The sequence below is a fragment of the Vicia villosa genome, linkage group LG1, assembly GCF_029867415.1.
Source record: "Vicia villosa cultivar HV-30 ecotype Madison, WI linkage group LG1, Vvil1.0, whole genome shotgun sequence".
NCBI classification, from domain to species: Eukaryota; Viridiplantae; Streptophyta; class Magnoliopsida; order Fabales; family Fabaceae; genus Vicia; species Vicia villosa.
In genome coordinates this window covers 54,700,315-54,772,403 of record NC_081180.1, presented here as the reverse complement: position 1 = coordinate 54,772,403, position 72,089 = coordinate 54,700,315, and the positions used below count along the sequence as shown (strand labels likewise).

General features: G+C 33.5%; 4 protein-coding genes and 1 pseudogene across 5 annotated transcripts in view; 1 reads left to right on the top strand and 4 right to left on the bottom strand.

Annotated features, from left to right (window-relative positions):
- Positions 1 to 3,171, bottom strand: part of LOC131638329 (novel plant SNARE 11-like) — a 4,434-nt gene extending 1,263 nt beyond the window's left edge. The window contains exons 1-6 of the mRNA XM_058908893.1: positions 2,720 to 3,171; positions 2,546 to 2,638; positions 1,850 to 1,943; positions 1,729 to 1,766; positions 1,526 to 1,614; positions 684 to 763 (exon numbers count right to left, since the gene is read on the bottom strand). Of these exons, the coding sequence (XP_058764876.1) occupies positions 684 to 763; positions 1,526 to 1,614; positions 1,729 to 1,766; positions 1,850 to 1,943; positions 2,546 to 2,638; positions 2,720 to 2,796 (471 nt within the window). The 5' untranslated portion in view covers positions 2,797 to 3,171. The remainder of the gene's footprint in view (positions 1 to 683; positions 764 to 1,525; positions 1,615 to 1,728; positions 1,767 to 1,849; positions 1,944 to 2,545; positions 2,639 to 2,719) is intronic.
- Positions 3,172 to 32,214: 29,043 nt separating this feature from the next.
- On the bottom strand, positions 32,215 to 32,967 carry LOC131640550 (FAS1 domain-containing protein SELMODRAFT_448915-like). Its single transcript, XM_058910967.1, has one exon. It carries the CDS (start codon positions 32,965 to 32,967, stop codon positions 32,215 to 32,217), a length of 753 nt encoding a protein of 250 aa, XP_058766950.1.
- Positions 32,968 to 43,395: 10,428 nt separating this feature from the next.
- Positions 43,396 to 44,789, top strand: LOC131606620 (large ribosomal subunit protein eL43-like). Its single transcript, XM_058878815.1, has 5 exons — positions 43,396 to 43,513; positions 43,739 to 43,778; positions 44,163 to 44,251; positions 44,383 to 44,465; positions 44,552 to 44,789. The coding sequence occupies exons 1-5, from the start codon at positions 43,511 to 43,513 to the stop codon at positions 44,613 to 44,615; spliced, it is 279 nt and encodes a 92-aa protein (XP_058734798.1). The 5' UTR covers positions 43,396 to 43,510; the 3' UTR covers positions 44,616 to 44,789.
- Positions 44,790 to 56,212: 11,423 nt separating this feature from the next.
- Positions 56,213 to 59,280, bottom strand: LOC131638321 (casein kinase II subunit beta-1-like). 2 transcript variants are annotated; one of them, XM_058908882.1, is made up of 5 exons: positions 58,883 to 59,280; positions 58,350 to 58,568; positions 58,021 to 58,115; positions 57,762 to 57,927; positions 56,213 to 56,690 (listed from the first exon to the last, which is right to left on the bottom strand). In XM_058908882.1, exons 1-5 carry the CDS (start codon positions 59,085 to 59,087, stop codon positions 56,560 to 56,562), a joined length of 816 nt encoding a protein of 271 aa, XP_058764865.1. In that variant the 5' UTR covers positions 59,088 to 59,280; the 3' UTR covers positions 56,213 to 56,559. The 2 variants fall into 2 exon arrangements, with proteins under 2 accessions (XP_058764865.1, XP_058764858.1); XM_058908875.1 differs by having other exon boundaries at positions 58,021 to 58,130; positions 58,883 to 59,279.
- Positions 59,281 to 70,091: 10,811 nt separating this feature from the next.
- LOC131638310 (phosphatidylinositol 4-phosphate 5-kinase 8-like) overlaps positions 70,092 to 72,089 on the bottom strand; it is a 2,802-nt pseudogene continuing 804 nt past the window's right edge.

Sequence of the window (72,089 nt, the reverse complement as noted above, 5' to 3'; positions counted from 1 at the left end):
AACTGTGGTTAAAGGTGAATTAAATATAAACACACATTTTCCACATAAACCAAAGGAGGTGCATGGATAACAATATATAGAATTATTCTGCCTCCGTCCCCCTCACAATTTTTCATCCTTATTTCACTGATTTCATGGTTTAGCAATACCCCGGAGAGCAGACAGAGGGTGTTGTAAAAATGTATAATAAGCTTGTAAATGAATAAACTTGAGGTTGGGAAGGGGGTGTTTCAAGAGCATAATCTTAGATTTATATAAACACAACAAGCTTTAATCTATTCATTAATTTAAATGAGGAACATGTTGTGAAAGAGATAGGTAAATTGTCATAAGATATTTATGGAAGTAAAATGACGAGAAGGTGCTAAAGAAACAATAAACACAAACAATAGGGCACAACCAACACAACAATTTGACAAAAAAGAAAGACCAGTATAGAGATATTCAAGGTATAAACCATATATATTTTTAAGGTCGGACTCATCACCAACAATCAAATTGTGTTCTAAAAACCATATATTTACTTAACCAATTGCTATTATCACGATAATGAAAGTAAGAAAGCATAATATGTGAGCCATTTCACTCTAGGACAAATAAAATACTACCGCACATTATAAAATCAGTAGCAGTCTATGTATTTGGAATAAAAGTATAGTGATATTTAAAAGGTATAAACCAACCCTTTTTCCCCTCTCGATGGCTTGATCTGTGTCATCCATCATCCGATTCCCTTGATCCATTAGCTGTTCATTTGACATAGCTGTAATTCATCATAAATGCTCCAAATTAACCAAAGTGGTAAACAGATTCAATCTTGTTTGGTCATGCAGTGAAAACCACAACAGCTTGTATTTATTCCATTTAAAACTACTTCCAACTTTTAAAGGTCAACAACCAAAAATTTATAAGTGCTTTTATTAGACAGAAGAAGCAGAAACAAAACAGACCCTTTTAAACAACAGCGGAAAAAGACAATTGTTTTAGACAATTTTTTTCTTTGAATGCTTCATATTGAAGCCTTTTTCCAAAAATAAAATGATGTCAAAAAAGGATAAAGATCATAGAAGTGTGAGAAAGGAACTTAGACTATGAAGCATCCACATTGAATTTCAAGCAATGTAACATGTCAAAGCACATCTAAGACCATCTCCCAATATGAAATAATACAGAGGTATGATAATTTTTTTAATCTCTCACTTCCACTGAAACAATTAAGGACTCCTCCACTCATACATACAGTCACATTTTTCTATCTATGCTTCCTCCAATATTTGCATGAATATATGCTTCCTCATACAACCATTTGTCATAAATCAAGCATAAGAAAGAAAGAAGGTAGCAAAGGTACAGGCCTTGTCTAAAACCAAATGTATTTGTTGACTAAAGTAAAGTATGTTCAATCGATAATGTCACACCTAGTGAAATAAAATGATCATGGACTTCATTTGACCGCTAAAAACAAGTTGTGAATCGTGATGTATGAATATTATCATAACCGATATGTAGAAGCCCGGATACTTACCGGAAGCCAACAAGACATTTTCTTCTGTGTAACCTTCATTGGGTCCCTCAAAGAGTTCAATTCGCTTATTCTCAATATTTGAAGCATATCTGCATTGCAATAAAACACAAGCACATTTTTATTGATGCTATCAAAATATGCATTACAATAGAGCAAGAACAGAATGATACATTCTCAGGTAGCAAAATGATTATCTCACTTACTGTTTCTTCAAAGCAACATATGAGTTTAACTCTTTGATCTGCAACGAAATTGCAAACTCTTGTTAGTAATGGGATGAATGCCATTAGAAGTTACAGACGGCAATAAGCCTAAAGATCTTACCATTGACTGCTTTTTCTCATTCAAATATTTGGTAGTTTCTCTGTCAAATCTAGACTCCAAAACTTTGACTTCTTTATCGAACTCTTTAATAAGCCTGAAAAACAGATCCAACAATATATACACTAGACGGTAAGCATAGAGCCAACCCTCAGTTCTTAAATCAAGGTAATTCATGATCAAGACTTCATGTGCTTCCAATGCCAAAATGGAATCAATCAACAAACCTTTAGACAGTCTTGAATGTTATTCATGTTTGGTTCCATTTCTAGAAGAGGCAAAATTGATTCTTGAGTAGAATTGATTTTGACTCCATAATTGATTCTAACTTTAAGCTAGAATTTTTAGATTTTGCCTCTAAAATTGACTTTTAATTTTGTTCAAATCAATCACTTTAAGACTAATGTATCAAAACATGAATTATTTTTCATTCATCTCACTTTCAGTCAAAATCAATTTCATCTTATCAATTAATTCAAAATCAATTTATGTCATCTCATAACCAAACACACAACAATCAAAATGCATACAGATTTCTGGTTCATACTTTTTAACACATTTTCAGCACAGATCTGGAAATCGCAAACAACAATTAACTCTATCCAATAAAATGAACAACATCAAGCTCATATTATCACATTTTCAATCACGCAACATAAAAACCTAACACACCAATCACAAAAGAAAGACGAAAAGTACCCTTTACACTCTCGCATTTTCTCGGTGAGCTCTTCCAATTGCCTGCTCTTCCTACTCGAATCCTTAATCTTCTCCAGTTTCTGAAATCCATTTCTGCACAAAAACAACAATAACGATTCAACAATAACGTCAATTCCATGCAAAAAAAAATGACGGAGGATTTCAGATCGTTACGATAGAGCGCGGAAATTGTCGGCGACGCGTCCGTCGATCTCCGCCAGATCCTCGCTGATCGCCGACAACTGATCCATTTTCAACGGCGGTGCAATCTACCTCAACCTTCAGATTCCGCACGAACGGCGAGATCTGAATGAGGATAATTAGGATTTGTTTGGATGAAGATTTTATAACGCGGAAAAGAATTTGAAATGTGGGTTGGATTTTACGTTGCGCCAAACAGCGTTCTGTGTTTAATTTTAAGGGATCAAAACGACGTTTTGAGATTACTGTGACGCTCGTTTACTTCCGAAGAATAAACATAACATTGGGGATCTTGTTGTGTTTCTTCTCCCTCGTGAATCGTGGTTGTTTTTCAGAATTTTTTTATTAGTAGTATTTTGGGTTTTAAACGGATTTGGCCGTTTAATTTAAACCACACTATAGGAAATGGTTAATGGTTTTGATTTTTGTTTTTTTGTTAATATACGTCATTACGTTTGGGTCGCTTGATTAGATTCCTGTTATAAAGGTGATTTTGTTACTGTCCGTCCGGGACAAAATGCCACAAATTATGTTTCAATTATGGGTCCATTTGACAAAATGCGACATTATGGGTCCATTTGTTTCAATTTTTTTTACAAATAATTTTATAGTATTTCTTTCTCATGGTGACCCTACCGATTGGTAGATAACTGGCGATGATCGAGCATAACGTGGGAGGATGGAGTTTGCTATTGTTACAAGTCATAAGCTACTACAATGAGTTGCTTAAAGTCATTTTTTTAGAAGTTCTTTTGACTTACAAGGGATGAAATTCGATACTTTGCCGTCTCATGGTACAATATATTAATAACTAACGAATTTAATTTTCATTAGCGCAACACAGCCAATATATATGATTTTAGAAAAAGTTAAATATTTTTTTCTAATGATCTAATATTTATAATTAATTGAAATTTTGATCATACTTCCAAATCATTCAATACTGGTCTCTCTCTTAGTTTTGAACTAAAAATAGTAATACGATTATTTTAAATTGCGTGAGATGATACGAGGAAGTAGAATTATTGAGATGAATTACATTTTATTAATAAAATTATAAACCTAAACAATTTTTAAAGTTAAAATAGAAGTTTTCAGAAAATTTGCTTGTAATTTCATTATTGATCATTCTACATTACTTAAAAAAAATATGTCACATTATTTAATACATCACTATTATGAATTCAAAAAATTAAAGAGAAGAAACAAACGTCAATAATTTTAAAATGAAATTATTATTTTCGTCAACAGATTAAAATGGAAAAAACAAAATTGTAATTAAATATAATTTTTATATAATATATATTTCTTTTATATGTTAGCTTTACATTCACCTGATGCAAGTCAAATCATAATACAGTATAAATGTTTTAAATTTTAATAACAAAAAAAAAAACGCATATGGTGTTTTAAAGTGTATCGTCTAAAAAATGCATGTGTTCTCACTATAATGACAAAGAGATTCAGATACCTTAGTAGGTATATTATACGTTTTGATGGTGATGCCTAGTTCACATCGACAAGTAGCCATGGACGGTGATTTTTGAGATTGTTTGAAAGACCTGCTCACGTGAGGTGAGAGACTATGTAGGTGATCGTGCTGGTGGATTGTAAGCAGACAGTTAAACAGGTTAAATATGTTAGGGTGGTTAAGAGTGTGATGCCCTTTGAGTAGTGGAGATTATGTATGACTTGGAGTTTTTCCTTATCCCCTTGAGGGATTATGTATTTATAGGAGTTTCTAGTCCCTATGATTTTTCTGGGAAAGGTCACTGCCTACCAAGTCAAATGATAGATGGTTGAATCCCTATTTTAAAGAGAGACGTGAGTCAGTAGCGACTCTAACTTTCTCTTTATCCAAGACATGTCTTACCCCACGTTTTTTCCATGGGCGAGAAAAGCTTAAGGGTGAGGCGATATCTCCATTCGGGCGACCTTGCATCGTCCCTTCCTCTAGGACGGTCCCGGGGTGTTGCCCTAGACAAGGTGTTTTGTAGATATAACACTACATATAGTATTGATAAATATTTTTTATTGCACTTTTAACTATTTATTATACTTTATTTTTCAATTTTTTTAATACTGTATTCTTGTATCATTTACAATTTTTATAAGTAGTGTTTTAAACCTTCAACAAGGCTCAAAAGTATGAAAGCCAAACAGTAGTAAGAGGTGGTGTTTGGTGTAGAATAGGTAGGTTCCTTTTCTCCACCAAGCAGAAGAAATCTCCTGTAATTCTATCATAGTCGTCCAGACCGATCTAGCGATTAATCGCATCTCACACCCCCTCACACGCGTCTGGTTGCTAAATAATTCTCCTATTTAAAAAGAAAGTTGTGTCATTTCTCAAGTATTCAAATCTTTTTTCATTCAAATTTAATTTCTTATTTTCTTACTGACTTGAGCATTAAAGTGTTAACATTGTAGGTCAACCTTCCCTCCACTACATTAAAAGCTTTGAACCACTACAAAGAACCACGAACTTATCCTCTTCGATCATCATCTAGTTCTTGAATAGAACAAGTAGTTAATAAAAAATAATTTACTTTTTAACATGACGTAATTACGATCTTTGACCATTAGTACGTGTTTCAAGATATTTTCACGAATATGAGCCTTCTAAACTAATACCCAAGTTAAAAATATAACATATTCTTTTTTATTAGGGTAAAACTACCTATTATTTGGACAAATTCAAAAATCAAACATAAATTCCTTTTTTTGTGAATTAATGCTCGAGTCGACAATAACTTCTTGTTTTTTATTAACTACCTCTCAAATAGACAAATTCAAAAATCAAATCAAAATTCCTTTATTTTTTTTAAGATTTGTGTTACCAACTCTCCTAAACTCATATTAGATTTCTTCAAGAGAAATGCTAAGCTTACATAAAAAGTTACAACTACACCATATATACATACGGTTAGACTTGTCTTTCTTATTTTTTTAATACTTATTTTTCTGTATTGGTTTCTGTGTCAGAATAAAAGGTTTTGGAAAATGCTACGGTGTATATACTATGTAACTAAATTTGGTGTATACATAGCACACCTGTTTCTTCAAAGATAAACCAACACTTCAATAAAATCATTAAAATTACTAATATTTATTAATTATAATTTGTGTCATTTATTAGAGGGACTTGTATTATGTGATTAATGGAGTATATTTTTTTGTTACAATGCTAAAGGAAAGAAAAAACTAGAATCTCAAAGAAAAAAATTCTTTTAGCATTAGTGACAAGGATATTTCTTAACTTGGGAGAGGGAGGCCCGCACTGTAAGATCAAAGTTACAAGTAGCTCCAATTCAGCCATGAAATCAACACCTTGATTTCCTTCTCAGAGAGTATAGATAACTCTGAATAGTCTGTTAGCAAGAAGCATGTCCTTGTTATCTTGAATTAACACATCAAATTTATGGTACTTGTCCGTGAGAACTTGGATGAGAGCGGGACTGAGAGATGAGTATGTATGCCAAATTGAGTTATAAATACTCATATCTTGGGAGAGGGAGGGGTCCTAGAGGATAACTTAAAGTTCTTCCCGAAGGATGTCATTATAGTTAGGAATGAATCTAGAAACACACTACTAAGCCTCTGAAGCATTTTGAATGGTTCCACCAAAGCCAGTGTGGGTTAGAGTTCCATTGCAACTGACATCAATATTATTAATAGTGCAAGAGAAGTTGGGGAGCTCCATTTTATGAGACGGTATTTAGTCTACTCGTGAATGGGTTTGCTAAAGCAAGTGTATAATGAGTGTGCCATAGAGTAATCAATTAGGGAAAGACAATACAATGGGGTGGTCTCATGGGAGATGCAAATGGAGTTTTTGTTTCTCCAAGCCCACCAGATCTCAACATCAAAGAGAGAATGACTTGTTAAACTAGTAACAAACTCGTGCGTTCGCACAGGTTCTGGTACATGACACGCATTTGTTTCAAATATATATTTTTTAATAGAAAAAAAGTATATTAAAAGTAATTGATTTTTTGTGGAAAAAAAATAATAATTAACATTAAATTGTGTCTAAAAAAATCAGAAACAAAATTGAAAGCACCAAAATTAAATTGTGTCTAAATAGCCTTTTGTAACTCCAGGTTTCCGTTAATATTCAATATTGATCAGTAACTTCATGTTTTCATTAATATTCAATATTTTAATTAGTAACTTCAGGTTCCCGTTAATATTCAACATTGTGATTAGTAACTTCATGTTCCCGTTAATATTCACTATTTTGATCAGTAACTTCATGTTCCTGTTAATATTCAATATTTTAATCAGTAACTTCAGGTTTCCGTTAATATTCAATATTGTGATCAGTAAATTCATGTTCCCGTTAATATTCAATATTTTAATCAGTAACTTCATATTCGCGTTAATATTCAATATTATGATCAGTAACTTCATATTCTCGTTAATATTCACAGTTAACATTTGTACAATCACTATACTTATTATCATTTTCTTATATGATAGATTTTCTTATATGATAGATTTTCTTATATAATAGAATGGCATTATTAAATTTTTTAAAAAAAGTTTACTGAAAATGGTGGAAAACTGATACTTGTTTGAAAAATTTGAAATGTTTTGTTGTATATCATTTGGTGGGAAAATTTTGAATTTGAGAGAGTGTTGTCTTTAGAAAACAACAACCTATAGCTGTAAGATGCATTTTCAGCATAAAGCAAAGGTCACTTCAAGCAAATATGGTGGCGTGTAACAGTGTAAGACCGGATATTTTTTAATTTAAAACAATAGTATTTTTAAATAGTCGTCACTGATACCATTACTAAAGTTGTGATAGACTTTATATTTAAACTTCAAAGTTAACATCGGTATTCCCTAAAGTAGTTGTTGGTTGGGCATATGATTTTAGGGCTATTCTGCAAAATGGTTTTAATAGAAACTGACATTAAATATATTATTTTATAGTAAAACAAAATTTTATCATCTTACTTCGTTACATTTCAAACATCAAATTTCGTATAGGTATGTTAAGATTAAATATAGGTAATATTATAACATAAAGTTAGCAGGTGAAAATTTGACGATAAATCCCACCATTGGAAGATCTCATCCCATCCCATTGTAATTAGTGGATCTGTATAACTTCCATTCCACTCAACAATCCATTCATGTAAACCGTCATAGATCTCCTACTGAATATTGAGTTCATTTCATGTTGATATACTAAATAGGGATAAAACTCTATATTAGGCTATTGAAATTACCCACTAAGTGGTGAAATAACTCAATTCAATGATGTTAAACTAAGTTAAATTAAATAAAAATAAACTTAAAGTTTCTTCGGAAATAACTTACTACATTCTTAACGGGAACAATGTTAAAAGCACAAATCTTCTTTCCCCTGCAAATATTTGACTTAGTTCGATATCCATAACTCTCACTGTATGAAGGTGAATGACGTAACTCAAATGTTATGAATTATGTGGGTGAATAGATAAGATGTTGCGGTTGTGTCTTATGATAAGATGGCATGTGAAGTCATATAAATAGTAGTTCTTTAGATAGTTTGAACTTATAGTTGGATATAATAAATGAAGAATAAGCATTGATGTCACGTAATAGAGGGGCCACTTGTTGAAATATAAGACACGTGTAGTTTCAACATTATGTTGTGTACATCCAAAAATAAATATAGTACAAGTTGGTAGAATATGTAGATTAAATGAAACATAACAATAATTTGAGGTATATTAAAGCTTAAACTGAAAGAAAACATTGTAAGTAGCTCTGATGCACTATAAAGCAAATACTTAGTACTGACACACTACATTACTACACAAAGAAGCACTTATGATTTATTACAAAGTTAACAACAAATTAAAATAGACTCCATTATGAGTGGTTAGAAATTGTATCTATTTTTTTTCTATTTTGACTTGTTTGTTCATTTTGGTGGATGAAAGTTCTCTGTTGCATATGTCTTGGAGTGTCGTTGACTCGAACCATATGGAGCAATCCTTTTTGCAGAGGCTGTTAGTGTCACGATAATAGAGTGTTGGCTTCATCTACACTTTCTTTAATATAAGAATAAAATATTATATATATGATTATATCAGATAATAAAATGGGTGACAATCAATTATAATCTATAATAATAAAGAAGAATGTGAAAGGTCAATGTATAATAAGGAAGTGCAAGTATGTTAAACATACTTGAAATAATTGAGATGTGACATTAAGGAATGGGGTTAGAGTCTTCTTTATATCCAATTTAGGTTGAAATTATTTTAGTACTATCCATCACGGAACATTGCCACCACAGAAGCATTTTGCCAATATGGTTTTCATTTAACTCTGAATACCATTGTCTTTTTCAACAAATTATCTAGCTTCAATAGAGATTCAAGGGGGGTCATTAACTCAAACCTATTTACAAAAAACACGTTAAATTAGTTAATTATCTCTCTGGTAAAGTTAAGTATAAATCACATTAACAGAGAGTCGCCTCAATCATTGTCATGCGAAGTTGAGCTGCAGACAATCCCAACAGTTGGGTACTTTTGCGATCCAAAAAACAAATATTGCATGCGAATCAAAGTGGATAACATCAATTGCAATTTTATACCTACGATAAAAATGTAGTCATCGAGTTTCGACAAACAAACCAAAAATTGGAAGGATTAATAAATTAGGTACATGAATACGAGTATGACCTATAAATTTCAACTTCATTATTATACCCTTCAGAGCTTATAAAAGGAGCAAAATGTTCCTTAGCAACCTTTGGGCATTGATGGCAGACCTGATAATACTAACCATATTGGGATTCTTTTAGATGATCAGTTGTTATTGTAACACATAAAGTTTTTTGGAAGTTAACACTTATTCAAGTAAAATATTAAAAATTAATATAGAGATTCATGAAAAAAATAATAAATAAGTTACAGAATTATTACATTAGTAAGTTTTATGATTTGAGACAGGGGAAGTGCAATAGTCTTGGAAGCAAACTTGTCGTACTCATTTAGTTGTGAACTTCCAGAGTTTTTTAGCATATGCTTGAATGTTGACTATAAACTTGACTTGAGTTTTCAACCATTACTTCACGTGGTATCCTAAAGAATTAAAGAAAATTGGAATTAAAATGAAGTTAAAAGAATGGGTTAAAATTAACGATAATAGTAAGTATTAGTACCTGAATCAAAATTCTTCTATCACATTCAACTCTTAATTGATGTGCAAGACAATTACATGAAGACAACTAAATAAATGCAAGGAACAAATCTGGCATAAGTGGAGAACTACCATCTGGTTTCACTTTTGCATAACGCATCAAGATAACTGTTGGTGAAGAATCCTTTCTTTGTTGGTTGAAATTAATAAATTTCACAGCAAATCCCTTCCACAGTATACAATTCAAAGTATTGTCCCTAGGTATAAATATTTGAGGGCATACAAAATAGTATGGAATGGAAAAAGTTATTTATTAAACATGTACCCGAAATCCCTCAAAACCAAGTTGACATGTTTCTTCTTACTTCTAGAAATGCTTTTTGTGTATCCGATCTCATCAGCCAAACCAATGACATCTAATGATCAAGTGTAACGTATTAAAAAAAACAAGTAAAAATCATGAACATGTAAGAAAATGTCAAAAATAAAATCGAAACAAAAACCATACCTTGCTTTAGATGAAGAAAACATAATACATTGGATCGATTCAAAAACATGGATATATTTCAAAACTTCCATCATCACAAAAACATTAAAACAATATATAATAGGTTGGATCAACATAAAAGGTTACCTCTTTATAAATGAAAATCATCTCAAAATGTTCATTTGAGTTAACACGATAGTCCATTTATGGTGAACTTCACAAGAACCCTTCACGGTTCTTTACGATCGTTAATGTCTTTAATGGCCTTAAAAAGTGTTGCCATGTTGCAGAAACTACAATGAAACAACCAAAAAAAATGAAGAAGTACATTGATGAAAACAAAAAAGAAAAGCTCTGGTGAATGAGGTGTGAGCCGAAAAGAAAAAAAAAAATGTATTTTACTTGCCATGAGGAAGAAATGTTTGGAAGAAATGTATGAAGGAGCTTTGGAATATGAAGTGAGAGAGACCAAAAATTTGGAAAGTGAAAGAAGACAATATGAGAAAGGATGATAAAAATGTCAACTACATTGAAGCATGGGGAATCGAAAAATATGGAAAGATTTCAAAGGTAGCAGAAGAGATTAAAAAAAGAAGAGGAAAAGATGGAAGAGAGAAGAAAGAAGAAAGAAGAAAGAAGAAGAAGAAGAGAAAGAGGAAGAGAGAGATGATGTTGGGAAGAGAGAAATGTCACAAACTTCCATATTTTGGGGTATGGAAAAATTTGAAATTCAAAAAGTTATTGATTGGATTTGGAATAAACCAGAAAAAGACATTATTTGCCCCAAAAATATTAATTTAGACTAAAATAATTAAATGGAATTATGGTGAATTCAAGAACAACAAATTTTCTTATATTATAGATTAAGATATAATATTATTTATTGAGATTATTATTTATTTAAATAATATATAATTATATGTTTAAAGGAAAATAGAAGGCTTAATACTTAATTTGGTCCTCTACCTTTACACTAGGGTCCAATTTGGTCCTTTACCTTTTAAATTAAAAGTTTCAAAGTGGTCCCAGACGTTACCAAAAAGTATGCACGTTGGTCTTTATCGTTAAAATGCTTCAAACGGTGTTAACATTTGATGACATGGCACATGAGATGGAACAATCACTGTTCATCATCTCTATTATAATTTGGGTTCTTACTGCAATTTTCAAAAAATCCCAAATCCTCTAACCTAAAATCCTGTAACCCAATCTTGTTACAAATTGACTACAAAATTGCACAAGAAAGCATGAGTTCTGGGCGCATTTCATCCTCAACATCCAGAAATGTGATTGATTCGCAAGTTTACACAGGGTTTGCGAAGCTTCTATGCGCGTGTGGAGACGAAGCAATACTGCGTAGGGCGAAAACCGTTAACAACTATGGAAAGCTATTCTGGGGATGCAAGCATTTTAAGGTACTACGAGTTCTATTATTGTTCTGAAGTGTCTTTTTTTCTGTAACCATAACCATCGTTCCCAATATCTTCATAGGGGCATTCCAGTTCTGGGTGTGGTTTTTTCGAATGGTTCCATGACGAATGTAGAGATGAGAAGGAAGACACATTGATGAAGCATGAATGGAAGATTCAGGTGCTGAGCCAAGAGATGGATGCTGTCAGGAAAGAGACAGAAGATTTGAAGTTGAAAACATTGGAATTGGGGGAGCTAATTAAGAAGACAAAGAAATGGAAGAGCATTTGGAATTGTTTTGTCTGTTTCATGTTTTTAGTTCTTGTAATTAAGATGGTCTAGTTATGTGTTCTAATGTATTTTGGAACTGTTTTGTCTTGAATTGTTTTGAGACATGTAGTTTGCAAGATGTGTTGCTTGTAAACATAGTATCTTGCTAGAAATAATTGTAATGTTATTAGTGTTTTGAAATGTATTTTGAGACAGTATTTTGAGACATGTATTTTGCAATATGTTATTAGACTCAAGTCATTTGCAAGATGTTTATGAGGTACTCAAAACAGAAGTACCAGGAAATATGTTCATTAGAACATGACATTAAAACTATCCAAAATATGTGCATCTAAAAGATGTTCAAAACAGAACAACCCAAAATATATTAGAACACAATATGTTAGAACATGACATTTAAACAACCCAAAATAGGTGCATCTCAAATATTTTCAAAATAGAACAACCCAAAATATGTTCAAAGTATACTAGACAGAACCAAAATATACTAGTCAAACATTACATTAATTCAACCCAAAATATAGTTAACAGACCCTAACAAACTAAATGCCCTTCTTAGTATTGTTTCTTTTTGTAGGAGTGGTCCTCCTAGTGGTAGGACCAACTGCATTTTGAGATGCACTAAGCCTTGTTGTTGGACCCACATGTGCTGGTTTCCTAAATGGTATCTTGTGTGGCCTAGCTGTTGGCATCTTTTTATGAGTCCCTAGTGTAGGTGGTGCCCTTGAAGCTTGGATTGGTTGAGATCCTTGTGTCATTGAAGTTTGTCTTGATTGAGATCCTTGTGTTGGCTGAGATCCTTGTGTCCTTGAAGCTTGTCTTGGTTGAGACCCTTGTGTTGGTTGTGATCCTTGTGTCCTTGAAGCTTGTCTTGGTTGAGACCCTTGTGTTGGTTGTGATGTTTGTGGTGGTTGAGTCATCTTGCAGGTGGATTTGTTATGCCCAATTTGCCTACACCTTGTGCACCTCATTGCCATACCTGTCTTCCTCATTTTTCTATCTGTCCCATCAATTTCACCAGCCTCACGATTCCTCCTCTTCTTAGGCCTTCCAGGCATTTTCTTGTACTTTGGTGGCTGGACATCTGGGAACTCTGTTCTGACCCATAAATTTGTTCCATTTACTGGATAAATTATAGGATCATAAACAGACATATACCTAGCCTTTTTATAAATGTCAGAAATGAAGTCTTCAATATGTAAACCTCTGCTCTTCAATGCAGCAATAGCATGCACACAAGGAAGCCCTGTTAGTTGCCACTTTCTACACATGCAGTTGTATTCCTTTAGGTTGACAGAAAAAATGTCACCTGGGTTCTCAATGTGCCTAACCTCATAAATGTATTCAGCTGACTGTTGCACCCCAAAATTTGCCCACATATTTATTTCTAACTGGCTTAAACTTCGCATTCATATGCATCTCTTCATTAGGGCATTAACATAACTCATGCATCATTAACATCTAAAAACATGGGATCATGGATCATGGAATAAATTGAGGTCTTGCGTAAATGTTGGTACAAGGTTATTTATTTCTTCGAAGAGCGTGTCTTGCACTTGACCAGATGATGTTAATGGCTCATTCATTTGAAGATTACTTAATCAGATGGAATTCTTGGCCTGGGGTTTATTTCTCTAGGCACCTGGTGATCTCTAGGGTTTCCACGCTTGGAATACCTGGTTACCCAGTTTGTTTGAGTTTGAGGCCTAGATTCATTTAAGCGGGTTCTTCTACTACAAGCATCGCTTCATGGTATCTACTATTAATAGTTTGGTTTGATTCATTCGGAAGATTGAATGCAAATTGGAGAAAGTGAAAGTTTACACCTACATTTAAAAGAGAAAGAAACTTCGTGGGAACTTCAAGATTAATTTGAAAGAGAAGATTGCTTTAAATGGTTGGAGACTTGTCATTTGACTTCAAAGGATTACAGGGTGATCATGTACCATGCCCAATTACAACTTTATCTGATTCACTACAGGATGTTCATTACGCAAAACCATCAAAAACAAACCAAAACCATTGCACTATTCAATTGCTTCACATTCCAACAAATCCATTACATGCATACTAGTGAATTCAAAAGAGAAAAGGATTTTGAAAGATGTATCATTTGAATCTAAAATGCCCATACAAAGCCTTTTACATTACAAATATTCAAAAGTCTTTACAAATTTACATATCCAAAGTTCATTTCCCTATCCATACTTCCATTCAAATATTCATTACAAATGCATCACAAAAAACAGAGTCCATTACATCATTTCAACTACATTTCAAATATCTCTACAAAACTACACAAAAAGAAGGTCCTAAAAGGCTTCAGCATGTATCTTCAAAGCTTCTTCAACATTTCTTCATGCCAACTAGCCATATAGCCCTGCATTCAACAAAACCAGTTTCAAATCAATTCCCTGCACACATAAACAATCCTGCACACAAAAGAAACCTGCCATGATTCACCATCAGTCCACACAACAGAAACCTACAGCATTCATATAAGTCCATAACAATTTTCAAGTCAGCAGCTCAATATTAACCACATTAGACCTGTATCAGAAGATAATAAAGAATTACCATTTGAAGCTAACAAAATGTCTGCAGCAAGCCGAATTGTCCCGCACAAAAATCCACGTCGAACAGTCCCTGCATTCAATCTAACAATTCAGTCCAAACATGACCCTTTTCAACCACTTTTCCTAACCCTTAACTTCTAACTACCTAAATACCAACCTTCAACTACCAAACTAACTTTAACAGAATTCAATTCACTTCTAACTAACTTTAACAGCCTTCAACCAATCCATAACAGCAACTTCTAACTATAACTAACTTCCCTAACCACCTTTCCATAACTGTCCTAACAAACTTCTAACTTGTAACAAAAAACCTAACTAACTTCAACAACCAGCCTAACTGAATTGTAACTAACATTTAACAGAAAAAAAAAAACAGATTGAGAACTAACCTGCAATTATCCCTCTCCCTTCAGTCTTCATCACCTCTATATAACAGCTTCCTCATCATTCTTCTGGATTCTCCCTTCACATTCTTCACTCATCATCATTCAGCTCCTTCACCATCACACCATTCATCCACCATTTTCACTCTTCAAACTTCATCTTCCACCTCCTTCAATCTCTCTGAATTCTCTCTGCTTCATCATCACACAAACCTTAAGCCATTCTTCTTCACCTATGAACAATCAAACACCACTCCTCACCTTTATCATCTCCATTCAATCGCCAGAAAAGGAAAACCAGAAAAACTTTATTCTTTCTCCATGGAATTCATGATTCAATTCTCCTTCAGTTCCGTCCTCTTCCAATCCTGAACCATCACCTCTTCATAGCCCTCCATCGATTGTTCATCTCGAATCCTGCAAGAAATTCACAAACTCTGCATCATAAAGAACAAAATACAATAGCAAGAAGAGAAGAAAGAAGAGATCGAGTTTAAAGGCTAAGGAGACGTTCATACCTGGAATTTTCTCTGGTATTCAATTGCGTTTATTTCGCCAATGTCTCAAGTGGAATCTCCTTTCTCTGGTATTCTGTGACTCCATCTTCGGTCTTCGTTCCGAGTAATCTTCCTTATCCTTTCTCGCATTTGTTGTTCGACTGTTGTAAGCGATTCGCGGTTATTTTGTTGGATCGGAGAGATAAGAGACGAGAAGAGAGATAATGTGCGAATAACTGAAATAGAGAGAGGGTTTGAAACTCGAGAGGTGAGAGCGTTTTAGCTCGCGGCAGTGGAATCGGACGGAGTATTTCGCCGGAGGAGGTTATCTACGCCGTCGCGCTTCTGAGTCTGAAGGAGGGAGATGAAGTTTGCGTTTGGAAGCCAATGCGTCGTAACCAGGTGAACCCTAAGGCTATGTTTGGGAGTTTGGAGGGGAGGGGAGGGGAAGGCTTCCAAAAATGAAATTTTTAAAAAATATAGAAAAATATTTGACATTTTTTGAGAAAATGATTTTGTTTAGAATGATAAAAGAGTCATTATCATTACTAAATTTTTAATTTTTAGAATACTATAACAACCTAAAATATATTTGGAAAATTTATATAAGCCCTTCAAAACCCTTCAAAACCCTCCTTCAATACAATTTTTGAGTTCCCCATTTTATGGGGTCTTTGGTGTTATGAATAAACTCAAACCCTCCAAAACCCTCCTACCCAAAATCTTTTTATCCTTTTCACTCAATTCTTCCTATTTTTCAAAGCCCTCCCCTCCCTTCCCCTCCAAACTCCCAAACATAGCCTAAATCTTTCTTTTCTATTCCTTTTTAACTTATTTTTATTTTAAACTTTAGGTTAATTGAATATAGGAAATTAATTAGGTTCAGTTTATAAAGTTGAATGTGATTAATTAGGTTTCAATTTGATATTAATTAGAATTAATGGTATAAAGTTTGACTAAAACTGATTCCACAAAATTCACTAGAGTAAAACAATAATCATTGGATCAGATCATGGGCCATACGAATTTACTTCGTGCACCTCCCCTAAGGCCCATTACCACTCTTTTTGGCTGAAAGCCTTTCTAACAAAAATGCCACTCTGGACTTCTCTCCCTGGGCCTAGCGCCTTACTGACCTCACCATCATTTTCAACTTACACCCCCTGACTCCAAGAAATTTTGTTGATTTTAGTTTTTTTCCATTTAGTTTTTTTTCTAAATTTTTTAGGTGATAAAACATGATAAAAAAGAGTAAATAATTACCATTTTGTTAGATTTTTAGAATTTTGTTAACAATAAAACTCATAAAAATGTTAGTTTTAGGATTAATAGATGTTAGTATAATTAGGCTTGAACTGAATTCCATTAACACTTAAAAACCCATAAAATAGTAGTATTTTTTAGTTTAATTTTGCACTAATGACTGAATTGCTTTTGTACTATTTCCATGTTATTCTTGTGTAATGGTCATGTGATTTTTTTACTTGTTTTTGGCCACATTTTTGGCCTACTTTGTTAATATCATTTTAATGCTCCTTTTAGAATATATCCCATTAGTATGTTAACATAACAATTAGATTAGAGAATAGGTTAGTTCCCCTTTATTCATTCTTTTCTTTTTCAACTTTAAAACATTAATAAATAAAGAGGCGAATCACATTAATAAAGTGATAGAGAAATGAGTGGGATTAATTCCCTAATCTGTTTCTCAATCACTTAGTGGCATAGAAATGAGTGGGATTCATTCCCTAATCTGTTTCTCGATCACTACTTAATGGGAGAGAAATGAGTGGGATTCATTCCCTAATCTGTTTCTCAAACATTAATTAATGGGAGAGAAATGAGTGGGATATTCATTCCCTAATCTGTTTCTTGAACATTATATAATGGGATAGAAGTGAGTGGGATTCATTCCCTAATCTGCTTCTCGATCATTATACATTTTTATGTGATTCTAATCGCAAAGTAAATTCCCTTAAAAAACACTCAACCAAAAACATTTAAAACACCTAATAAAGGCTCAAATTAAAACAAAGTGACGAAATGGTGCGAAACCTTGTATTGGGTTTTGTTCATCATGTAGTTACATAAAAAACACAAACCCAAGTTCACTCTTTTGCCTTGTTAGGCGCCTAAGAACAAGTTAAGTCCTTTCCAAAACTAGGCGTATAAGTCTCCAAAGGTCGAGCATCGTGGATTGTGACCTTAACCTCTGTTCAACTAAAAAATACAAAACAAATGGAAACTATGGAGCCGAACTACGGTCGCTCTGATTCCTGTTAAGGGATACGTAGGCATTGGGTCGCGGGGCCTAAGCGAGCACACTTGTAAATAATTCCTTCTTTTCCCTGTATTTCTTTTGCATGCATTCGCATTTAGTTTTAGACATATATACACCCTATAGATAGAAACAAACATAGGTGGATACCATCGAGTACGATGGGCGTGAGGGGTGCTAGCACCTTCCCCTTGCGTAACTGACTCCCGTGCCTAGATTCTCTGGTCGAAAGACCTTGTTCTTATTCGAGTTAGGTTTCTGATATTCCTTTCCCTTATGGGATAAATATATTAGTGGCGACTCTGATCCATTTTTCGCGGTAGCGACACTGACATCCTATGTACACAAAATACAACAGAAAATGAATAACAGAACAATACAACAGAATATACATAATTAGAATTAGATTTCAATGAATTTTGTAACCTTGTGCTAAGCCATTCAGTAGACATCAGTGGTACATTGAATTCTCTAGAACAAGTGTGTGTATCAACAAGTTTTCTAATTTGCCAAGTCTCCTCATTAGGCAACTTCCCACAATAAGCCTCCCATTTGCAGCCTTCTTTACATTCAACCTTCACTCTCAGCTTGTCATTTTTTACAAACTTAAGAGCTCTACCAGTTTGAACAGAATAGGTTCTAATAGCTTCTTTAAAATCATTTTTTGAGTTAAAAAAAATTCCCAATTCCCATTTATATTGAGACATGTCTTTTAATAACTTGAAAGTATGATACTTTTTCTTTCTTATGTTACCACTATCCTCACAATCAGACTCCTTAGAAACACTATCACACCCACTATCTAATTCCTCACTATCATTGTTCAACTCTTTGTCATCACCACCATTAACTCCTTCCATAGGCTTCTTATTTTTGCTTGTTGATCCTTCCATAAGATTGGCAAGATCCTCATCAGAATAATCCATACTAGCATCAGAGTCACTAAAATCAACCTCCATAGCACTATCACAATTATATGTCTCATCCTCACTATCATCAGAGTCATCCTCACTAGCATTCACACTTGCATTATCTGCTTCAGTCTCCTCATTATTCAACAATTCCTCACTTGCAATCATAACCTCATCAATCAGATTGTTCAGGACTTCTTCATTTGCATTTAGGACCTCAACACCCTCATTGTCCATGTTTCCTTGACCTGCACTCACCCCTCCATCAGCCTCACCCTCACCCTCATTGTCCATGTTTCCTTGACCTGCACTCACCCCTCCCCCACCCTCACCATCACCCTCATTGTCCATGTTTCCTTGACCTGCATTCACCCCTCCCCCACCCTCACCCTCATTAAGTACTTCATTAACAATATCCTGAATTGTATCATAGTTTTCTGTATCAACCCCATTCAAAGGTTCTTCAACAGTGGCTTCTTCAACAACATTAGGACTATCAACAAATTCTGGTTGGGATAAGGGGTGTTCTATGTAAATATCCACTTTAAGATGTACCCTAAAGAGGCCAGCTATATCCAAGGCACCCTTATCATCTATGAGAAGCCTCATCCCAAATGTTGGGTCATTGTGGTATATGCTACAAACTCCACTATAACCAAACTCTTTCAAAAGACCCAACAATTCAAAGTAAGACCACCTATCAGCATCTACTACTAGTTTATCACACATGCCCCCCTCATAAACCGTTTTTTCTGAGTCCAGAAAGCTACCACTATGGTGCACATTAAAGGTCAAAATTTCATCCATTTCAACCTAATAGATGAAAATACGTAGTTTTAGCTTGATTTCTAACAAAACTTAAACCAGAAAATCCAGTAAAACAGGAAAAATGAAAAAGGGGAAAAAAACCCTAATTTTCATACGATACATAAACCCTAACCTATAAACAAGAAGAAGAGATTGAAGAAATAAGAAATCTGACCTTCGTATATTACTTCCCAATGTGATGATAAGTCGTCTTCTTCGTCTTCGCACACTCCTCTTCGTCTTCGCACAAGTCTTCGTCTTCGACACTTCTCTTCAGAAAACTTCTAACCTTGCTGAACGAAAAATGGAACATGGATATTGAGGGTACCCTATTTGCTAGTGAAAATGACAGGTCATCAATATTATTACCCTACCCATGACACCTAGCAGCCACGTTGGAATATATTTAACATTCCAAACGATAAAGACCAACGTGCATACTTTTTGGTAACGTCTGGGACCACTTTGAAACTTTTAAAAGGTAAAGGACCAAATTGGACCCTAGTGTAAAGGTAGAGGACCAAATTGAGTATTAAGCCAAAATAGAATTATCGAGGGTGCTGGGAGTAAGAGATGGTGTTAACGAGATTAAGGTAAAATAAATAGAAAAAAGTGAAGAGTTAAAGGGGTTTGTGTTCGCTACAATAAAGTGGCAAGCAAAAGTAAGTATTTTTGTTTGATCATCTCCACAGGGATTAGTGTGAGGGAAAGAATGACGTTCAATAGTCTCCATGTTTTTGAGCTTGGTTTTGAATGGTTTAAAAGCATAAAGTGCGTAAAGTAAAACATATGAACGAGTAAATAATGCATTCTTTAGAGATGATACCGTTTGTCGGGATTGGATTTCATCCACCCATTAAATACTTAAATCTATCAATCAATTGTACACAACTTAAAACACTTGTCAATATCATCATGTATCACACACAATAGTGGTCATGTCTAACACAAAGTTGAGAGAACAACCATATTGTCTAATTGATGATGTCTCATGAGACTAAACAATGCAGAAGTATTAAGAAATGATACACACAATGAATATTAGATCTAAGTCTATTTATAGAGCTTAGAACCTATTAGATGTTCATCTTAAATTCCGATCTGAAGAGTATGAGTCTATAGCAACTAAAATCCAAACATAAAGCAAACTAACAAGGATAATGTTGTACCCCAACTTTTGACCTTGAGATCCCACATCATTTTGAGAAGAGTGTGATCATCATCATCATTATCAATATTATCATTATTCATGCATCATTTTCTAACCAAAGATATACAAAAAGATTTGTGTTTGCTTGTTGCTTGTTTCTCAAGGTAGGTGGTTGATTAGGAGACTCAGGTAAATTAGGCTTTTATGGATCACCAAGAGGCTCAAACATTCTCATGTGCTCAAGTGATTCCCCTCATCAAAATCCAAGTCCAAGTGTGGCTCAATTCAAAGTCAACAACTTTTAATTTCATCTGGTCCATAATTAGGGTTTTGACCTAATTCATCTAGGAAAGTTTACTTGTAATCAAGACATGACTCCATAGCTCAAATCATGATTCAAGGATATCCTATACCTCATTATAATCAACTCACATCACTCATTTGGTTAGGAGATCCATATTCAGTTGATAATTAAAAGAATACAATTCATTTGGAAAAAATCAACTATTCAATATCACCTTTGACTTTAAAGGAATTTGGTCAACCATGGACTTTTGAAGATCAAAATCATGAATATATGTTTATTGGAGTCATTTGATCAATAAAAATCAAGAAAATCAATCAATAATAAAAAAGTCACCAATTAGGGTATTGACTTTTTCATGAAGAAATGCATGATTTTTACTCAACTTTGAAGGGCCATAATTTTCTCATTCCTTGGCCAAATTTTTTGTTTCAAAGCTCATATTGAAGTAAAAGTCAAGATCTACAACTTTGTAAGAGTGTACAAATTCTCAAAAGATGAATGGCTTTTAAGTTATGGAGCTTGGAAGTTAGTTACTTTTTCAAAAACACTTAGAAAAATTCTCAAAGTGTTTTTTTAACCAAGTTCTCTTCTAACTTTATGGGCATTTTACACCAAGATGCAAGTTGACTTTGAGGAAACACCAAACATGAAATTTATAGAGAATGTTTGGGGCTTTCCAAAAATTACTAGAACACCTCCATATCATTTGTGATCTAGGAGTTTCGAAGGCTTGAAGTTGGGCTCCCATTCTTGAATTTCAAGCCATTTCCTTGAAGAACCGAGTCACAAACCTTGAACCAAGTCTGCATAATCCTTGTTTGCAGACCCTCTTGCTTGTAAAGCATAAAGCCACAACTTCCATTCTTGAAAATCTACTTTAATCACCAACAACTCTTGCATTGAGCCTCTAACTTGTTTGGTCTATATCAAAAGCAATCCAAAGCCAACAAGCAACCATCTAAGCTGCAGAAGAAACACCCTAAGGTATGCTTAAAGTTTGTACTTCACCATGGAAACCATAACTTTCTCATTTCTTCACCATGAAGCAAAGTCACATAACTTTTGTTTGAATCAACCAAATGGTCTGATTTTTCCCTCCACAAACCATATTTTGTGCCTATAAATAGAGACCCTTGCCTCTGAAATCAAATACACCTGAATTTTCAAAGTCACTCCCTCATCCAAAATCTTCAAAATTCTCACTTGTACAAACTTGTGAAATTTGAGTTCCAAACTTTTTAAGTTCAAACAAGTGCCCAAACACTCTCCCTACACCTCATACAAACTGTTCATGCCCTTACATTGAGCCTGTAACCACAAAATCACCATCCTCTATTTTCACTTTGAAGCTTTTCACATTGATTCAAGTTGAGCTACACATGCCAACTTGATCCCATTCAAGCATTAAACCATCTTCTATACACTTCATAGAAGCTATCTAAACATTTCTTTCACAACTGTAACACCTCTATCATCATCCACCATTTGCACTTGAGACATTTGCAGTTGGACTCTGGTAGAAGGATCCAGACAATTCCAAAAGCCTGTGAGCATTCAGTTAGCTTCCTTGAGGATTAAGGAAGCTATCCAGATCATCCAAAGACTTCTGGAAGTCCCCAATTACAAGTATTGATTTCCAGCTTCAAGAGGTAAGTTTCAAACTTTGACTTTTTGATTCTTGTACCTATTTTGATATATCTCGATACCAGTTTGTTCAGCCTCATGTGAGGAATAAAAGACCTCAATCCATTCCCATTTATTCATTGTATATACCATTTAATTTCATTTTGAAAATTAGGGTTCATGTAGTTTTCTGAGAATTTCGTGAGCTACAGTTTAAATAAATTTATGAATGATACATGGTTGAGTTCGTGTTGAAATTTTGAGCATGTTTGGTCTTTACATCATAGAGAATGGTTGCCTAAATCACAAACATAATTTATCGAAATTCTTTGAACCAGGGTTGAAGATGAAGTTCAACCTGGTTTTAGAACACGTTTATATATATATATATATATATATATATATATATATATATATATATATATATATATATATATATATATATATATATATATATATATATATATAAATGAGCGTATTTTGATATCACTTGTAGCGCGTTGGCTCAGTGGTCTTGTTTTGAGTCTTTCACCATAATGACCTGGATTCAATTCCTCCTAGGGCCAAAACCTTATTTTTATCACTTGTTTCATTTAATTTCTTTACAACTTTGATAATTTATTTAACATAGTAAAATTAATCATTTTCACTTGAATTTTTGCACACTCTTTGTTTATGTGACATATTTTGTGAATATAATTTAAAAATCCAAAAATATTTGTTATTTAATAATTTTTAAATTAAATAAAAAACAAGTCTTTTTAGAATTTTTTAAGTGATTTTAAATCAACTTCTTTAATATCTTCACTAAGCAACTTGTATATACTTTTGTGTGAACCAATCAGGGTTAGGGTAAGTTCCCCTTGAGAATATTAACATGTTCCCTTAGTTAATCCACTTAGGTTTTTTTTTAAAAATCAATTTTTAAAAGTCAATTAGGGGTAGGTGTACATAAAACCCTAAAACCCTAATCCATGATCCCTTGATCCTTGATCCTTGATCCCAAAGCAATGCATGTTGATATAACTTGTTTCTATGATCTCTCCTTACTTATGTACTTGTATACATACTTGTTGGTTTATATCCTTGTACATTTATATTTTGGTTATGCTATCATCTTTATATATATACATTGTTGAGCTAACCCCACATGCATGACACATTTATCCATCATCATATCTTATTCATTTATACATGAAACGATATAGAGGTATGCCATCCTTTTATTCATTCAAATTTTATCTTTGAGTTTATACCTTGCTATACTGTTGAAATTCACCCTTGATTGTATCCATAATACACATGCTACATCACTCACATCACTTGAGACATTCACCATGATTGATTCATTAAGATGTTGTCTAAAACTCCAAAAGAATGGGAATAATATTGACTAAAATTGTCAATGTACTCACTCTCTTTTCCAACTCTTTTACTTTCTGCTTAGTATTGTTAAAGTTTTGCACCCCCTTGTTTTGAAAATGGTTTTGTATTGTTAAAGCTCAACCTTTTTTTAAATCAACCCTTAGTTTTGTATTGTTAAAGCTCAACCAACCTCTTTAAATCACCATTGCCTTGTATTGTTAAAGCTTGGCACCTTTTAAAACTTATTAAGTATTGTTAAAGCTTAACATTTTAAAAATTCGTTGAGTATTGTTAAAGCTCAACACCCAAAAAGATTTTGCCTTTTGGCTCTTTTATTTTCCTTTTAAGAGGAACTACAAAAGTTTTGACTTGCCTATTGCACTTAAGGAGTATGTAGGCCTAAAATGCGATGTCTTACCGAGCTCACTTTTAAAATCTTCTTTTCTCATCCTCCCACTCTATTTAAACAAAAACAGAAAACACAAAAATATTTTTTATAAGAATAACAACAATGATAATATACATTTTAAAAAGGTTCCTACATAGTACCGTAGATGTGAGGGGTGCTAATACCTTCCCCTTGCATAACAAACCCCCCGTACCTAAATCTCTAATAAGTTTATTAGTTTTGATTTTAAAACTTCTGTGGGTTTTATTTTGCTCTTTTTTCCATTTCCTTTGGAAACAATAAAGCCTGGTGGCGACTCTATTAAAATATATGAGCTAAGTCAATCAATGGCTTTAATTTCATAAATTTCACCGCTACAGATAACATCGATAAATATTTGTAAAATAGATGTTATACAACACCATGATCAATAAATATACATATAATCAAAGTAAACTTACATACAAACCCTAACAATAGAGAATACAAAGAGAATAAGAGAGATCAACCGACAACTCTTGCGGTGTCAAGACGATTGTTACAAATCCAACTCCAGATCATCAAGATGTAGCCTCTAATGTTGTTTTCCAAGCCTCCCTACTCCAAAAATGGGTCTAATTGAGTTAGAAGTAAAAAGCCGCAAAACCATCCCTAAAATATATGAGCGGATCTATTTAAACAAGCTGGAAATTTCAGGGTGCGCTAAGCACGGTGCCACTTATTGTGCCAAACCGACCTAAAAGCGTTGAGTGTGGTTATGTAGCGGTGAAAAATTGTGACCGAGGCTATTGGATTGACCCAGCTTGTTTTTTGTGAAAGTCGCCACCACGCTTTATTATTTTCAAAGGAAATGGGAAAAATAGTGAAATAAAACCCAAAGAAATTTTTAAATCAAAACTAATAAAATAAACAAAGATCGTAGGTTCGGGGGTTGGTTATGCAAAGGAAAGGTATTAGTACCCCTCACATATGTAGTACTTTATAGGAACCTCTTTGAAAATATATATATATATATATATATATATATATATATATATATATATATATATATATATATATATATATATATATATATATATATTGTTTTTTTGTTTTGGTTTTTTTGTTTTGTGAAAAGAGCGGAATGGTGAGAAAAGAGTTTTATTATGATCGACAAGATATCGCATCTTATGCCTACATACTCCTTTTATGCAATAAGGAAGTCAGAACATTTGTAGTTCCCCTTAAAAGGAAAAAAATTAAGAGCTAAAGTGACAAAAATCTTTTTGGGTATTGAGCTTTAACAATATACAACATGTTTTTAAAATGCCGGATTTTGACAATACACATCAAGTTTTTAAAATGCTTAGCTTTAACAATACGCAACAAATTTTTAAAAGGAGTCAAGCTTTAACAATACAAGGCAATGGTTGATTTAAAAATGGTTGAGCTTTAACAATACAAAACCAGGTTTTAAAATAGGAGGAGGTGCTAAACTTTAACAATACAGAGCACAAAGTAAAAGAGAAGAAAAAGACGGTGAGTACCTTTACAATTTTAGTCAATATTATCCCATTCCTTTGGATTTTTCAATAACAACTAGGAATCACACATCTCAAGCAATCATTAAGGGTAAACATCTAAAGTAACCATACATGTGCTATGATCAAAGTTAAACATGTTAGGTGTGAACAAAGATGTCATTGTATATAATTATATTCAAGTATAAAAGGTAATGAATGAAGGAGAACATACCTCAATGTGAATCATATCATGTATGTATGATTATGATGCATATGATCAAATGGATGAGTATAAACAAATATCTCATGTATGTGTGGTTAATCAACAATAATATCAAGGTAAAAGTATATAACAAGAGTATATGGTACAAGTATATGGATCATTCAAATATATATACACGTAAATAAATAGAATATGATCAATCAACAAAAGAGTGACAAAGTATCAATGGATTATTAAGTATAAACAATTTGGTTCTTATAAATATTCAATCAAATAAGCTCAAAGTTTTTGAAAGGGTGTGATTGATTTTATCAAAGTACAAGCATGGCTACCAAAGCATGATCAAGGCAATGATGAACCCAAGTTAATATTGATAAGGTACTACATCAAAGATCAAGGGTAAAAGTCATGGATCAAAGATTGGAGTTTTAGGTATGTATACTAAGCCTATTTACTTGGAAACAAATTAAACCCTAGGTGAAAATTAATAGTGGTCATGTTATTATCCTCAAAGAGGTTAAACTTAACCCTAATGGAATCCTAAAAGTTCACTTAAGTTATTTGGTGAAGGAACGATCAAGATATTTAACAAAAAGACCTTTTAAAAGATGTACAAAAAAGTACTATTTTGATTTAATTAAAAGATTATTAAATAAATAAATAAAATTGGATTTTAAAATTTATTTTCAAAATATATAGCATAAATAAAGAGTGTACAAAAAATCATGTCAAAATGATTAATTTTGCTAGGTTAAATAAATATTCAAAGTTTTAAATTAAATGAATTAAACTAGTGACTAAAATTAATGACCACTAGGCCACACGCTTGTGGTGATCCTAAGGGGCATCCAATGAATAAAATATCAAAACATGTCTAAAATGATAAAAAAATAAAAATACACAAAAGGTCCAGGGCGGGGGGATTCGAACCCCAGACATAGGGCTCAAAGGTGACAATAAGGCGCGCGCTCTATCACTAAGGTGACTATACATTCGTTTATTAAAACACAAACCATTAAATATAATTTAAAAAAATTTCAAAATCAGATTTTTTTAACTCCATCTTCAACCTCAAGACAAAACCATGGTTCCAAGTTCGAAAATCTTCATTTCTCAATCATTTTGAAAAGTGTAATCATGAAAGTTGTTGAGTTTTTTACCATGAATTCAACAATATAACTCTCATGAATTTATTCAAGCTATATCTCTTCAATTTTACAGAAAACTACATGAACCCTAAATTTTCAAAATCAAATTAAATGATATATACTAACAATAAATAACAACCAGTTGAGGGTTAATGATCCTCACATCATGGTAAACAAGATAGAATCGGGTTATTCCAAAAATGATGCACAAATGATAGAGTTTGAAATTAGAAAATACTTACTAATTGGAGAAGGTTCAATGCCTCTTTAACCAACTCCCAAAATTTATGTGATGATCTGGATAGCTTCCTAGAGTCTCCCTGAAGCTAAATGAATACTTGAATTGCTCTGAGAAGGTCTGAATCACTCTACTTGAATCAAGTTGCAAATGGCTAAAAGTGAAAATGGAGAATGAACTTAGAGAAATTACAAATGTAATGTGAGTGTTTGGATAGTTTCTATATAGTGTATGGAAGGTGTTTGAGTGTTTAGGTTGCAAGAACTTGGCTGGAATTCATAATTTCCAAGTTTATGCAAAATGAAAATTTGAAGCTTTCAAGTGAGAGGGTGACTTTGTGATTTTGTGTGTGTTTGAATTCTAAGGCAAAGGTCTCTATTTATAGGCACAATTTGTGATTTGTGGGAGAAAAAATCAGAGCAAAAGGATGTTCTAAGCTCAAGTTGACTTGGTTTGCCTCATGGTGAAGCAAAGTAAAAGTTATGGTTCCAAGAGCTTAGCATGCATGCTTTGTGAATATTAGAGAGGCCCTTTAATCGGGACTTTATGAGTCTATTGGGATACTAACTGCAAGTATACAATCTAGTCGTTTTAGTTTTAAAAGATATCGAACCCACAAAGACTGAGGATCAATATAGTACGATCTTATGTTACTGGTGCTAGCTAAAGCTATCAGGTAGTTGGTTTTAGGGAAACGGAAACTAAGTATGATTTTAATAATAATGCTAATAGTACTGGTATGCAACAGTCAGACGTTCAGGTTCAATAAATCATTGGTATAAATTAAGTTTAGAAACGCTTTTCAGAATACGTTATTTGAATTAAAAACCCTCTTCTCACACTCTCGTGTTTATTGATTTAGATTATAAAATCAGCTTTAAAGTTTGCTCTCGCTAAATCATTTAACAATTGAAATCACTTTTTGAAAATCAAACAAAATATAATCAATCCTAAAGCGCTTTCGCTGTATTTAGAGTTGATGTTTCGATATCTACTATCCGGTATAAGACCTCAAACTCTCGTTGTGTTGATTTTAAATCTTAGTTTGTGATTTACTTCAGTAGCAAAACAATTAAATATTAATTTTAGAAATTAAAACCAGAATTAGGTTTAGTTAGTTTTTAAACCGAATTACTATCGAACCTGTCTGTTCAGTGACATTACATACCAGTATTGTAAAATTAGCTAGAAATAATTTTTAGTACATTCATGCAAAGACAGTATGGGAAATTAAATACAAGCATGGCAATCAATAAAAATATAAGCATATAAATAAAAAAATGGAAGTTAATTAAATAGTCTGAATAAACATCTAGTACCAATTCTTCAAATGCAAGTACGTGCTTCTTCAATTACAACTTTGAATTCCAAAATAACATTTCCTAATTCTATAGTGCAATAGCCCCTCAATGTGAGAAACTATTGCTTTGGAAGGTAAATAAAAAGGCTGGAAAATAAAGGTACTGGAAAAAGAAATAGCAATTCAAAAAATAGCAGAGAATTCAAAGCAAAATAATGACGGAAGGGAGAGAGAGCCAGCTTTTTGCAACTGCCAACATATATATGTTGCTCCCCTTGAATGACCTAAGTATCCCCAAAATATAGGGAAACTCAAAATGTGAGCAAGAATTGTTCAACGTGGGAGACTTGGGCTTTTGAGTGTCTGTTCGTGGGCTTTGCAATTTAACAGAATGTTGCCTGTGTCGTTCGAAACATTGTGTGCCTAGGGGCACACCTTCTTGTTTTGTGTCGGACGCAATAACACATGTTACGGTCGTAACAGGCTTGAGTCTAGTTTCTTTTAGCAGACACTTATGCTTCATAGTAGAAGTGCATTGTTATTTGGATGTTTTCTCTTCAATTCATTGTGTAGCTTCATCTTGGCCTGGATATCATAAATACCTGAAAACACAATAAAATACCAACGTGAAGCAACATATTCGAAAAAACGGATAAATAGTTTATGTAGATTAAGCCTAAAATGTGATACAATTTCACGTTATCAAACTCCCATACACTTGAACCTTTGCTTGTCCTCAAGCAAATAGATTGATATAAAAATTTGTAAAGCTGTGGATTAAACACAATTGACACCATATCGAACCGCATGTTGTTGTATCATAATTTTCGCTAGAACGAATAAAACTCAATTCCACATAAAGGATACGGTAAAAACACTAGACAACCTCACTTATGCAAACCATTCTGAATCATGCTATTATAGCTTCAACCTATTTCTTTTTGGTTAAATTTCACCTGTTTTCATTCGAGCGCAATCACATTAAGCCCTTTATCTTCACACGCACATAGTAAAGTAACCAGTTAGTGACTATGATCCATATAAGCACGGGGTTCTGGCACGTATTAGTGGTAACCTCTTTTTAACTAAATTGCAAGTTATGGGGGATCGAACTGTAATCCTCTCTACCGAGTTCAATACCAGATACTTATGAACCAACTGACAATAAGTTTCGTTATATTTTGCCAGATATGCATCCTTTGGATTAAATGATCGGGTGAGGGTCACCTAACTTAGTCGGGGCATTCTATGATAAAGTATGGAACATTGTTAATTGTTTGGGATCATTCACTTATATTCATCGGTTTCCTACGTAGTTTATGTTTAAGACGGTGCTGACTGCTAAATAAACTACTCGGGGTTAATTTTAGAGCTAAAGTTCAAGGTTTCCAGTATAGTAGGTACTCAAATCGGTCTTGCATAATCGGGAGTCCTAAAGTGTCAAGATCGTAACGATTTTGTTAAATTTTGTTTAGAGTCCTAGCGTATTTTAAAGTTTGGTAATCAACAAGTAATTCGAGTGTGTCGATTTATGCGATAATAAAAAAAATCGTAGGCTCAAGAATTTTAAAGAAAATGGGGAAATTCAATAATAGTACATGGGGATTTGTATATTTAACCCTAAAAAGAATAGCGATGCAACTTATTGTCCACTTTCCTTCCATTTTTGTGTATCCTTATTTATTAATGAAAAATTTAAGAGGTTTCATTTATATTAGTTTTTTTATTTTATTTGTTGTTTAATTAATTTTTCAAACCTTTAAAATTTTAATTTTAGAACGAAGGTCCATTTTAGTCCCTCACAAAAACTGCAGAGGTCAGATTAGTGCCTGAGAAAAAAATGTCTCTATTAAATCTCTTACAAAATTTAACAAAGTCATGTTAGTCCCTCTACTAATATTTTTTTCAAACCGGTTTTTTTCTTACTTTTGAACCGTGACTGGACTTCCTGTGAAAACCTATTTTAGTCCCTCACAAAAAAAAGGGAGAGTCCAAATTAGTCCCTGAGAGAAAAAAGTCTCTATTTAATCCCTTACAAAATTTAACCGAGTCACGGTTTACAAATATAAAAAAATTGTTTGAAAAAAATATTTAAAAAGGGACTAACATGGCTCACTTAAATTTTGTTAGAGATTAAATAGAGACTTTTTTTCTTATGGACTAATTTGGACCCTCTTTTTTTTTTGAGAGACTAAAACGGATCTTGGCAGTTCAGTCACGGTTCAAAAGTAAGAAAAAAAATTGATTTGAAAAAAATATTACTAGAGGGACTAATATGGCTCGGTTAAATTTTGTAAGCGATTTAATAAAGACTTTTTTTCTCAGGGACTAATCTGACCACTACAGTTTTTGTCAGGGGCTAAAATGGACCTTCACTCTTAATTTTATTATCTACTATTAATACTATATATTGCTTCCGTTGAGATACACGAAATTGTCTAATATATAAAAAATATATATTTCTCTTCTCTTTCCTCTTTCTTAATTTAAAATTTCATAATTTGACATGAAAGAGCATAATATTTTACATGATTTATCAACAAAATAAAAAAATATTTTATTATTTTATGAAGAGTTTTATTTTTAAGTTGAAAGACTACGTAATGTAAAATTCACAAGTGGGAAAATTATTTAAGGTCCTTTTACATCCGTTGTTTATTCAATCGATGTGAAACATAATGTACAATTAGTTTTGCAATTTTGTCAAAAAAAAATCACATCGAAGCCACCGTTAACAAATGTTAAAAAAGTTTTTATCTGTAACTATTTTATAGTTCATATTTCATATTTTATGCTTTTATTGACCATTATTTTATGTATTACGATCTTACTTCAAGATAATATTTATGATTAAAGTAGTATTGTCACACAAGTATTTTTCCCCTAATTTTCTTCTCTACAAACCAATGAACTCTTTCAAGTATATACAATTTTGATCTCGATTTATTATTTATTTAATATTACAAGTAATCTCATTTATATGCTTGTTTGAAATTTATAATTAACTCATGGAAATAGTGGGATCAATCAAATATTCATGAGATATATGTAAGGATAAAACAAAAATATAAAATTAGTATTAATCCGTGTTAAGATGGTTATCCCACTACCCAACTTATGAAGACATTTGTTAAGTCATATTTTATTTTATTTTGATTAAAATAAAGTAGATAAAATAATTATTAAAAGTTGATATATTATAATTCGATTAATGTTTTACCTAACTTAAGAAGTCATATGTTAAGTCGGCTAAAAAAAGAGTTAACAAATCAATATTTGTTAAGTCATCCAATGTTAAATTTGACACGAAAATAATTTAAGAATTCACTTTTACTCAATGTGAAAATTATTTTTGCACTAGTTAAGATTAATTTTAAATGAAAGAAGAGAGGGAAAAAAACATTACAAAGTATACATTAGACAATATCAAGCAGGTCACAAATACATTCTTATGGAAGACAACATCAAGCATGCTACGCATATAAAATATGCATCATAATAAAACCAACGAGGAGATCCGGATTTATGTGGTTCAATATTTGTAATTGCTGGAATTGGAGCCATCCATATAGGAGGATTAAGTTTGTCTCCAATAGAAGGAGTTGGTGGAGAAAAAGGAGGTGGAGTTGGAGGTGATGCATTGCAAGAAATGTTTGTGTTATTATTAGGACATGGAGATGGAAGTATAGGAACACTATAGTTATTTTCTAATGTACATGTTTCTGCTAAAACTCCATCTATACCATGACATCGAATTGAAGATCCAGCCATACATATATTTGGGCTAATAATTTTCACATTGTTGAAACCAAAATTCCTCCTACCATTGTTAGATATTCTCAATGTGCAATTTGGCAATAAGCTAGGAACAATTGTTCCAGAAGGAAATTGTTTCAATATGTCAAACAGTAAAGGCGATGGGATCGAATGTCTTAACAAGAAGTCAGAAACATAACCTTCTCGAAGTGTCATGTTGGCGAGCATTCGATCATTAGGCATCAAGAATGTTATATTTTCTTCAAGTCTCGTGTCAGGTGGAGACATTTTGATTAGCATTACAAATGTGAAGTAGTTTGCTTTTTGCATCTCCTCAGTAGCTGTAAAAAGGTCTCTTGCATTATCTTTTATTGAAAAAATTGGTGAAATCATCGAGAGGAATAGTGTCAGTAAGAAGCTGTTGATTTTCATGTTTACTTTGTTTTTTGAAAGTTGTTTGATTTCTGTTCTTTTGAATATGTTGGTTTTACCATATAAATGTTATTATGGTTTTTGGAAATTGAATAAGTAGGTGACTTTTTTGTAAGTTCATGCAAATATGATTCTTCACCAAATATGCTTACACACTTCATGAATGACTAATTGGAGGTTGGAACGAGTTTGAGTATAATAATAATTTTTTACTAAGTTGGTACAAATATGAGGTAAATTTCTTGTTTTGGCTTACTATATTAAACTACACACACTTAGAAAAAAAATAGTAATCAATCTTTGCATAATTTATAATATTTGCATAGCTCTTTCATGTATCTATCAAAAGTGTACAATTATAAAATGTGGTAGATTTTTTAACAATTATATTAGATAGTCAAATAAATACATAATTTAATTAGGCATGCCAAACAAGTTATTTTTTAGTGTTAAATAATGCGCAAAAATAAGAATATAAATTTTAAATTACACTGGTTTTATTGAAAATGAGTGTAATATAGCTATGTAGTGACATATTAGATAATAATTTGAATTTTTTTAGGATTATTACCATTTTTGTCCCTTGCCATATGGGTGACTTTTGGTTAATTCCCTGTAATTTTATTTTGTAAAACTAACCATGCCAAATCAAGATTCTTTAGTTTTAGACCTTCCAAAGAAATGGCACATGTCATTTGATTATGTGGCGCGCTGATTGTGTATTTTTTTTATTTTTTAATTTAATATACTGATGTGGCTTTATTATACTTATTTTGGGTGACATCTAGAATGAACCATCAACTAAATGGTACATTGGTGGACCATTTTTTTAAACCATCCAAATTTTTTTTAAAGGTTGAGATGAGTTAAAAATAAATTGAGAACACATGTATCTTTTCGTACACAATCCCTTACCAAACCTTCTCTCTCTCATAGCTAAGTAATTTTATTTAAATAAAACTGACATAACTGTTGAGCCATTTTTCTGACAACACGACATGCCACCACCATGGCTTTCATTTATCCATGGTTTTCCTCTATACAGATTGTTGCTAACTCGTGCACCACAACCTCCGACTTTTGTCACAAGCTACACCGATCTCAACTCAATTAACACTTTAATTGTCCTATGAAACTCCATTACGATTTTGTACATGGTTACAGTCACATAAGGAAGAAAACCCATTATTTATTAGTGGTGTTATACTAGGGTTATCAATTGCTTTTTTATCACAAATTCTAAATTTAATTAAGTTAGTTCAGAGTTAATAATACGTTGCCTCACTGAAAATTATTTCATCAGCGATAATTTCTTCTTCTTTTTTAATTTAATTGAATTCTGATATTTATGCATGTTTGTGTCTAATTATTTTGAAAAAATTATTGAATTATTGATTTATACAGTAATATCACATTGGACAATTTGTTGTTTTGAGATTTTTTTTCTAAGTAGTAACAATTTTAGTGAGTGAGAGAGAAAGGAAGGCGTTGGTACTTATGGGAGAGACAAGAATCGTGTGCCACAATGAAAGATATATATATAATCACATAGGTTTAATTAATCTAACAGTGACTAAAAGTGGTACATGGGTGAGGGTCCTAATTGAGCCCTCATTCTAGAAGTAACCCTTATTTTGAATTATTACACCAAGTAGAAGACATTACCACTAGGCCAACTTGTTCTTTATGATTTACTTTTCTGCTGAAATGTATATATTACATATTTGCTATATTTCATATTTCCATAATAATTTTTGTTTAAACTAATTAATTTTACATGTTAATAATATATATGTGTGTGTGTGTGTGTGTGTGTGTGTGTGTGTGTGTGTGTGTGTGTGTGTGTGTGTGTGTGTGTGTGTGTGTGTGTGTGTGTGTGTGTGTGTGTGTGTGTGTGTGTGTGTGTGTGTGTGTGTGTGTGTGTGTGTGTGTGTGTGTGTGTGTGTGTGTGTGTGTGTGTGTGTGTGTGTGTGTGTGTGTGTGTGTGTGTGTGTGTGTGTGTGTGTGTGTGTGTGTGTGTGTGTGTGTGTGTGTGTGTGTGTGTGTGTGTGTGTGTGTGTGTGTGTGTGTGTGTGTGTGTGTGTGTGTGTGTGTGTGTGTGTGTGTGTGTGTGTGTGTGTGTGTGTGTGTGTGTGTGTGTGTGTGTGTGTGTGTGTGTGTGTGTGTGTGTGTGTGTGTGTGTGTGTGTGTGTGTGTGTGTGTGTGTGTGTGTGTGTGTGTGTGTGTGTGTGTGTGTGTGTGTGTGTGTGTGTGTGTGTGTGTGTGTGTGTGTGTGTGTGTGTGTGTGTGTGTGTGTGTGTGTGTGTGTGTGTGTGTGTGTGTGTGTGTGTGTGTGTGTGTGTGTGTGTGTGTGTGTGTGTGTGTGTGTGTGTGTGTGTGTGTGTGTGTGTGTGTGTGTGTGTGTGTGTGTGTGTGTGTGTGTGTGTGTGTGTGTGTGTGTGTGTGTGTGTGTGTGTGAATAATGATGTAATTCATATGAATATTAATAAATACGAATTATTGCTATGTCTCAAATATTAATTACTAACAACATAATATATATTGAAATTAAAATAAATACTAGCATAATTTATTTTTAAAATATATCAAATAATAAATTTTAATTTATCTTATAATAAACATTAATGTATTAAATAATAACTTTTTAATAAAATATTAAAATTATTTTTTTTTAGAATAAACTGGAAATTTTTTAATATTTTAAAATATAATATATACATTTATTAATAACTTGTTTTAAAATAATATTTATCTCTAAGTAACTTATTTTTGAAAATAAATTTATTTTTTAAAATAAATTATATTATTTTAAAATTTAATTCATTTTAATAGATATTAATTTTATTCGAAAAATTATTATTACAATATATCAAATATTAATAAATAACAACATAATATATACTTAAATTAAAAATAACATCATAATTTATTGTTAAAATGTATCAAATAAGAAATTTTAATATTTTATTAGTAACTTATTTTATTAGTAACTTGTTAAAAAAAATTAAGATTAATTGTTTTAGAATATAGTGGAAAATTTTAATATTTTAAAACATAATATATACATTTATTAATAACTTATTTTAAAATAATATTTATTTACTAGTAACTTATTTATCTATTAAAATTAATGTATACATTTTAATAGATATTAATTTTATATTAAAAATTATTATTACAATATATCAAATATTAATTTATAACAACATAATATATTCTGAAACTAAAATTAACATCATAATTTATTATTAAAATGTATCAAATAATAAATTGTTAATGTATCTTATGATAAACTTTTAATGTATCAAATAATAAATTTTTAATAAAAATATTTAAATTAATTTTTTCAGAATAAACTGGAAATTTTTAATTTTTTAAAACATAATATATACATTTACTAATAACTTATTTTAACATAATATATACATTTAAAATTAATTAGTTTAAACAAAAATTATAATGGAAAATATGAAATATACCAAATATAATATATATATATATATATATATATATATATATATATATATATATATATATATATATATATATATATATATATATATACATTTCAAATCGTTAGAGCCTAAGTCTTCAGAACATATTCATCCAGAACCTTGTCTTTAAAACTTCAGCACTTGGTCTTTAGAAGTTTTGTCTTCAGAATATTCAAAACTTGTTCTTCCAGAACCTTGTCTTCAGAGTTTTCAGAACTTGGACAACAAAATCTCAGAGCTAGAAGAGGCCTTAAAAGCTCTTTCATGAGAGTCTTGTTCAGAAGCTCTATCACTAATGTTCATCAGAACCGTTGTTATAGAAGCATTATAGAACTTGACTGAATCTGTAAACACACTGGTTTCTTCCAGAGATCAGAGTGTGTTAAGTTCATAATCTGATAACGTCACACACCTTTTCTTTAGAGTTAGAACCTGTTAGAAAAAGCTACACACTAGACATAAACAATTATAGTACTAAATTGTTCTTTAAGATATCATGTAATGTTATTATCAAAAGATAAGGCCATGTGCAAAACCAAATCTTGTTCTTACAATCTCTCCCTTTTTGATGATGACAAATCCATGTATTTTGATTAACAATTTATACTAGGTTTAAATCACATAAAACAAATTCAGAGTTAGCTAAGTAGCCCCCCCTGAGAATGATACTCTCAAAATTCGTTTAAGCTTATACAAAGGCTCCCCATGAACTCAAGACTTACAAAATAATTTTGAAGTATAAGAAAGGTAGTAGGAAAGGAATACTTCCTTATTTACAATTTCATTAGAGTCTGACTATATATGTTTAGTTCTTCATCTTAGATCCTGACTTGCTATCAAAACACAATGAATTGACAGATACAGGTTGAACCTTGTTAATAACCTTGTTGGTAAAACCTGTTTATGAATATGCGTTAAGCTTCAGAGTGAAATATTTGCTAAGCTTTAAAGCGAAATATGCCCCAAGCATCAGAGCGAGGTTCTTAGATCTTTTCTTATGTTCATAACATTTGAACTTTATGGCTTTTAAGATCTTGAATAGTTTTCTGAATTTCTTCCAGTGTTTTGCATGTCTATAGAATTTCAATGAACTTTTGCAAAGTTCCTCAGTCAAACATGTTAGACGCAAAAATATATTATATCATTTATGGGAAAGATCTTAAGAGAATAAATATATCAAAAACATGTTTTACTTCTCCCCCTGTGTTAGAAATCAAAAAGAATTTAACAACATAACCAAAAAAGAAAACACTTCATTGATTAGTCTAAAAAAGTACGTAATTTGCATAAAACAAAAGAAGCTGGGGTCCAAAAGAACAAAGGTAAAACAAAACAAGGCTAAGATTTTCCAGACATCTTCCAGGAGATCTCTTGTAGTATCTTCAAAATTCAAGTGCTTAATCTTTGTTGTTCTTCATGCTACTTTTCTTCTTGCGCAAGCTTATGCCTGACAAAGGCCTTCTCAATTCTAAACTCTTCAATAGTTTGTTGAAGCAGAGCACACGCATCACTAGAGCCATATGCAGGTACTTTCTCCACACCAGAGGTATCACCAACTAACCGCTCAGAAGAAATCTTAGCCTGAGTGAGATCTTGTTGATCAGAAGCAGGCTCTTCAGGAGTGGGAACTTCTAGAGCTGGTAGATAATGCATTGGAGGAGTAGGAGCAAGCTGGCACACAATAAACTCAACATTCATTTTCCTTATAACTTCCTTAAAGTATAGGAGCTGAACTTCATAAGCATTGAAGTGCATCACTTGCTTGAAGTCATTCTAGAGGAAGCCGATCTCTTATGGACTCAACCCTTCAGAAGAAGCATCTACAAAGATATGCACGCGATCTACAACCTCATATTCAAAATTGAGTAATAATTCATCAGAGGGAGGTGGAAGTATGTTGGTTCAAAGAAAGAAGGGATTGTAAGAGTGGAGTAGGGATATGAGTTTCTATCAGGAGCAACAATGATTCCGAGAATTTATTCTTTAGAATATTGAACTAGTTCCATATATTCAAAGTTGGTTAGTGAGTCATCTGAAGCGGTTATAGATTCATCTATGTAATAAGAGAGGATGAGGTTTTGTTGTTGGAATTATAAGTTGTTTGTGGTGTTTAAGGGTTATTTAGGAGACAATGGAGAGGCTTCAGAAAGCATTGCTTCAGAGGAATCCATTTTTTAAATAATTTTGTTACCATTTCTTCTTGGTGATGTCTACAAGGTATCTGAATAACATTGTTGGCAGGCTGAGCTTTTCTCCAGTAGTAATGAAATACAATGCATACTTCTGATCCACCTTAAAAAAATCTAGAGCGTTTGAGGAACCTCTGGGTTGTACACAACCTCGAAGAATTTTAAACTAGATTCTTAGATTCATGGGAAGATCAAAGGTACGAACAAAATATTCTCAATTTAAAAAGATGAGAGGACTGATCTCAAGCATTTTTTTGTGCATAAGCAATCCCACTTGCTTTCTTAATAGTAGATGCATAGCCGAAACACCAAACTCCTTCTCCATCGTGTTGAAGAAGTTTTGCAATGTCTTTTTCAAAAATACATATGTCTTTTCCCAAGACTTTTGAACAAATGTAACCACCTAAAGAGATGAACGCATGAATATAAAAATCTTTGACCAGATCAAGATAAATTGAACCTTTCAATCGATCGAAAAAGGTTTCCCATCATTAAGTCTTCAGGACACTAGTGAAGTCATACCCATTAACTTTTAGATTATCAAAATCCACTCGTATCTCGCAGAGAACATATAGTTGTTCAACCGTAATGGAAAGATGAATGTCTGAGTCTTGAGGAGACAAAGAACCTTGAAGAGACATTTGAGAATTTGCAACTTGTTGTTGTTGAGACATTGTTGAAAATGAACATAAACATGAACAAGTTTTTTAGGGTTTGAGAGACTTTAGGGCTCAAAACACGAAAGTGTAGGGTAATAGTAGCGAACGTGTATGAAGTGGAGTGAGTGGGTTTTAAATACAGTTGACACTGATGACAAAAGCTTGAATAGTGAAAAACATTCTGACATGGGGTCAAGCGAATAGATTTTAACCTAATCCCAAAAAGAAAATTTTGTTTCGCAAAACGTCACATCAAAGGAAAATGAGCTTTACGACAAGAAAACTTTCTTTCGCTAAGTCAGTAATCTTTCACTATCCTGACAGCTCATTAATAAAGTAAATTCTTTAGTTTCCTAAGGACATAAGTTTTTTCAAAAAGAGAAAGATTCTAATACATGAGAACTTCACTTTTCAAAAGCCTCACATCTCATAAGCGAGACAACGTAAGAAGGTACGTACCACATATTCTCTCAAAGAGTTGATTTAGTTCTTCTCGTAATCCTAAAATCCACTTTGTGTTCAGAAGTGCTTCATCTACAGATGTTGGTTCTATGAGGGACACCAAACACAAAAGAGTCTCTTTAGATGGTTTGAACGAGGGTCTTGTTTTGACTAGCTCAGTCTTATCACCCAGAGTCAATTTTTCAGAATGTGATGGTCTAGGTATGTGCTTCCTCAGAGGGTTTATACTGCAACAACATCTGGTTGAACATCTCCAGAGTCCTTTACCTCTTGTTCTTCTGCAGCAGCTCAATTAGCTTCACAACCCGAATAGGTAATCTCCAGATCTTAAATTTCTCAACTAGCTTTGACTTTGCAGGGCCAAGCTTATCTTCAAATCTAACATGAATTGATTCTTCAACAATACGTGTCTCAGTTTTATATACCATATAGCCTTTTGAGCATTCACAATATCCTAGCATGATACATTTCTGTGCTTTAGAATCAAACTTGTTAAGATTATCCTTAGTATTCGAAATAAAATAAGTACATCCAAATGAATGGAAATATGAAACATTGGGTTTCTTATTCTTCCACAATTCATAAGGAGTCTTACCCAAAATAGGTCTGATAGAGATTCTATTTTGAATGTAACAAGCTTTGTTAACAACCTCTGCCCAGAAGTTCTTTGCCATGTCAGTTTCATTGATCGTGGTTTTGTCCATCTCTTGCAAAGTCCTATTATTCCTCTCTAGAACCCCATTTTGTTGTGGAGTTATAAGGCAGGAGAAATCATGGGAAATGTCATTCTCATCAAAAAGCTTCTCAAACTGTTTGTTTTTTAATTCGCCATCATAATCACTTTTAACGCTGAAAATTTTAGAGTCTTTCTCATTTTGCACTTGAGTATAGAAGGTGGTGAGCAAAGAATGTGACTCATCCTTGTGTCTACAAAATTTAACCAAAGTCTATTGATTATAATCATCAATAGTGACTAATCCATACATCTTACCACTGACAGAAGCAGTTTGCACTGGTCCAAACAACTAAAGGGAGAAACAACATTTTTAACCTTGAGCGGAGTTTTAGAAAACTTGCCTTACTGGCATGCTTCACAAAGAGCGTCAGTAGAAAAATTCAGATTAGGCAGGCCTTTGACTAAATTAAGCTTGTTCAGCTAAGAGATCTTTCTCATGCTGACATGGTCTAATCGTCTATGCCAAGTCCATTGCTCTTTGTTAACAGACATAAGACATTTTATGTTCTATTCTTTAAGATCACAAAGTCTAATCTTATAGATGTTATTTTCCTCTTGCCATTGAATAAGATAGAGCCATCCTTTTAACCAACAACTTTACAAGAGTTTTGATTAAAGATAATATCATAACCATTGTCACTTAGTTAACTCATGGGCAGTAAGTTATGCATTAATCCTTCAACAAGCAAAACATTAGTAATGGAAGGAAGATGACCATTACCAATTGTACTGGAGTCAATGATCTTCCCTTTTTGATCACCTCTGAAACCTACGACGCCTCTAGGCTTAAGCTCTAGGCTTTGGAACATATGCCTTAATCCCATCATGTGTGGTCCGGAGTCAATGATCTTCCCTTTTTGATCACCTCTGAAACCTACGACGCCTCTAGGCTTAAGTTCTAGGCTTTGGAACATATGCCTTAATCCCGTCGTGTGTCTCGAGCAGCCAAAGTCCAGGTACCATGACTGGTGTCTTAACTTTACTGCTAAGTATATCTGCAACATAGATTATTTGTTTCTTAGGTACCCATAACTTATTAGGTCATTTCTTGCTAGTTCTCATAGAGTTTCTGACAACTTTAGGTTTAGGAGCAAAACAAATACATTTGCAGGAATTAAAGCAAAAGTTTTTAGCTATTGTTTTTGCCTTTGGTTTAGGAGAAAGTGTCTCCTTAGGCACAAACCAGCATAAACAAAATGAGAGTAAAGCACATTTGGTTTAACTTCTTATTCAGAATCAGATTCTTCGTCAGAATCATAACCAATGCCTTTGGTCCCGTTTCTGCTCACGTCATAGATCATCGAAGCCAACATGCTTTTACCCATGACATCATCAGTGCTTTCAGAAGCTTTTGGAGGAATTTCTTTCTCAAGTTTAGAACTCATACTTTTAAGAGTGAAGTTTTCATTCTTAAGATAAATGTTTTCTTCATTTAAAATGGAGAATTCTCCCTTAAGCTTACCGTGTTATTCAGAAACAAATTTGTGGACCTTTTTCAGTTCTTTGAATTTGATATGAAGTTCCTGATGCTTTTCAAGAATCTCAAATAAAGAATAAGTTAAATCAGATCGAGATATGTCAAAAAATACCTTATTGATGTCTGAGTTTGATTCAGATTTAGCTCATGGATGGATCTCTTCACCGAATCCTCTAATCTTGGCCATCAGCGCCACATTAGCTTGCTTTTCTTCGGAGTCATCTTCTGAAGAATTAAAACTATCCCACGTTGCCATAAGCCCTTTCTTCTTGTCTTTGAAGAACTTCTTATTAGGATTCTCTTATGTAGATTTCAACACTCGTTTTTGTAATGGCCTGACTCTTTGCACTCATAACCGGTAACTTTTTTGCTGCTACCAGACTTCCTTAGCCCATAAGTAGACTTTAAGCGACCAGCTGTCCTTCTAGCTCCTCTAAACTTGTTGCCTTGCTTCTTTTTTCATAGTTGGTTGACTCTTCTGGAAAGAAGCAATAACTTGTCTTCATCTTCATCCGAATTTTCTGATGAGTCTTCCTCCTCTTTAGCTTGAAGAGGTTTAGTCTTTTTAGACTTTCGGATACCCTTTAGAGCAATAAATTTTCCTCTTTTTTGAGGCTCATATTGTTTCAGCTCTGTCTTATGACTTCTTAAATAACTAACAAGTTCTTCAAGAGAGGTGTTGTTTAAATCTTTGGCAAGTTTGAGTGCTGTTACCACTGGCCTCCATTTGGTTGGCAAACTTCTGACAATCTTCTTCACATGATATGAAGTACAATGCCTTTTATTCATGACTTTAAGACCTGTAACAAGAGTTTGAAACCTTAAGAAAATGTTCTCAATAGTTTCATCGTCTTCCATCTTAAGCAAGAGCCTTTGTCTCCTTTACTTGAGCATTGCGTTCATGAGTCATTATCAAGGAATAAAATATAAACTTATCACAGTTTCTATTTGTTATCTTTTCATATTTCGTATAAGAAATCACATTCAACAGAACTATTTTTTAGACGTGGATGACAAAAAACTGTTGGATGCATCTGTAGTATGGATCCTCTGCACTTATATGTAGGGATATTATAATGTGTTAAAAAGGTTTTAGAAGGACTGAAACTCCTTTTGAATAGTCGGCCGAAGATTAAAACGGTCAGTCCAAAAGAATTTTAATTTTTTTTAATGTTATTATTCATTAAGATTCATCTGTATGCATTGGTAAGTTAAATTTTGTTATATATACCTTTAATCAATTTTTTTAAATTTTTACTTAAAGTTTTTAACAAAATATAGTTATCAAAATTATCAAAATTATAGTTATCAAAATGAATATAGTTATCAAAATTATAATTTTCACAAGCTAAAATATCCATACAGAAGTGTGTCCAGATGCACTAGTAAAATCGGGTATGTACCCGGCCCACCCACACGGATCTCTATAAATACAGCCAAATAGATTTTAGGGTTTCTTTGCCTCTTCCGTTCCATCGCTGCCACTTCCTAGCTCTAATCTTACAGCGCCTCCATTCTCTGTAAAAATGGTACTTTTTCTCTCTTCCTCTTTTGATTTCGATAATCGTCATTCAACTCAAAACATCTCTTTCGTTTTTTCAATCTATAAAGAATTACAGATATAAAGATATACTAGAGGAAACTAAGTATTGTTGAACCCTTCCTCCTTTCAGATTTCCGATTTTCAAGTATTCTTTAACTTGTTTTTATATTTCATCATTGTATGTGATGCTGAATTTTTAACGTTTTTGCAGACTAAGAGAACAAAGAAGGCTGGAATTGTTGGCAAATACGGTGTGTCTTCTCGCTTTAGTTATAGTGAAATCTGATTAGTTTCTCGCGTTTCGGTTATTGTTATTTGCTTGTCATTATGTTCTTCGACGTTTTGTTAGGGATCATTATGTAGTTGTGTTTGTGATAGGATGATGAGAGATCTATACATTGCTGTTGAGATCTTAATTGATAATTTACATGTTTGGATCTGTTTATATCAATGATGTTAAATATCTCCTATAGCTTAGTGAATTTGGACAAGACATCATTGTTTTGCAACACACTATAGTTGGAATTTTAACAATCTGCTATTTTTCTTCAATCTGAAATTAACAAGTCTTTAAGAGAGCATTTGTTGATATGTGACTATATGAATAGCTTATTTTGTTTGTTTTATTATATTAGGAACCCGTTATGGTGCTAGTCTCCGGAAACAGATTAAGAAGATGGAGATCACGCAGCATAGCAAGTTTTTCTGTGAATTTTGTGGAAAGGTAGACCATTTGTTATTCTGTATGACTTTTTTAAAATTACATATCCTCTGCCAACTATCTAAGCATTAACTTTGGTGGCTAAATGCTATGTTTTTGAAATGTGGTGTTCTGATGATCAATTGCTTTTGCAGTATGCTGTTAAGAGAAAAGCTGTTGGAATATGGGGATGCAAGGATTGCGGCAAAGTGAAAGCAGGAGGAGCTTACACTTTGAAGTATTTTTTCTTGTGCCTCTTTTGAATGTTTTACATTTTAAGTTTGAAAGGCAGCCCATTTGACATTGTTCTTTCTTTTTTGACAGCACTGCTAGTGCCGTTACTGTTCGGAGCACCATCAGGAGGTTGAGGGAACAGACTGAAAGTTAAGCATTTAGCTTTTGCTTGATGCTCTAGTTTCTTTTAATTAAGTCTAGTTGAATTTCTGAGGAATTTGTACTCCAATTAAACTTTAATTTTGAGTTCTATCCGAGATAGTTAACTTTAATTGTTTGTGCAACTCTTTATGGTGGAGCAAATACATTTGTTGTTTCCTTTTCATTATCTTCAAATGCCTTTTAGTTTCTTTTGATGCTTTTCAAACTAAAGATTAGCTCACCCTGTGGTTATAGGCCTGTGTTTTGTTGTTTTAATGAGGGCACATTAGTATTCTAATATGGCCTTTGATTGTGTTCTGCATAGAGCCTGTGTTTTTTGTGGTTTCAAAGAGGACGCATAAGCATTTTGCAGAGTTTATATACCTGTGATTTTTTTGGCTTTGATTGCATTCCATTTACGTAGATGTTACCCAAATTTAACATAGTGGAAACTCATATATATAGATTATCTACCTAATCACTTGTAGCTCAGATACAAACCAACATATACAAATGCATACATAACAGACTCCCTGCATAAAGTATTATTGTAAATAAGCACTGTAGCATTTGATTTGGCACATACTGTTTGGCAGCCCGGCCATCCTTGAGTATTCATAATTAATGCTTTTCAAGCAGCTTCAACTTTGGTTTAAAAGGTATCTATCATATAAAACCCCAGCTGAATATTTGTTAAATTCTTTTCGTCTTGCCTTTAGGATCCCCGATGAAAAAAAACAAAATTCACCTTCCTGCAAAACATGATTGAGCCTCTCTCACTCACATTTTCTTATTTAGTCAACTGTCTCTTTTGGTTGGTTTGAGCAAGCCTTTCTCACCCATATTTTCTTATTTAGTCAACTGTCACTTTTTGTTGGTTTGAGCAAGTCCACACAGCTCTGCCTTACTTCAACCGAGTTATTTTTCAGGAAAATTATTTCAGAATATTTGTGTTGGCAGAATTTTCATATATATTGTATGTGACTTCGATAAAAGCGCCAAAGCTTGCATAAGCCTGCATTTTGTTTGGAGTATGGAGAGTTAGTTAGAGTTTATTAAATTGATGGTAGTGCAAGCAATTTAACAAACTCTAACTAACTCTACATTATTATTATTATTATTATTATAATCAAATATTCTCTTTTTAGGTTTGATATATATATATATATATATATATATATATATATATATATATATATATATATATATATATATATATATATATATATATATATATATTCTCTTACTTTATTGTGTAATTTACATAATTACTATTAATAACTTTCTCACAACTTTCTATTACTAACTTTCACATAACGTGTTTTTTTTTTAAAATTAAATTTAAATAATAAAGATAGACTTATATTTTCTCAGGACGGGCTGCCATCCAGAAATTATTTATGAAAAAACAAAATTTTCTCATTAACAACCTCTTGTCATTAACAACCTCTTGTCATTAACAACCTCTTGTATTCCAAGTAATACACAATACAATTTTCTCATTAACAACCTCTTGTCATTAACAACCTCTTGTATTCCAAGTAATACACAATACAATGAATTGTATTCAACACCACCTAATTTTACACCCATTATATTCTAAGTTTCTTGAATGATTTCACTTGCATTGTATTGGCCATGATGTTGGTTATTTGGTCTTCACTTTTACAATGATTCAAACATAGCATTCCATTTTGACTTGCTCTTTAAGGTAGTGGGACTTTATTTCTATGTGCCAACCATATAGTTTGACAATATTACCACATCAATTAGAATTAGTGTATCCAGCATGCTTGCACTCCCTTCTATCATCTTTGCACTCCCTTCTATCATCTGTTGCTGGAAACAAAATGCCATAACCCAATGTGCCTTTAAGATATCTTAGTATCCTCTTTGTGACTGTTAAATGTAACAATTTTGGCTTTTGCATGAACTTACTCACTATACCTACATTATTTGCAAGGTCATGTCTCATGTGACAAAGATATCTCAGTGGTCCAATGATCCTCCTATATTTAGCTGGATCAATGTCACCCTTGTCTAAATCCTTTGTTAATTACACTCTTGGTTCAACTGGTGTTGGTGCAGAGTTGTAGTGCTTCATCTCATATCTTTTGAGTATCTCACTAGCATATATTCTTTGATGCATGAACAATCCTCTACCACATTTGTAAAATACAATTTCAAAGAAATATGAGATGTTGCCACGACCAATCATCTCAAATTCCTTCATAAGGTCCAATTTGAAGTCTTTAATTTCTTTTTACGATTACATGTGATAAACAAGTCATCTACAAAGATACATACAATTATCAACTTATTAGTGTTGCTTCTTCTGACGTACACGCCATGATCAAATGCACACTTCATGAATCCTATCTCTCTTAGGAAACTATCTATCTTCTTATACAATTCGTACACTTTATTCTCTTGGTCTTATTTCTCAAAACCAACTAGTTGTGATACATACACATCTTCATCTAGAGGATCATTAAAAAATGCACACTTTACATACATCTTACACATTGACCAATTATTGATATTGGCAAAGCAACAACCAATACAAATTCTCTCAATCTTGGCTACTAGTGCAAATACTTCATCAAAATTAATAAGTTCTCTTTGGCGAATCCCTCTGGACACAAATCTTGATTTGTGTTTGATTACTTCAACTTTTGGACTTAACTTTACTTTGTACACATATTTCACATCAACTGTCTTCTTTCCCTGTGGTAGATCAACAAGTGACCAAGCCTTGTTGGCTTTTGTAGAGTTCAACTCCTCTATCATAGCATACACTTATTTAGGATTCTTTAATGTTTTAGTCACATTTACTGGCTCAATGTTTGCATCAAATGCGAAGTGCATCAGCTCACCTCCATCATCGACTACATCATCTGGTGTGTCTACACAATCTTGAAATTTGGGTGACATGTTTCTATTTCTATGAGGCCTATTGGTACCTTCTTGAGTATGCACTTCAGCTTCAATACTTGGTTCTTCATACATTATTCACACAACGTCCTTCTTTGAACTATTGCTCCAATCCCATTCCTTCAGCTCATATATGACCACATCGATGTTGTTCACTATTTTCCTATTCATAGGATTAAACACTTGTAACCATCAGTTAAGTGATAACCAATCAATATCATCTGGATTGATTTTTTTATCAAGTTTCCTCCTTAATTGATCAAGAACATGTCTATGTGCAATAGACCCAAACACCTTTAAAAGACTCAAGCTTAACTTGACATTAGACCAACATTCTTTTAGTATGATCCTCTATAGCCTCTTAGTTGGACATATGTTTAAGATGTATGTTGTAATGGACACAACCTCACCCCTATAGTTCATTAGGTAAATGCTTTCTCTTTAACATACTTCTTACCATGTCCATAAGGGTCTTTTTCTTTCTCTATGCAGTCCTATTTTGTTGAGGTGTGTATGGTGGCACAACCTCATGGAAGATTTCTTCTCTTTCATATAGTGCATCAAGCTCCATTGACACATAACAACTTGATCTTATGACCACTTTGCCTTTCCATCATGGATTTGAATTTGCAAACACATCAATTGCATCACTTTTCTTCTTGATCAAGTATGTCCATAATTTTTTGCTAAAATCAATTATGAATGTAACAAAGTACTTGTTACCTCTAATTGAGTCCACTTGAATAGGGCCATATACTATAGCATATGACTTCAAGAGGGGCTCTAAACTTGCTTCATGCATCCTTGACGAATCTATTCTCGTGTTGCTTGGATTGCACTCATTCTTCACACACTTCATTAGGGATATAAATTTCTGGAAACCCTAAAAACATGTTTTGCTTCTTTAGGTGACCAATATCTATAAATTTGAGATGACAAATCATATAGTGCTATAGTCTCTCATCCTCGCTAGCTACAGTTTGTAGACACTTATGCTCCAACACATCAAGTTCAATCATGAAGGTCCTATTTTGTGACTTAAATGCCTTCACGATCAATATTCCACTTGAGTCATGTACTTTCATCATCTTGTCTTCTATTATCACTTGATAATTCTTTTCAATCAATTGGCTAATGCTAATTAGGTTACTCCTCATGCATGAAATATTTAACACATTTGAGACCATTGACTGCTTTTCATCTTTCCTCATGATCAAAACATCACCTATGCCTTCTGCTGCTAATACGCTATCATTTGCAAACTTCACTTTATTCTTCATGGATTAAATGATGTTGACAAACCAGTCTGTTTTACAAGTCATGTGTGATGAACCCCCTAAATCCAATATCGTTAATCTTTATACTTTTCTTCTTCCTTTGTTGTTACCATCAACAACACATCCTCATCTTCTTGCTTTATAAGTTTTGCATCATCTTTTTTATTCTTCTTGTTTGCATAACATTCGTTAGCAAAATAGCCATATTTTTACAATAGTAATATTGGATGTTACTCTTGTCAAACTTCTTTCTTCCTCCACTACCTATATTGGTACCAACACCTCTATGACCACCTTGATACGTACCTTGTTTCTAATTTTATGAACTTCCTTATTGTTGATAATTTGTACCATCCAAGTTGTTGTAATCATCTCCACTTTTATTTCCATTCCATTTTCCATTGTATTTCTTATCTTTACTTGACTGTGCCCGCAATGTCACATCTGTTTTTGCCTTTCTTGCATACCTCCTCACCATTCGTTGCTCACGAGATTCAATAGTCCCTTACAATTCTTCTTTTGTCAAATTGGAATAGTCTTTTTATTCTTCTATGGCCACCACAATGTGATCAAATTTTGGGGACAATGATCTCAAAATATTTGCAACCATATATTTAGTAGATATTATTTCACCACCAACCTTGATCTGGTTCACCAACCTAGTCATGCTTGTAAAGAAATTATCTACGCTTTTATTTTCTTCCTTTTGAAACAACCCATGCAACCTATCGTGAGTCTGTAACTTCACCTTCTTCACTTTTTTCAGCACCAACAAATGATTGCTCTAATATATCCCATAATTCCTTCGATGAATCAATATCTCCAACCTTCTCAAAGTTATATGGATCAGCGTATTAATAAGTTATAAAGAGAGTTTTATAATTCTTCTTCTCCAATTATTTATGTGCATTCTTCTGATCATCAGTGACTCAACCACTAATTGGTGCAACTCCATTCTTCACAAGATCCCACACGTCTTGATAGCAGAATACTACCTCCATCTGATTTCACCAATTATAATAGTTCTTTCCATTTAGAAAGAGAACATTTGTTGAAAAATGACCATTTGGATGAGAAGCCATTGCTTAAGATCGTCCAAGAATCGAACTAGAAGTTTTAGATATAATATGTTGGAACAAAACACTCAAATAAGAACACTTTATCAATCACTTCACTTTGAATGATGCACTCGAATTGCTCAAATTTTTGTTCTTCCACTCACACACTCTTTGTACATTAAGAATTGAGAGAAAAGATAAAGATTGGAATGAGAAGAAGTTATGTATTGTACTAGTTATGAAAGATTACAAGCTCTCTAAATCTACACAACCTAAATTACATAACTAACAAAATCTAACTAATTTTCGCACTAACAACCTCTTACTTATATTCCAAGTAATACTCGAAACCTTTTACTTGCTATCATCAAAATTTCATATTTTCAAATATATATATATATATATATATATATATATATATATATATATATATATATATATATATATATATATATATATATATATATATATATATATATATATATATATATGATAATTAGAATTGAATTGGACATTAAATTAGTATACTTTATGATTGGAAATAAATTGGAGTCGGACCTATTATAATTAAATAATTCATTTTTATTAATTTTTAAAGAGTTTATATCAAATAAAATATAATTGCATTAATAAACTAAAAATACATTATTAAAAATAAAATAAAAAATCAAATTACTGTGTTTTACCACTAAAGTTAATATTTAATATTATTACTACAGAGTAAATGATGTTTTCATACTCTACACACCGCTAAAATAGTTTATATTCCTTTAAATTAGTTGCCTTAGGTGTTTTATTGTTTTTTTAATGGTGAAAAAATAGGTTTTAAAATTAATTGTTTGTTGTAATATATGCCTTCAAATTTTAAGTGAGAAAATAGAAAAAAAATATGTTTTTCAGTAGTGTAATTTTTCTAACGAGATCGCAACAGAGTGATGGAGGTTGATCGACAGGCTACGACAGTGGTAGACTCTGGCCGACTGGAGGCATCAGCGTGTAATCGGGCGATGACAAGTCGGTGACCTAATGAAGGTGTTAGTCCCGTGGGGTCTCGGACTTTTTGGGCATGTTTGCAAAACCGTGGCTAATGGGTCATATCTTAGACTCGTTAAGGTTTTGAAAATTATAAATACGATTCTCTCTCATTTATTGTTAAGAAAAGGTGCGCACAATAACAATCCTAGTGAGAAGCAAATGGTAGAAATTTTTAGGATTATATTTTTGGGGTTTAGCAACCTTTTGGGTTGTTACAAGAATTTGACAAATGCTTTAAATATTTTGGATTTGTGTGATTCTTATATTGAGATTTTGAGAAATTGAGAAACAATCGGGTAGAAAAAAGTTTAATTTTAAAGCTCCAAAGACTATTTTCTTGTAACTTGTATTGTAATATCTTGTAATAACTTTTGAAGTATAGTTAATCGGAGAATTGTTCACATCTCCAAATGTAGACTAGTTTAATCGAACTGAGTAAACAACTTTCTCCTTTTTCTTGCCTTTTATATATTTATTGTTTGAAACCATTTGGTTGATGGTCTTTGTTCTACACATCAAAGTCTTGGTGTTTTTGAACTATGAATCATTATATCCAGAGGAATAAGTGAGAGCAGAGAAAACCAGAAAGGGACAAGACAAGATGCCTGTCAAAGTCCAAGCTTAAGTCCAAGGATTTTTATAATTCTAAGTTTATTTGTTTCACTTGTCACAAAATCTGCCACTTCAAGAAAGATTGTCTTGAAAGAGCGAGTAAAGTGATTATGTTCAGATCGTGGTTGCCTCTAATGAAGATGGTTGTGAAAGTATTGGCATATTGGTGGTAACAAGTTTGGAGACAGAAAAATTGCGTTGTTGACTCAATTTTTTTATCACATGTGTTCAAGAAAAGCATATTTTCAAACTTCGAAGCTAGAAGGAGGCAGAGTCTTTTGATTCATACACAATAAGGCTTGCAAAATTCATGGTATTGGTGCAGTCATACTAAAAATGTTTGATGCTTGTGCGATCCTTCTAAGAAATGTGAGGTATGTTCCCGTACTTAATTGAATTTTGTTGTCCATGAATATGTTTATGATCTAGCCTACTTCACTAGAAATGAACGTGGATTGTTGAAAATTTTGCATTGATAATGGTTAAAAGGTCTATAATGTGTTGGTTGTATATTTTGGATGATTCCACTATTAATTGTCATGTATTAACAACTACTCAAGACCTTCATGATAAAATCTAAGATGTAATATTTAATATTAGGGCATGTCAGTGAAATAGGTTTTGTTGAATTGATAAACAAGGTTTGCTATGGAATGAAAAGTTAAATAAACTGGAATTTTGTGATAACTGCATTCTAGGTAAACAACACATGATGAAGTTTGGGGGTGCTGTACATAATACTAGTATACCTTTTAAGTTTGTTAACTTAAATCTACGAGGTTCTACAAGGCTAAAGACTGATGAAGGAGGATTTTGTTTCCTTTCTATTACTGATGATTTTGCTAGAAGGTATGGGTCTACATTAAGAAAAGTAAAAGTGAGAGTAGAGAGAAGGAGGAAGTTGAGGCTCATGTTTTCAATACTATTCAAGGGCTAAATACAATGCCTTTTAAATATCAGTTCGCTTGTGATATATCTAGGAGGGAGATTGTACCACTTCAAAGGTGTAGTTAAGTTGATCTTATTCATTATGCTTTGAATGAGATTAAAGGATTTATAGACTTTTAACTAAAAACTTTTGGAGAAATATTCAAAAGCAAAGATAGTAAAAAATGACCGACGATAGTAAATGATAAGATGATTTCATTGATGAAAAACCATTATTCAAAACTTGTGAGACTACCTAAAAAACAAAACATGGTTTAATGCAAGTGGATCATCAAGAAGAGACATTCCATGAATTTAAGAACCAAGGTTTAAATCGCGACTTATAGTAAAGGTCTTTACTCGGTTGGAGGAGATTGATTACAATGAAACATTTGCACTTATCGTAAAACATTGTTCTATAAAGGTGCTTATGACAGTTGTAAATCAATATAATCTTAAGTTGGAATAAATGGACGTCTAAACAACTTTCTTACATGGAGACCTTGAAAAGACAATCTACATGGAACAACCTGTTAGGTTGCTTTATTTTGATTTTTTTGACTTAAAAGAAAACATTACTAGTTTTACTATTCAAAAACCTCTCCTAAAGCACTTGGAAGAGATATGATTGGGAAAAGGAGGGTTGGTGTTTAGGGCATAATAGGAGTTTTATACATTTTCTGCCATTGCACCTTTTTACGGAGATGCATCTCCGAATTTTTTCTTTCTTGTGTTACAGAGAAGCATTGTCGGATTTTTCTTGTCTGCAACAATTTTGATTTTGATATGATTTCTTGGTTTTATTATAGATACAATGGTTGAAAATCCTGAAAGATTTAGGTACAGTCGAGTGGCCTAACATGCATCGGTTTACAGGGAGAGTGCCAAACCCTCACGACCACTAGTTAGTGCAACTTCATTTAATTCAGAAGCATCAAATTCCGGAGTTCACGTGTCTCCGATGTCATCTTCCAGGAGGCACATTTCCCTTGCTTCCCCTATAGCCCCTACTCCTGAAGCCAACAAGAGAAACCTGTTGTTGCTCCCATTCCTGATAGTTTTCTAGGAGACCCATATGACACCTTCCTACTTCATTTCTATGAAGATCATGTTACTAGTCATTTGTGGGAAGCAAAAGGTAGCATAAATATTTAATTAATCATGCATTCCATTTTTTTTATACTAATTGAATTGAATGATGTTGTTGTATTTTTTTACAGTTCCGTGAAACGGTAAAAGCATAAACCACAACAAAAAGATTTTGAATTTTCCACATCGTAAATAGGTATGGTTTTGGGATGTATTGCAACTATCTGTGCTGTAAGGTTTATGCGTGACTGGATACAAGATCATTAACCATGACATGTTGGCTGCTTTTATGGAGATATGACACAAGGAGACATCATCTTTTCATATTTCTATCGGTGACATGCACATCACCATTGATGACTTCTTATGTCTCCTACATCTTACGATCAGGGGAAGATTGCCAAACCACTCCAGAATCTCTAGAGTCATGGCACTATACATGATTGTGACCCATTTCAGAGCTGGCCCAGGTGAAGCCCAAATAGAAATTAATGTCACGAGAGGCACCCATCCTAGATTTTCATACCTGAAAAGCTATACAAATACCACCTGGCTACAGTAGTGGAGGCCGAAGGTGATGATGAACAGGTCTTATACCACATGCAATGTGTATTGAGGTCAAACCTCATGTACTTGTTTGACAAGGCCATATTTTTGGAGAAAAGTGCAACTTATATCAAAGTAGTCTACCTGACATACTTCCTCGACTTAGATCGGATCCACGAGTACAACTGGGGGGGTGTGTGTTTGGCTTATTTGTACTCGAAGCTAGGTGAAGCTTGTCTTTAGAAAACAAGACAATTGATAGGAAGTTGCACATTGCCTGGGTAATATATTTGCACCTTCACTGTTACTAATATCATAACACTTGTGAAACTCCGTTAATAATATTTATCTGAATCATTTTGAGATATGGATCCTCTCTCTCTCTTTCCTCGCATATCCGAATGGGCACTTGATGATAAGCACACTGAGAATTAGCCACATGCTTGCTCATATATATCACTCAGAGGAAATCAGGCGATAGAGTCGTTTCAAGTGTTTATTGATCGCACTGTAGCAAATGACACATGATACTATGTGCACGACAATCACCATTAAACGCGTCTCTTGGACGACATAACCCTTTACTCTAAATGGTTGGCTTGTGGATCGTGCCTGATGTATCGGTGTCTTCCTGAGCGACTCATGCACCTATTCGGGTTTCTTCAATTTATTCCAAGATATCACTTTGTGTTTGATCCTCCGACAGCTTGCCGCCGAGATCTTGATTCCATACTCGATGATTTCTATAATCATCTAGTATCACATGATGCACGTCGTGTGCCAGCTCTTGTTCCATTCGCTGATGCATTCGGCTACATGCAATGGTTCTATAATAAGTCACACCCCTACTTGACACAAGATGTTACGGGAGTACCACTTAGACTAGCTCATCAAGAGATATTAAAAGAGGAGCAAACCAGGGATAACCACACCCAAGATGTGTTGTTGGCATGTCGGCGTATTGTGACGCTTGCGAGAGATGCCACAGTGAGAGGATATTTTGAGGAAGGCAGTTATACTTTGGCCACGATACATTTCGTCTTATCTAAGGCACGAAATATCTTGTAGTACAAACGACAGAGGATAAACCGAGGGGGTAGATATGCACAGTGTTTCATTTTTATTTATATTTTGATAACAATTGTATTATTTATATTTTATTACCGAATTATGTATCATGGTAACATTTTTGATTAAATTGATTAATGTTTGAATTTGTATTATTTGTTCGAAATTATATATGACATCCTTGAATTACATAATTAATATGGTGCTATGATAATTTTAGTATTAATGGCCTAACCTATAAATTGGCCTAAAAAATATATCAACTTCAAGACAGATTTGCTACCTATGATTGATGTTCTATGTTACAATATTTCAAAGAGACACGTCTGAAATACCCTTTGAACTATGCAAAATCACGCTCCCTCCATCTTATAATGCTTTCAGAGATTAGCCTGAAGATGCACTTAGCAAATTACAAAAAATACATCTTTGAACCAATTTTTGACAAATATAGAGTAGATGGACTCACTTATGAAACGTTGTATAAATTTTAAGGTGCATCCAAATATACATATCCAAAATATGAAAAGAGTAAATTTGAGTTTTAAGTGTGTTCACTCTCACCCCATTGGGTGGATAGAGTAATGCCCTTAGTAAAATGTTTGACATACATAAATTTTTTGCATACAATTCACCTTAGTGAAATTATTGACATACATTGATGCTACAAAATTAGATTGTAAATCGAAACAGTAAAATCCCTACGTCATAACTAAAAAGATTGATGGAACCGAATGATTAACAAATGATTAAACATTAATAACCTTTTTGAAAAAAACAAACTGGTTGAACTAATCACAATTTAATCAATCTGCCCAATTTTGAAACTTACAACATTTTCTACCGTGAATCAACAAATGTTTTCTTAAACTAAGTCTCATGTTTCACCGGGTTTAACAGGCAGCCAAGACCAGTCCATTTTAATAGATCTAATATGTATTTGTATTCCAAATAGTCAAACATTAACATTGGATAGACAAGTCTAACATCACAGCAAGTGAACCTATTGAACCAGTAAAATGTATAAATCCATTGAGATCATATCCACAAATTCAACTTGAACATAACAGAAATGAGGCAATGGAATAAAACAATATTAAAATGGCAGGAGATATGTAATCAGGGACATAGAAAACATTAAGGAAATACAATTTGTAGTAAGACATTAAAAAGTGACGTCAAGTACCTAAGCACTTGCTCATTGAATTTGAAGCTGAAAGTGAAACTAGGCACTTGCTTCACATGTCTTCATATTTCTTTACAACACGCTTCTAAAACAAGTAAAACAGATGTCTATATTGTACTGGTTTCACAAGCTTTTGATCTGCTGAATGCTGCAAGGAGTTATACAAGGAAGAGTCAAATGAGATCCAGGCAGCCTTTTACTTTCTTGAGAGCTTAAACTTCACCTTCATGGCTTGTGAAGTTTGAACCCAAAAACTCTTGGAACATAGCCCTGAGCTGGCTTCTGTGGCTTCAGTTGTCCATACGTCATCAAGAAAAGGTGCGGAAATGTTGTTCCAAAATAAGCTCCATCAATGTCTAGATAGGGTCAAGGAAACTTAAAAAAATATATAACACATACAGTGTTCAACCAAAATTTCCAAAACACAAATAATAGACAAATGATACTAAGTAACTAAACAAACAAATGAAAAAACAATTTCTGAAATTAACCAAAAAAACAAGAAATGGCTAAACTTCTTTGAGCATGACAGAATGAAGAGAAAAAGAGGTCTTCCAAAAGTTTTACACTTCCAAAAGTTGGTCACTGTTCAACTACTTTTATAAGATACACAAGCATCAACAGGAAATACAATAGCAGGTATAGTTTTTTCACAGAAGGAAAAATGACATTGTTTTAAGGTAAAATATCACAAGTCCATGAATGCGTGAGGCACTGTCATTATAGTCCTTGAGAAGTTGAGAGTATCAAAATTGCAAACACATCCTAAAATGTATTTTCATTAGTCAATTTAGTTTCTAAAATTACACACAAAGGAGACACTTAGGGATGTATCTGTATTTTTTATTTTTTATACATTCAAGGACCGACCAAGCCTCACACATTAAGGGAACAGAATTGGTGCTTTTACCCCATTGTTTTAATGAAGTCACCAAACACTTTTTAAAGGTTATAAATATCCATCATTGATAGACCTAGATTATCAACGCCATCCCTAAAGTGGTTAAGCGAAATATTAATTGCATGAATTTTATTTTCTAGTGTTGTCTGCGATAACAACTCGCTCTAACACAAGAAATATTTTTACCAAACTGGTTGAGCTTGTAGTAGTTTTCTCAGATATGGTTAACCATGTCCAGAGAGCAGTTTATAACTCGCATGCATATCATTATTTCTTTCCAGATACTAAATCCAAGCTGGCTGGCATGTGTACACTCGAAGTAATTGCTAAAAAGACTAAACCTAAAAGGTTACATCCCTTCAAAGTACAAACACACTACTTATATAACAGACAATTAAAGGAAACTCAAGAGGAAGTAAAAATGAGAGGCCCAGGAGAATCAAAACAGCTAGAGTGATACAAATATGCACCAGCTTAAAGCAGTGACAAAAAAAATCCAATAATAGATAAAAGGTCATAAGGATACTGCCTTGATACTTGGACCGAGGATAATAAAGATCTTCACACCTAGGACAATATATTTTCACGGTACTTGACCTCGGAATGTCTGACTGACCAACTGGAAGGCAGGGTTGTCCAGAGCAATAAACTCTTGGGCATCTACCAAAGTCATAGTTTTTGTACTTGTCAAGCTGCAAAAAGTTGCAATGTTATTACTTGTTAACATTGCCAATCTCCTGAATCATAACGCGTGAGAACAGCGATTAGTGACAGTGAAATCTTACCATCGCAGCCATTCCTTTGCTTGTCAGTACGTATCGTGCATGAATCATACCATAAAGCATCTCTGCTGCCGATTCAATTAACTCATTTTGTTCCTCTGTGAACATATCACCTAAGAATTCCAATTAAACCATAGAAGCAGTTGTACAAAAAAAAAAAAGAATGGCCAAAAAGGAAAACGTAGATGCAGCCATACACAATATGAATTCAGTTTCAAGAATACTAATTCTCACACCAACATAGAAGCAAAGTGAATCATAAGAAAAAAAGAGCAATACAAACACTAGCATTCCATTACAACAAAACTAACAAAATATGAATGTAAACTCACCATGGGAAGATTCAACATCCAAAATCAAATCAAGTGCGTAATCATAGTAAGGCACTTGACTGCTTAACCCACAAAGGTTAAAGTCATCCTGGATGTAATCATCATCCACCTCACAAAAGAACTCATTCCCTCTGAGATTGCAGAACCATGAGATCCAAGATGTGTCATCTCCATCAGAACCACTAACATCCGACTCTTCACTGTCTGTTTCAGATTCCTCTGCAGCCAATGCACAAACATAAAACCAAATTAGCCCTTTAATGCCAATATCATCTCGTGCAATGCAACTAGTCACCCAAACTATTATAGTACATTACAGCAACACCCAAATAATCTACTAGTCTAAAACATGCATTAAACACCTAAATTTGTAAGCTGAAACAAACTACAAGTATTTGAATCCCATTCAATCGTTTTAGGGTACCCAAAAAAAAACGAAATTAGGTCATACAAAAAGAGGGAAAACGAAAATGGTATTTATTACGCGAAAATTAAGATATTGAATTAGTGAATAGAGATAAAAAAACGGGTACCAGAGATATTGGAAGTTTTGGAAACGGAAGCGGAACGAGGATCCTTGACGGTGTTGTTGTTGTTGTTGTCTCTGTCTTTGTTGTTTTTGCCATTGATGGGACGAGAAGTGGAAGGAGAGGAACGTTCGAGCTGCTTGTCGAGAACATCGTTGATTCGTTTCCGATCCTCCGATTTGGAGGCAGAGAAGCCTCTTTCTTTGTACATTTCGTGAAATTGGAAACCCTAATTTTGGGTTATGAACATGTTATGTTATTATTATATCTATCGGTGGGAAAATGGCCTTTCGGCTTATTTGGTTATGTTATGGTTGGAGAATTGATAGAGAAAGTGCTAGGGTTTTTGTTTCAAGGAGGGACCCAACCCGAACAATTGAATTGAACACTCTAATTGCTAATTCACAACTTAAGCAAAGGTAGTAGGATTGTCACATGTCTCAATCAACTCCACTCGTTCCTTGCCATACCTAAAAAATAATATCAAATAAATATCCATCTTTAACTCCCCCAAAATAATTAAATTTAAATGTATCTTCGGTTAATCATTTTATTAGCCATTTGGCACGACTAGTGTCACGCATAAACTTAGGTGTACATCCGTGTTTTGGCAACATCACTAATTTGAGTCATATTGTCTCATATCATTTGTCTCTTTTTTTTCATTTTCTTAACCCCACTAAGAGAAGTGAGAATAGGCTAGGCAAATGTATGCTTTATCTATAAGTCTAAGATTGTCATTCATGTAATTTGTTATAGGTTATTTTTAGGTTTGAGTATACATTTTTAAAAATCGGTTGGCCTGTTTCCTTACTTAAAAACATATTTTATTAGAACATACTTACTCGTTAAAAATACGATAATCGACAATCCTTAACTGTTTAGGGTTGTTTGAAATTTTCAAGGTTGATGTATGTGTAGAGCAAATTAACACATGGATGGTAAGAAACTATATATCTATGTGATTTCTGAGTGAATTGAATCCCCTTATTCAACCATTTAGTTGAGATATTCATAAATGTTAATTTAGCTTTGATCCAAGAATTCAAGGATTGATATTCTACTCTTCTTAAGAGCGTGGAGCTTTTATTTTCCCATATTACTCAAGAGAACATGATTTTCCCTATTTGACTAAGCTTCCATACCATTAGTGCTCTAGGACATGTCAATCCTCATGTTTTGTTAATGGACAATAATGGTTTTACTCAAGCCCATCATAAAGCAAGTGACTTGATCAAAATGCGAATGCTACAAACAATGAGTGGATGATTTGATCAAGAGGTGCGTAGAAGGCCTGCTTCGATTGATATTTGTATCATCTGTCCTTGGTGAGTTTTGTCTTGTATCTTGTGGATCCTTTACAAATATATCGGTATAATAAGCAATAAAATTAATATTTAAATATCGTATTTCATTGACTTATTTGAGCTTACTAAGTAATATAAGTTTTGTCAGACTATTGTTTGGAAATATTTATGAAAATAACTTATGATATTTTTTGGTGCATTGGGAAAAGAAAAAGGAAAAAAATAAAGCAGGAAATTATCTAGAAAATAAAGTCCCACTAGCATTAGCCGGCAAGAGAGTGATGTTTCCAACACGAGGCTCCAAAAAAGATCAATACACTACATCATTACCAACTTCATATTTTGCTAGGTAGGCAGCACGAACATTCCTCTCTGTAAGAGTATGAAATATTTAAACTTGTCATTCTCTAGAGAGAATAGTGAGTCTAAGAAGCTAATACAGTTCCAAAAATTAGAGGCAAATTCACAGTCTATCAAGTAATGTAGAGTCGTATTAGCGTCCTGATTACATCTAAAGTAGAGATTCGTCAAGAGTATATCATGATGACACAACATTGATCTCGTAGGAAGGGACTTATGCAAAGTCGTCCAAAGGAAGAATTTCACCTTCTCAGGGGCAGAAATAAGCCACATCCACTTCCAGGAGTTATTATTTGTTGTACTATGAACATATTCAAGTTTGTGGAGGCAATTAAACCATCTCGAGCAATATAGATACTGTCTAAATTACCTGTCCATGTAAACTGATAAGGAATTAGAGAATTCAAACAAATGGAAAACACTTTTAGGCGGTCATAAACAACCGCGTGAATATTAGTATATAATAAATTGAAGTTCCAATTTCCATCAAAGTAAACACCATTCATTCGCATTTCTAGATAGTGGATATCCACATAGAGATATCCGCTAATTTCCCTACCCCATACCAAAAAGAGGAGTTCCACCCCCTAATCTAAATTCAAATCCATCTTTAAGAGTTGAGAATGCTTTCATAACTGCATTCCAAGTAACTGATCTTGGTTTCTTTTTCATATTAAGGAATGTTTCCTCACTGATGTACTTATGCTTCAAGACTTGGACCCATAGGGAATCACAATTTCAGTGGAGATCCCAAACCAGCTTACCCAACATAGAGGTATTGGCCTCTCTTCCTTTCCGGAACCCAACACCATATAGCTTTTTGGGCTTAGTGATTTTATTCCAGCGGACGAGATCCACACCAGAGTTTGAATTACCTTTCCATAAAAAATTTCTAGCCATATTATCAATAAAATCACAAGTTTCCTTATTAAAAAGGATAGAATCGTGTTGCACATTTTAAAGACAAGATAAAATGCCATATGGGGATTTCCCTTAAGCAGTATGGACTATATTGAAGTATTTTGGGTGAGTGATCCAAGTTGCCTCAAACCTAAAAAGACACTACGACCCATGGTCTTGGAGGGGAATGTCACACCTAAGAAGAATTGGGTTGTGATCAAAATGAAATCTACATAACACCTTAACATATGCATCATGGAAATTCATGCGCCAAGCAACATCCACCAAGGCCCTATTTAGTTTCCGATATACCCTTCAATTACCAATACAAGGCCTATTTCAAGTGACTACATGCATCCACATAATGATCACTTGCATATCTAGCTTTATCCTAAAAAGACTTGGTCTTATGAAAACCAATGTATGTTTCCTTAATGATTAAAAATGTTGGCAAATGTTTTCTAATCAACTCCATCATGTGTCTCTTAGCCTTATTATTAGAGTCTCCTCGGATATTACAAGAAAGCATAGTGACTTATTTGAAACCTAACATATCTAGTCAAGTTGATGGAGGTGACAAAGAAAGCCCCGGACCCGAGACAATTTACGTAGCAGGTTCCCATTCAATGGGAGTTTCACGAACAACTTCCTCTTCTTGAGTAACACCCTCATCCATAGCGCATTGGTTATTTATGTCTGTCTGACTTGCTATCAGTTTAAAATGTGGAATGTTGTATCGCGTGATGGTCTCCAAACCCAAATTTACTATAGGAAATACGGAGGTGTATTTAGTAGTGCTAGGCGCACCCTTTTGCGTTGGGGGAGAATTAAAAGTTGGCTTAGTTTTATGTGAAGACCCACTAATAACTTGGCGTGTGGGTCTCATCTATGTGCTCGCCGCCGACGTGCGTCTGGGGTGGATCCATTCTTATCAAATCGTCGTTTCTTGGGCATAAGGTGTTTTTAGCTTATTTTCATAAGTTTTCCAAGATAAGTAAACTTTATTTTTATATTTAACTTGACATTTTATAAAAAATATGTCTCAATAAATATTACATTTTGAATTTAATTTATAATAATATATTTAAATATACAAAAAATTAATATAGGATAATAAAATTTATTTTCGATCAAATTTTATTTCTTAAAGGTGAATAAGAGAGATGTCGCGAGTTCAAACTTTCATCTAATATTTTTGTACAACTACCTTATCTATTAAAAAGGACACCTTGGTTATTTGACACATTGGTGTACCGTTGGGCCATGTTCATTTTCGTTGATTTTTTTTGCTTCTGAATTTAAATGTTTTACAACTGTAAGTAGCAACTGTAAATTTTGAAAATTTTGCAGGCCCTCTGAATCTTACCTTTAAAGTAGCAACGGTAAATTTTGTTTTACATTATGGGGCGAAACTTCAAAGATAAGTTTATGCCCTTGAAGTAATTTTTTTATTATAATTAAATTTCTAATTTTTCATGTATCTTTAAATGTTATTTTATCATAAGACAATTTGAGAAAAATAAGCATATAATTTTTTATTTTAAGTTGCCAATTTCAAGCATATTCTTTATAGATTATATGTATTAGAAAAAGATATAAAGATACAAGTAAGTTTCATTGATGAAAAAATCTGTGGCCAAAACCAAAATACGCTTCAAGCAAAGCAGCTCCAAGCAAATATTATATACAAACCAAATTAAACTCTTGCCAAGGAATGCAACAAATACAAATAAATTTCACATTTTGCTTCCTCTCGTCACAAACTTGAATTTTCTGTTTTGGTAATAATCACTTCACTTTATTTCTAGATTTTTAGCATGTTTTTCGTTTTGAAACTATAATGGTATTTATTATTGTTGTGTTTAGATGATGAAGCAGAATTGTGGTCGAAGCTTTCCTGTGTTGATGTCGGGAGATAAGGTTCCGAAATTCATAGCAAAGGCAAGTGCATGTAAGCTTCCAATTCATAGCTACATATCATTCTCTATTTTTAGATAAGCTATTGCAGCACCTGAACCTGTTCTTGACATCTCACGTAAAATGTCATAGCATGTGTCATATATTGATGATAATGGCTATAAGCACTTAGCTCTTAGTGATAAAGTTCCATCATTTTGGGTTATGTTTGAAAGGGCTTAAGTGAAACATAACTAGAATATCATAATAGTGTTAGTTTTTGTGACCACATTCTCATTTATGTACAACATAACCGATCTCAAACACAAAAAAAAAGGAGGGTTGTGTTGGGTAATCAATAGGAAAAAAATGGTTGCAGTAGTTAAATAAGTAGCTGTAGAAGGAAAAGAAATCAACGAAAATGAACATGGCCCAGCGGTACACCAATGTGCCAAATAACCAAGGTGTTCTTGGTTCGAATCTTTAGTGTGGGCAAAATTTTGGAATAATTTTTATAATTTTCTAGACTTTGCTGATATCATATGTCACGTAATTTGCCATGCGTGCAAAAATGAGACACGTCAGACGCCACGCATACAGTGTTAAACGTCCGTTTCCATCAATCCAAAGGGGAAAAAAACACCGTAGAATTAAAATATATTTAGGGGCATAAAATACAGTAGCAACAATAAAATACAACATAGAATTATATATTTAGGGACACTTATGTAATTTCAGGTCTAAGTGGGTGTGGTTTTGGGTGTTGTTTTCAGACTACCCAAACCCGCACTCGAAATATCGGGTGACACCCAAACTCGAACCCAGTCAACTCGTGTTTTCACCCATTGACTTGGGTTTGAGTGAGAGTGGGCCCCGCGGGTTTGGGTCTGCCTACCATCCCTAATGAGTATCAAACAGTTTGCAATCTATAAGATTTGTTTCTTTTGGAATATAAAGAGCATGTTGGACATGTGACTCCATACACAAGAGGGGGGGGGGGGGGGTGAATTCTGAGAGTTTGAAAAAAGATAGTTTAAAACATTATGGTTTTCATTTTCAAAGTTGAAAAAACATTTTTGATCAAAACGTTTGAATAGAAGCATCAAAAATTAAATATGCAGAAATTAAAGAGACCAGGGTAAAGAGATGACACTAAAAATTATAGAGGTTCGGCCTAAATGAAGCAACCTAATCCTCTCCCCAAGACTTGATATTGAGAGTTTCCAATCATGCTTATAAAATTTTAGTAGGTTGAGGTTACGAACCCCCTTATACAAGGAAAATGAAGTTTCAAGTTTACTTCCAACCAAACAGCGAACATCGGAGAGAAGTGGTTACTCTTTCTTCAAAATATGAACTTGGAACGGTTAATCCCCAAGCTAAACTAAGATTTAGTACGAACTAATCTCGAACCAAATGAAGAGTTTTAAATTGGCTATCCTTCGAACATATTCGGGGTTTTACACGGGCTACTATGAATCAAACTAAGATTTTGCATCGGGCTAATCTCAAACCAAATTGGGCCCTTACACAGGCCGACCATGAACCGAATTAAGATTTTACACCACACTGATCTCAAACCAAACTAGGGTTTTACACGAGCTCACCATGAACCTAATTGAGATTTTACATTAGGTTAATCTCGAACCAAAGAGAGCTTTTACACGGGCTGAACTCACAAACTAAATCAGAGACTTAATACTAAATCCCCCAACCAAGCTTTTAACAATTTTAGCTTCAAACCCAAACAAACACTCCTTTAAGAGAAATTATTCAACCTAGAGAAAAACCTCTTGGTTAATTTACAATATTACCCCTTTTTTAGAATAAAAACATCACTTAAACACAAAGACTTTCTCAAAGTGATATGGCTAAATTAAAGCGAGAAAAAGTTGAAAATACTTATAGAGAGATTGTGACGAGTGAGTTAGAGAACTCACGTTTCTGGATGTGAAAATGTAGAGGGTAGATATTGGCCCAAAAAGGAAAATATCCATGGACTAATTTAATGTCCCAATCAGTTGGTTCTTTCTTCCAATCGATTGGATGACAAAAAATAATCAATTATAAATGCCTAAATTGGAAGGTTTTAAAAAATATTTGTTTCCCTTCATTAATATGTTGTTATAAGCGATTAAGGACATTGCTTGCACTAAGCTAATCGATTGGGTAAATGTGCCAATCGATTGAAATGTTCAAAAACTGGTCCAAAATATGTCTGATAGTTCCTTATTCAACTAGCATTACTCCAAAACATATTTGGTTGTTTTGATTTGAGAGCTAGGAGCTTTAAAACATGTTTTGGCGTGTATGTGTTTGATTTATCCATATTACTTTACAAAAATTTTCCTCGTGTTTTTACAAAACACCGGTCACTTACACACGATTGGGCGACCATTCACATTTCATTTCTTTCACAATCTGAAGCTTCAAGACTAACCAAATAAAACAACCATAAAAGCACTTGTGTGAGTCTTCTTTTAGATTTGGCTTGATATGTCTTCAAGTTGAATCCCATCATCAGAGGATGTTTGCAGTGATCATTGTAACACCCCAATTTTTGATTTATTGAAATTATTTGATTAGTCATGATTTTTGCGTGTTTATTTAATTATTGGATAATACTAATTAAATAAATATGGGATTGTGTGACCTTGAGGTGAGAGTGTGGGAGAGTAATTAGAGGCTAATGGAGTTTAATTAAAATTATTAAAGTTTATTTTAATAATTATAATAAGGGTTAATGAACTTTTTCGTCCCTTTAAATATTTCAAATTTCGTTTTTAGTCCCTCCAAAATTTTCCTTCAAGAAATCGTCCCTTCAAAAATTTTCTTCTGAACTATTGGTCCTTAACGTCAAATTTCGTAGCTAATCGATGGCTAAATTCGTAGCTAATCTCTAGCAAATTTGACGTTGGGGACCAATAGTTTAGACGAAAATTTTTGAAGGGACGATTTCTTAAAGGAAAATTTTGGAGGGACTAAAAACGAAATCTGCAATATTTAGAGGGACCAAAAAGTTCATTAACCCTTATAATAATAGTATTTTATTATACTTATTCAATTTAATGGAAAACATGAGGTTTGAACCAATAGTGAGAATTAAGAGAATTATAAGGGAGGAGGGAGTAAGAGGGATAAGAGTTTGGGTTAGAACTGTAATTATAATAAGATTTACCCTAATGATATAAATTAGAGACATAACCTAAGTTAAGGTTTTGGTTATTAGCACGTAAAAACTTTAGAAAAGAGAGAAAGATGGTAGAGGCAAAGGGAGAATTTGGAGCTTTGGGTGAGAGGAGAACATTCAAACCAGTTCCGATTTACATTGCTTGCTAGGAATGAGGTAAGGGGGAGAATTGAATCAATAACGAGTATATGCATGAGGGGTATAACGATGAGTCCTTAACCTCAAACAGGACATTGAGTTTTGATTTGATTATCTTAATTGATGTTAATTGATGGTATGTTGTGAATGTTGATGAAATCCATGCACTTTGATTTATGATATTTTTTGTTTTGATGTGTTAATGTGTTTTCACCATTGTTGAGGTTTTGAAGGGTTTAGGTATAATTGTAAAGCCATGAAAATTGCAAAGTAAACGTGTTAGATTGATAAATTGGTATGTGATAATTATTGTATAATGTGTGGGATAATTTTCTGGTCTGTTTTGGGTGGTTGGGATAAAATATTGAAGCTTCCATAGAGCTCTCATGACAAAATTGTGTTTCTACTTTCTGTTACAAGGCGGCGACCGTCACCCGACGACCAGGTCGTCAAGCAGCTGACGGCAGTCAGCAGGGTGACGAGGAGGACGGTGAGGCCTACAGGCTTGATTTCTCAAGCCGGTCATCAAGGAGAGGCGACGATCTGGGTGACAACCGGGTCGTCATGCTGCTAGGAAGGGCGTAAATAGCCCACTTGTTGGGATTGATGAGTTGATTTAAATTTTTTGAATTTTGTCAGTTGTTGGCCTAATGTTAGCCACAGTTTGGTGAGGTTTTAGTGTGATTTAATAATTAAACCTAAATTTAATCTAATTTATGAATTAATTGGTGAATGGAGAATCTGTGTGAATGGGATGATGATGTTTTGTTAATTGTTGTGCGTGGTGATGTTGATGTGTTTCTGTGTGATCTTAATGGTCGATGAATTATGTTTTTGTCATTATGAGATAGTAGTTTAGAAGGGGAATTATTATCATAGGGTCAATGCAAGTTTGTTTATTGTCGGGATGAGACTTTAAACATCATGTTGTTGTTGCATTGGCGTGTTTGGATATGCATTCATTATGTCGTTGTTATTGATGAAAGAGACAAGTTGCAATCTGAGCATGGTGGATTGGTGACTTGTCCCAAATTCGATTAGGGTGGATCCAGGGTTCGAGTAGAGTAAACACAATTCTTGAGTGAACTAATCGTTGACGATATGGCACCACATGCATATGAGTCTAGTTGATGTTATGAGTCTCGTTGCATAGTTTAAATGATGAATATGAGATTGTATTGAGTATGTTGAAGGATTAGGTGTGAGAATGAAGTTGTGTGAATGTTGTGCTATATGTGTAGATGTTTGTAATTCTACCTTGCGACTTATGCCGCTTATCTTATTGATGTGAATTCTCACCCCTTTGCTTTGATGTTGTCCACCATGGACATCTTGCATATACTCAGATGTAGAGTTTGCTGTTGTAAGTGAAAGATAGCTCATGCAGTTACTTCTTTTAGTTTTGTCGTTGTTTTTAGAAGTCTTGCTTTGATTATGTAATATTGGGGTTGGGACACTTATTTTTCTTATTATGTTATTGTTGGGGTTTAATTGATTCTTCGGTTTATGTTTGAAGTTGTTAAGAGTTGAATATGATAAGTAATTTCTTTATATAATTTGAAGTTTGAAACTAAATGTCCTAAGTTATGATGTTTTATTTATTTGAAATAAGATCGATACCACCACAATGATACCCTAAGTGAAGGTGAGTGTGCAATGACATGTGTTGTATGGCGTTGTTATTTCTGCTGCATGTTTGCTAAATATTTAAATTATTAAAGGATTTGTCATCGGTGACACCTTAGATTGTCGTGTAATGCTTAATATATAAATTTTGGGGTTTAGGGTGTTATGTAGTGGTATTAGAGCAGGTTGGTCCATCCGTCCAGGTGTTTGTAATGTTGTTTGTTCCCTAGTACGCGACATGTGTGTGAAACATTATCAGTGCTTGTTTGTTTTCTAACCACTTAGGAGCGGAATTGAAACAAGTGGGGGGAAGCTTATGATTCTCTGAGGTGTTGCAAGTGTGGAGAATTGGTGTAGCGTGACGTTGGTTGTAAGAGTGTAGGTGTTGTTGAAGCTGTAATGTTTCCCGAACCCAAGGAGAATACTGATTCAAGATTCTTGTCTGCCGGTCAGGTTGACATGTCTTTAAGGGAGAACGATCAGGTACTAATGATGTTGGTTTCTCTGAGAGTGGAGAACGATGTGACAGCTAGTGATATGCATATGGTGTGTGAATTTCCTAATACTACTCCCATTTTGATGGCTCCGTATCAGATGTCTGCTACAAAGTTAGGTGAGTTGAAGAAGCTACTAAAGGATATGTTTGAGAAAAAATTCATTCGGCCTAGTGTTTGATTGTGGTGTGCACCAGTATTGTTAGTGAAGAAGAAATACGATAGTATGTGTTTGTTTGTTGACTATCGAGAGCTGAATAAGGTTACTATCAAGAACAAGTATATGCTTCCGAGGATTAATGATCTGATGGATCAGTTAGTGGGTGCTTGTGTTTTTAGCAAGACTGACTTGAGGTCAGGGTATCATCACATTCGCGTGAATGTCAGATATTTTGAAGATTGCATTCAGGACGAGATATGATCATTATGAGTATTCGATGATGTCATTTGGTGTGTCTATCGCTCCTGGTGTGTTCATGGAGAATATGAATAGGATTTTTCATCTGTATTTGGATAAGTTTGTGGCGGTGTTTATTGACGATATTGTGGTTTATTCGAAGACCGATGAAGAGCATGTTGAACATCTGAGAATTGTGTTGAAGTTATTGCAAGAGAAGCAATTGTATGCTAAGTTGTCTAAGTGCGAGTTCTGATTAAGAGAAGTGAGTTTTCTCGACCTTGTGATTTATAGTGGAGGGATTGTTGTTGATCTGTCGAAAGTAGAGGTTGTGTTGCAGTGGGAGATTCCGAAGTCTGTCACCAAGTCCGATTTTTTCTTGAACTAGTTGGTTATTATTGCAGGTTTATCAAAGGCTTTTCTAATTTGGCATTGTCGTTGACTCAGCTAACTAAGAAGGGTCAAGCTTTTGTTTGAGATGCTAAGTGTGAAACAAAATTTCCAAGAGTTTAAGAAGTTGATGTTGACTGCAGTGTTAATTTTGCCAAATCCGCTAATCTAGATTTTATTGAATCGACCCTATAACTCATTTTTTAAATTGTTTTTAGCATTTGTTTTAGTTCAAACTTCACTTGTATAAATAGAACTATCATTTGTCTCTCTTTCCTCTCTTTTTCTCTGGCAAAAGCTTCTCAAAACCCCTTCGGAATTTAACTTTTCTGAGTTTGGTACTAATTGGAAAGTTTGTAGAGTTTTGTTCAAGAAAATGAATTGTGGATTGAAGTTATAAAATAAATATTAGAGATTCTTTTTTCCTCCAAAGAAAATTAGGAATTTTTTAAGCATCCAAATTAGTAGATAAATATTGTTGAAGGATTGCATGTTGGAAGATTTAAGGTTTGACAACTTTCTAGAGATTTAGAAATTTGAGATTTTATGCTTGCTTCCTTAAAGTAGATAGATGACTAGATACTTAATCTAATCATACCATCCAAAACTTCTGATTACAAAATGTAGAGGTAAAATCACTTTTGTACAACAGCAACCAAACATTTGTATTTCCACCAAGAAGCATAATCACTCTCTTGCCTATAACCAAACATACACTAATATTTTTATAACAGGAAGCCAGCATTGTAAACCCTACACTATACTATACTAAACTTTGGTAATTTTTTTTGGCACTTATGCCATACACAATGCAACTCTATAGTATATATTATCTTTACCCTTCTTCCTATAATCATAAAATAAGCCACTAAAAGTGAGGAATCTATTTGCTCCACAATCTGCCATAGAGTTCAATGACACAAAAAGTGGTTCCAAGCAGACACCTCACAGCTATACCAATACAGAGAAACAGAAACACCTCACTTAGGAGGATGAGAAGAAGGTATATGACTTACCAAAATCAAATTAGATCTCTTTTTTTTTTCCCTTCTTTCTGCATCTCTAAGATTACTCTTCCTTGCATTCACTTTGCTGTCTCATATCTAATAGTAGTGTTCTGAATGTGACCTATGATGGAGGACGAAAGAAGAAATGCTCTTCAACCATCACAAGAGTGAGCACAATTCATTGATTATTATCATTGTTGTGGATTGTATTCTGCACAGCCTTTACAGCTGCAACTCTAGCTGCATTTGCCGCTTTATTAGCTGCAGCTGCTACTTTGTTCACCATTTCATCCATCTTTGATATACTCGATGCTTTCTCCGCCGCACAATGAGCATCCTGTTCAAAATGAAACAAGTACTAAATATAATAATTCTCATAATTACGTAACTGTTTCGATGAACAATTTTTGGGTAAAGTATCTATTAACACCGATTGTTCAATCATATGTGTGCAAGAATCCGAAAAGGATTATTACCTGGACAGCTTTGGAAACCTTGGCATGGTCTACAGCACATGGAGACTCAATATGATTGTCTTGCCTTTTAGGATTATCAAGAATTCCATTCTGCCAGTGACCACACTGTGTTTCCCCATTTCTGAATGTGTACATTCCTAGCCCTTGTCTTCTTCCTTCATGCCAAGCACCCTCATATCGATGACCATTCTGAAATCGATAAACTCCAAAACCATGCATCATGTCGGCAAAATATTCTCCAGCATATATGTCTCCATTTCTGCAATAATAACATTAAAATAGCTGTCAAACCTCCTTCCAAAGAGAAACTAGACCAATCCTTCTGGTTTTTGACAGTAAATAGTATCAATATCTGACTGAACATCAGAGTAAAATACAAATCTATTATGTAAAGCCAAATTAATATCCCCTAAACTTCTCAAATGCGATTGTTGGCAACATGAGCCGTCTTTAAAGGTGTGCAAGGCAGGTCAACCGCACAAGACCTAAAATTTGTCACGGTTAAAATATAGCTACATAAGACCTCATAAAATGTTTGTCGCTGTTAAACTATAAAACTATAGTTGAATAAAACCTCTATTTATTTTGTCATGGTTATACTAACTACGAATCTACACAGAACCTCTGAAAAATTGGCTCTGGTTGGCAAGGTAAATGAATGAAACATGTGGTTCTAAAAACTAACATAATCATTAACTGAACAACAATTGCCTATTCAATCCAGAAAAACAACAACAGAACAAATCAAACAGGAACCATCTTGATAAGGAACAAACAATTGTAAACTGAAAAACTAACCTGAAATGGTACCGGCCTAGTCCATGTTTGACACCCCATTTAAACTCTCCAACATAATGGCTCCCATCACTGCAAGTATGAACTCCAAACCCATGACAGTGACCATTACACCATTCACCAGTATAAACATCACCACCAAAAAACCTATAAATTCCAATCCCATGTCTCAAACCCTTCCTATACTGTCCACGATACCTACTTCCTCTAGCCCACGTTTCAACGCCATACCCATCA

What these genes read in the sequence shown, in the direction of transcription:
- LOC131640550 (XM_058910967.1), bottom strand. Translation starts at nt 32,967, where the DNA reads ATGAAAATCAACAGCTTCTTACTGACACTATTCCTCTCGATGATTTCA.
- LOC131606620 (XM_058878815.1), top strand. An exon ending in TGGAATTGTTGGCAAATACG is followed by an intron (nt 43,779 to 44,162) that starts GTGTGTCTTCTC and finishes TTATTATATTAG; the next exon opens with GAACCCGTTATGGTGCTAGT. An exon ending in GGAGGAGCTTACACTTTGAA is followed by an intron (nt 44,466 to 44,551) that starts GTATTTTTTCTT and finishes CTTTTTTGACAG; the next exon opens with CACTGCTAGTGCCGTTACTG.
- LOC131638321 (XM_058908875.1), bottom strand. Translation starts at nt 59,087, where the DNA reads ATGTACAAAGAAAGAGGCTTCTCTGCCTCCAAATCGGAGGATCGGAAA. An exon ending in GCAAAGGAATGGCTGCGATG is followed by an intron (nt 57,928 to 58,020) that starts GTAAGATTTCAC and finishes AACTTTTTGCAG; the next exon opens with CTTGACAAGTACAAAAACTA. An exon ending in TCGGTCCAAGTATCAAGGCA is followed by an intron (nt 56,691 to 57,761) that starts GTATCCTTATGA and finishes GACCCTATCTAG; the next exon opens with ACATTGATGGAGCTTATTTT.